General features: G+C 40.3%; 1 protein-coding gene across 2 annotated transcripts; it reads left to right on the top strand.

Moving 5' to 3' along the window:
• Positions 1-14,204: 14,204 nt before the first annotated feature.
• Positions 14,205-43,667, top strand: SLC16A1 (solute carrier family 16 member 1). Of its 2 annotated transcripts, none has more exons than XM_039349198.1 (5): positions 14,205-14,688; positions 35,778-36,027; positions 39,465-39,608; positions 40,899-41,759; positions 42,654-43,667. In XM_039349198.1, exons 2-5 carry the CDS (start codon positions 35,811-35,813, stop codon positions 42,908-42,910), a joined length of 1,479 nt encoding a protein of 492 aa, XP_039205132.1. In that variant the 5' UTR covers positions 14,205-14,688; positions 35,778-35,810; the 3' UTR covers positions 42,911-43,667. The 2 variants fall into 2 exon arrangements, with proteins under 2 accessions (XP_039205132.1, XP_039205133.1); XM_039349199.1 differs by lacking the exon at positions 14,205-14,688 and adding an exon at positions 14,768-14,865.
• The last annotated feature ends 28,422 nt before the right edge of the window (positions 43,668-72,089 follow it).

The following is a 72,089-nucleotide window of genomic DNA, read 5'->3' as shown; positions in this document are numbered from 1 at the left end:
GGAATACTGCATCCAGTTTTGGTCACCACGATGTAAAAAAGATGTTAAGACTCTAGAAAGTACAGAGAAGAGCAACAAAGATGATTAGGGGACTGGAGGCTAAAACATATAAGGAACGGTTGCTAGAATTGGGTATGTCTAGTTTAATGAAGAGAAGGACAAGGGGGGACATGATAGCAGTATTCCAATATCTCAGGGGCTGCCATAAAGAAGAGGGAATTAAGCTATTTTCCAAAGCACCTGAAGGCAGGACAAGAAGCAACGGGTGGAAACTCATCAAGGAGAGAAGCAAACTAGAACTAAGGAGAAACTTCCTGACAGTGAGAACAATTAATCAGTGGAACAGCCTGCCTCCAGAAGCAGTAAATGCTCCAACACTGGAAGTTTTTAAGAAGGGACTGGACAGCCATTTGTCCGAAATGGTGTAGGGTTTCCTGCCTGAGCAGGGGGTTGGACTAGATGACCTCCAAGGTCCCTTCCAACTTATTATTATTATTATTGATCATCGCACAGTCAGCCAGATGTTCAGACTGGATTTGGAATTTTGTCTACCTATCGAGTCCTTACCCAGGACCTGGGATAGGCAGATGTGGATGTTTGATGGTATTACACATATCATCGCAGGATGGAAGCAGTTCCTAGTAAGGCCGCCTTTTGCAATTGACTAATAGCGAATTTGTCAATTCCAATGGTGTTCAAGTGGTGCTCCAGTTGTTTTGGAATTGCACCCAAAGCGCCTATGACTATTGGTACTACCCTTGCTTGCTTTGCCACAGTCTTTCTATTTCTATTTGTAGGTCTTTGTATTTTGTTATCTTCTCCAGTTCTTTCTCTTCTATTCTGCTATCTCCAGGCACTGCCACATCCACTATCCAGACTTTTTTGTCTTTATTATTATTATTATTATTATTATTATATACAGTATTATGATAACTAAGGAAACAAGCAACATGTTTTATATTGAGATATAATTCATGAAATGCAAGCAACAATAAATATTTCAATTGCCACAAGAACTTCTAGAGACATTGTAGGAGGAGACAAGTCTGGCTGCACATTTTTATACTAACAATATTTATGATAAAGGACAAGCTTTCATGAACTACTTCTTCTGGTGCAATGAATTGGCTACAGTAATGTAGGAAGAATTCTGTAGCTAGATATCAAAAGAACAGATTACGCTTCTTTGGGATAATTGGCATTGGTTGCATTTTTGGATGATGTCTGGCATGGGTGAGATTGGGGTTGTGCATCCATCCTTGTCTTACTTGACCTCTTAGTGGCTTTTGATATCATTAACCATGGAATCCTTTTGGATCAACTCAGAGGATGGGGCTGTGAGACTGTGCTGCGCTGGTTCACCTCCTTTCTCCAGAATCCATTCTCACCAATTCCAGTTGGTGGTGATTGGGGGAGATTGTGCCCTTGACCCCTACTGTATGGGGTGCCATAAAGATCAGTGCTCTCTCTGCTCCTATTCAACAAATGAGTATGTTCCTATTCAACCAGGAAGGCCACTGGGTGAGGTTATCCATTGCCAAGGGCTGAAGTAGAATGGAATGGAATGGAATATGGGAATGAGAACAGGAATAGGAATAGAATTCTTTATTGGCCAAGTGTGATTGGACACAAAAGGAATTTGTCTCCAGTGCATAAGCTCATAGTGTACATATAAACAGCAAGTCATAGATGGTCATAAATCATAGTTATAATCATTAATCATAAGTTACAAACAACAATTGATAAATCATAATAAACTAATAGGAGAAGATAGTGGGAAAGATGAAAAGAAGATAAAATATGAGAAATGAGAGTGCTGTGGGAATTGAATGTTCAGCAGAGTGATGGCACGAGGGCAAAAGCTATCTTTATGTCTAGTTATTTTGGCATGCAATGCTCTATAACGGCATCTTGAGGGGGAAAGTTGAAATAGATTAGGTCCAGGATCTGAGGGGGGTCTGTAGATATTTTCTCAGCCCTCTTTCTTGTTCACAAAGGCAAGCTGGTTGCAATGGTTTTTTTCTGCAGCCCTAACAATCCGTTGAATTGTTCTGTTTGGTTGCTGTGCCAAACCAGATAGTTATTGAGGTACAAATGACAGATTCAATAATTCCTCTGTAGATCTATATCAGCAGATCCTTAGGGAATCTGAACTTTCTGAGTTGATGCAGGAAGAACATTCTTTGTTCTTTTTAGTGATGGTAATGATAGGTGTCCATTTCAAGTTGTTGGAGATAATAGAACCTAGAAACTTGAAGGTCTCTACCGATGATATTGTGTTGCCTAATATTATAAGAGGTGGTAGAATAGGAGAGCTTCTTCTAAAATCCACTATAATCTCTACAGTTTTAATAGTGTTCACTTCCAGATTATTCTGGCTGTACCACAAGGCCAATTGGGCTATATCTCATCTATATGCAGACTCATCGTCTCAAATGACTCCAATGACTGTTGTATCATCTGCAAACTTCACTTTAAGAGGGATTTCTTCTGGTTTTTCTTTTGTGCGCTTTTTAATTTTATTAGAATGTTTAATAAAATTACTATTAAAAAGATAATTTCAGGATTCACTGTAGATTTGCTGAGCAGTTGTAGAGTTGCTTTGATGTTTGGCATCTGTTGCAAAAATAAGGATTCCTTTTGTCATATACTGGTCTCAATCAGTTAATCCTCCTGAGCTGGATCAGATCTGCCAGAAGCAGCAGGGCTTGAGAAAATGTGTAGCTGCATGCAACATCCTATTCACATCATTAGATTCAAGCTGAAACTGATCTTACTAAAGTGGACCAAATAGGCTTTTTTAATGTATTCATCAATATAGGCATCTAGCTCTGCATGGAGGCATACCATTTTATCACTGCAAGTATTTTACAGATATGTCATAGCATCTGTAAGGCTTCATCATCTCATTTATTGCAGAAGCTATTGAAGTCCTGAACTACATAAGCTCTGCTGAGTGAATTTTCAATAATGCAAGTAGCAGAAAAGAAATACCTTTATTACCACTGATAAGCACAACAATACATTCTAAGCTGTGTTCAATCTTCTTCATAATGAGATTTAAATATTTTTTTTCCAATCTTATTTTAAAAATGAAGAAAATACAGTATCTATTTGTAATGGTTAATCTGTAATACTATCATCAAAATACAAATGAAAAAACATAGAAGCTTTACTAAACAATTAACCATTGTTTCCAATCCCAGATTTAGTTTAACATAAAGTGATGACTCTGCTAGATTAAGATAAAATATTTAACCATAGGAAAACCAACCAACCAACCAACCTACCAACAGCAATTAAGGACCAATAAGGCAGGGGTAAAGGGAAGAGCATCAGTTAATGTTAAATGTAGCACAGTGATTTCATGTTACAGTGTTAGCATGACGAATTACTCCTCTAAGATTAAGTTAACATTTTTTACAAATAAAAGATGTGGATACGATGTTGTCTTATGACTGAACTTCCAAAATCTTTAGCATTAATTGATCACAACTACACTAGACTTAAATCCAGAAAATTGAGGAATATTACAGACTAATTTTTATTTTACAGTGTACCCTATCAACAACTTCCAGTTATATATTCCTTTGCTCTGAAATGAATAATTTACTCTTAGAATAATTTAAAATATGCTGCATTCAAAACAGTGAATACTAGCCTGTGGAATTCTCTTTCTCTCGTATATCATCTGCTTATTTTCTTGGTTATTACCAGGCTAACAGAATCTATTAAGTCCACCATAATTATTTGTGTTTGAAATACTTCATTACTTTATTAGTTGAATAGTCTGGAATGTATATCATCAATTTCCTGCTTGTCTACATGATTCTGCACTACTTTTGTTTTTGCAGCAACTTGTTTGTTGCTGACTTTAAGTACTTAATTACCTCCTGCCTAGTGAAGCTGCTTCAATTCTTCTCAGTGTTTATCAGTGATAGTAAAGAAAACACATTCTGCTGCACATAACAAAACAATAGGTGAGGTTTGTATGGATCCTAAGGAAAATCAATGGCTAGTTAAAAGTATATCTTTAACTTCTGTTTATAAAGGGTTATTTTAAGGTATGTCTACTTAAAACAATAAGGAGAAATGTCCCAGAAGTTTTGTATATAAACAGGAAGATTGAATTTAAAAGTCTGTGCGCTACTGAATCAGGAAGAAGTTACTGAATTTTAGAAAAAGTTCTGCCTCCTACAGAATTTTTCCAACAGATGGAGATTGTGATGTTTGAATACATTATGAAACAAAAATATAACGGTGAAATGATGAGTAAAGACAATCCTATGGAAAGGGTTTGCTTTGCCCCCTTTCCCCCCAACTTCCTAATCTAAACTACAAACCTAATATTTCTAGTTGTCTCTCATTCAACTGATATTGCTTGTGTCTGTTCTCAGTTTCCGTGCACAGACAAGGATGGCCACATCTGTTTCAATCCTGTGACCTGCCCAGGGTGGCATGCAAGTTTGATAAATAAACTATTTATTAAAGTTTAATAAAATATTATCAGCTGAAACAGTGAAGAAAGAATTAAATAAAAAGAGTAATAAAACACTACATGCAACAAAGCTGTTGGAAGGCACAATACATAGAAAATACAATCTAGAAAAATCAAAATTAAACTAACAAAGCTTGAGTGAAGAATCAAGCACAGAATTTGTATGTTTTATTTAAGATTTAAAAAAAAAACTATTACAAGTTTGGTTATTTGACACAAATAGATAGATAATAATGAAGCTGGGAATCATGAGAGTTACAGTCCATTTCAATTTACAGAAAAATGAAATTTAAATGTAAAAAAATTGTATTTCTTAGTGTTGTAGGGTCCATTTGTCTTTGCATTGCAGTCACCTACCTCTTATAGTGAAGCTGTCAAAACATGATGGGAGAGGTGTTATCGGCCAATTTGTTGCAGGGTCTTGTGACTGCCCAAGGTTTCCATGATAAAGGGAGCACTAGAATCTGGATCTTTTTGTTCCTAGTCTAGGAGTCACCTCCTCTCTCCAAACAGTAGAATTTTTTTTTTAGTTATTATGGCATATAGAAATGGCCTTCCAGATATCTGTGTCTCACCAAAGGGATGGAAACATAATAAACAGATTATATTAACAAAAACAATTCACATATTCATATATTAGTAGTAAAGATGTGAAAGTACTCTCTCTGGTTACCACTGAAATCAAGATTTGCGGTTCTGTGGAAACAAAATGCAAAATGGAGACAAAATGTGCTAAGCCATGGTTTGTTGTATAAACTCTAGTTGCTAGGCTCACATATCAGAAACCTGAAATCAATTGCATTATAACACTTAGTCCAATATATAATCCAACAAAAATCCAACAAAAAAGTGAAGAGTCCATTAATCTCAACAATGTTCTGAATTATAACAATATGGAGTTCTACACATATGTGAAGTTTGACATTGTTGATCAGATTCCACATTTTTATTTTAACTTCCTTTCTAAAAATAGAGGCAACTTATTTCAATTGTATTTCATCTTTGCAATAATTCACTGAATAGGTTAGAGTGAGAAACCAAGCCTCCTCAGTCCAAATATTCAGCTCTGCATTTGTGATAATGCATTAGCAGTTTCCAACAACTACATTTTTTTGTTTTTATCTTCTACGGTTTTGTCTATTAGAGCTTATAGTCATTTCCAATTGGATGAATATACAAATCTATAAAATAAAATGAATCCTAATCTTTCACATTATGATAAAAAATTTTCCTCCCTTCAGCTTGAAATGAGAATAAAGTATTTATATACAAAAATCTGGAAATAAAAAGGAATGCATTAATTTTGATATTTATATTTTCATGTTTAATACATAAGAATTACTGTAGTGGTGCAGCCTAAATCTGAAGCAATTCAAGGACAAACAATTCAGGAAATAACAGATATAAAATATAACTGCATATTTTTATAATTGGCTTATAGTTTATAAAAGGAATATTATGCCATTTGTAGACATATTATAAATTAACTTATTCCACATTGAAGAACCATTCATATGCCTGCTAAAGTAATTTTTACAACAGAATCAGAAAAAGATTACCTGTATAATAGTTGATTGTATCATACTTACATACTTTTACAGCTAACATTTGGTTTCCCTTCTTTGAAAATATTACCTTAGGAGAGTTGAGGCTCTATGCTTTAATCCAGGGATAAGAAAGGAAGCATCTAACTTTTTGAGATCTGGTTGATGTTTTTTGTTTTCAGACTAAAAGAGTAGGTAAATTATTCTGAATCTTTCTATCACTTTTGAGCAGACTTTCCAAAGTACTTACAATAATTTTGAAATACATAGAAGGTGCAAAATCTATTTCTACATGATTGTTTCAATACTAAGATTAGCTTCTTTAGTGATTTCTACTAGGAAAATCAAGGGTGCATCTTAGAACTCAAAAACCATTTTTAAGTACCATAATTGGTTATTTGCTCAGCCAGTTACTATTCATTATTCATACCTCCAGCTGTATCTCTAATTTTCCCAGCTCTGTTACTACTCATGTAAAAAAAATGAATGTTGACTAAATTCTCTATGTTTGGGCCAGAGCTCAAACTAATCACAAAACACTAATCCCACTGTAATGTTTCATGTCTTTGGGACTCTGGGAAGAAATCTTGTTGAAACATCCTTGACTTATAATCACAGCAGGGGATTTCTTTCCATGGATTCATAACATCCATAGGAATTTTCCTTGTTACCCTAGAAACAATGTCAATGAAAGCCCCATATCACATTCTTGCGATTGTGTATTATCCATATCCCCTCTGCCAGCCTTAATGCTGCCTGCCCTCTGAATAAGGCAGAAGAAGCAAACAAAATACACTTTTGTGGAGAAAGATAAAATTAGCAAAATCACAGTCTTACTCAAGTGGCCATTTCCTTTGTAAACATAAGTAAAGGAAGAAGGCAAAGTACCAATTATTGAACTGTTGGAACATGTGGGGTAAACTATCATTTACAAATCAGGATTTTTAATAACAAAACAACTTGAAAAGCTACTCATCAAGGTCAATGTTTTAATATAACATAGGACCCATTATCTTTGAAATAATATAGCTCTTCTAAATTGAGCAAAAACAAATCTGCAGATATTTTATGTAATCTGAAGTTATGTAATCTGAATATTTTATTGCAATCTGAAGTTTCAATGAGGATAAATTCATAGATAATTACTGAATGATAAAACCTGATGGTACAAACTTATAGTATGATAAAAAGGTTATCTTTGGAATAGCTAATTTATCTATTAAACACTTACATTTTCTCAAAACGCAAGACTATAACAAAAGTAGATGAATTCCTGTCATAAATTATAGCATGATATATAAGGTGACCAACTTTTTTACAATGAAAAGGAGGACACAAATAATTTGAAGAAAAAAATATCGTAAATAAAAGAAACATTTTATTCATTGCAACAATAATACAGACAACTTTCATGTGCAAAGTTTACCAGCTGGGAGTTTTGGCGCGCTCGGCAGCAATTCCTATTGGCTTTCGAAAGCCAATAGCGGGAGTAGCACAGCTCATGCAAAAGTTGAAAAAAAAACCATCAAAAAAAGGTGCTGGAACGCCTGAGCGTTCTATGAGGGGAAAAAAAGCCCTGCAGTCTACAAATATCGAAAAGGAGGACATGTAGGAGGACACTTTTTGAGGGAGGACAGAACTTACAAAAGGAGGACTGTCCTCCCTAAAGAGGATGGTTGGTTACCTTATGATATATTCCCCAATGAAATCTTTGTACCTGCTGTACATAGCTAATGCAGAGGGATCAAACATCAACTACAAAAGCACTGGAACCTTATACATTTATAAATAATGAAGTCTCCCAAGTCACGATACAATAAATTACAAAAAATGCTTATACAGTAAAGCCAAAGATCAGTGGTTCTCAACCTGTGGGTCGAGACCCCATTTGGGGTCGAACGACCATTTCACTGGGGTCGCCAAACAACGCAGTCCGCCATTTTTCCCCCTTTTCCTTAGCTGTGCTACTCCCTTTTATTCTATTGGCTTTTGAAAGCCAATAGAATAGACTCTCTTGAACAGAGTCTAATTCTATTGGTTTCAAAAGCCAATAGGAATTGTCCAGGCTGTCTTTGCCCTGCTGAGCCCGCCAAAAGTCCCATTCTGCAAACGATGCTGCACCAGTTGAGTAGTCCTCGACTTATGACCGGTTGAGTAGTCCTCAACTTACGACTGGTTGGAGGTCGCGGCATTAAAAAGGTTGAGAACCACTGCCATAGATGGAATAATTTAGAAGAAACTCCTAGGACATGTGATGTCGCGCAACTTATCAGAGCTTTTTTGCCATTGCCAGCAATGGGGTGGGCGCGGCTCCGGTATGATGAAACCGGCCCATGGGCCAGCAGTTTGACACCCCTGAATTAGAGGTTTTCCTTATTAATAAAAATGCTTAAAGGTAAACATTCCTTTTTTACAGTCATACTCAGTTCTTAATAATTTAGTAATAATCCATATATCTTTTCAAAATTAGATTTCTTATTTAATGAGTGCTATTGCCCCAGTTTTTCAGTTTTATTGATGCATAATTAATAGAATACATTGTTTTGAGAGCAATATACTTCTTTGCCCACTTGCATGGTGAGAGAAAATTTTTCACTCCCATTTAGTTGTAGCTGCATAAAGGCATTTCACATCTTAATTCATATTCCAATCCTCTGGTATTTTCTGCAAAAGCATGCAAACAAAAAAGAAAATGAAAAAATTGAAATGAAGTATGCTTATTTCAGTTGGACATTTCAGAAGAATTCCTTTGAAGCTGGATGAACTTCCTGTTTCTCACATACACCTTTTTCTTTTAACCTGCATTTTACCTGTCAAATTACAGTATATATAAAAATCCAATGATTAATTAACTGTTCTATGGATATTAAGCCTTATCAGCATGATGGCAGTAAAAAACCCTTGTTTGTGTCTAACTAACAAGCAATGATATAAAGGTAGCTGATGAAAAAAATAAATAAACCTGGAGACAGAAGTATGTTGATATTTTAAGTTAAGAGCCATTTGTGATAAGATCTTAGTAATGATTGGCTTCCTCTTAAACAAACAAATGTTTTTGAAACTGATAGAATGAAGAAAACACAATATAAAAAGCCTCTGGCTCTTGGATATAACTTGACTAATTCAAATTGCAGTTGTGCAGGATGTGATGAGCATTAACTGCAAATAAAAACTCGGTGCTTTAAAGGAGTAATTTTCCCCCTAATTTTGGATTTCTGAACAAATAAAAATTCTTATTAACGTAAAATGAACGCATTTAATAACCGTTACATTCAGTTAAATAAATGCAATTGGGTTTAGAACCACTGAGATGGCAGCCAAACTAGATTATTTAATTTTAAGATGGTTAATTTTTTATGTGTGGGATATTCTGATCATTTTTACCTGCTTTTAATCGATAACTGCTCAAATTTATTACTTGGGGTCATTAAAAAAAATCCACTTTCCCTATATAGCAGTTCCAGAGTTTCAAATGGCATGAACATTGATTGGTTTCAAATTTTTTTGCTTGAATAAAGCCATCTTGTCCAAATTACTATTTTGCAGAGAGGTCTACTGGTGAGAAAATCCTGCTGACAAATGACAGGAACAAAAAAAGTCCTGGTTTTCTTCTCCACCTCATTCCTTCTAATGACAAGTTCAATCTTATCTTGATTTCTACTGCACTGAGATAATGAATTTACTAATCTAATGAGAATGAGAATATTGAAAGATTATGCTAATGAAGAAACAAATATTAACTTCAAATCCAAGTTAAATTGCATGAGTGTTAGTAGGTAAATCACAGGCAACATACACTATCACACTTGTATGAAGAACAGATCACATATGCCATGTTTATGCACAAATATTGAGAATTCAAAGAATTCACAAACTTTTAAGCACTACTCTGTGTTTAATCAATCATTTTAAAAAGTAAATGCCCACTTTTCTAATCTTATGAACACTAAAATCCAGAATTTTTAACCCTTGAACACAGAAGTAGACACAGTCTCTTTTTAAAAAAACTATCAATCATCTAGACCAGGAGTGTCAAATTGCTGGCCCGTGGGCTTGATGCATCATAGCGAAATTGCGCCCACCTCCTTGCTGCCAATGGCAAAAAAGTAGCGATACATCACGACACATCACATGACGTTGCGAGTTTGATACCCCTGATCTAGACTTATCTTGTTGGAAGCTAAAATGATAGAGTAGAACTAACTAATCTTTGATGGATGAATGAATTTATTTTTGTTTTCCATTCTGAACTGGAGGAATATGCCTTTTTGAATGATATGTAACTTGCATTAGCAAAAACAATCCAAATGCAGGTGATTGTTAATTGAAGTAATTAAAAACATTCTTAAAAAGAAAACCGTCCCAAAAGTATTGACATTAAATCTACAAAGTTCCTGAACATTTATGCTGATAAAGTAATACTTTTCCAAAAGGAAACTTCTTTAGAGTTAAATGTCAATTTATGAAAGTATATATTCTGGATGAATTATTTATAGTTTTCAGCTCAAATATTGGCTACACACTATTGCTGAAGATTTTATGGGACTTTTAAATAATTCTTTATGTCATCTTTATTTGAATAATGGTGTTTTGGATTTATGTTCCATTATTTTCTAAATATACAAGTGATCTTTGTTTAATGAATCTAATTGGGACTGAAAACTTCATCAAGTGATGTGTATGTTAACTTGAAAAACCATGTGACTATGCCACTTAGCAATCGCAATGCTAGTAGTCTCAGTTGCTAACATTAAACAAGGACCACATGGGTTGCTAAGCGAAGACTTCATAATGACCACAGCTTGACTTCCTGTCAGCTTCCCCACTGGCATTGTAGAAAGTTGCACATTGCGATGATGTGACTGCAGGAAGCTGCGATATTCTAAGTATGAAGTTTGGTCATAACTACTTGTTCAGTGCTGTGGTAAATTTGCATGATCACTGAGCAAATGGTTGTTAACAAAGACCATCTGTATTTTTGCTATTTAGGTTTGCTTTTTTCTGAGGTACAGACAACAATATCACATGTGAAGTGGGGAGAAAGCTCCAAAAAAGATTTACTTTCAGACATACTGGTTGTAGCACTATCACATTCAAAGTCTACATTTACTGTTATTTTAAGAATAAAATAGCTCTAATCCATGGATTGAGAGCCAGTTTGGTATAGTAGTAAGTGTAGTAGTAGTAGTAAAGCACAAGGCTAGAAAGCAGGAGAGTGTTAGTCCTCATCCTGCCTTAGGCATGAAGCAAGCTGGATAACTTTGGGCCAGTACCTCTCTTTCAGCCCTAGGAAGGAAGCACTTCCAAAAATCTTATCAAAAAAGATGCTGAGTCTCCAAAAGACAATATTGGCGGAAAGGCGCAATAAACCCATGGATTCGAATTTTGATATTGTACAATGCATAAGCTTTAGGGTTTGTTCTCAGCATCATTAAGTGCCTTAACATTTATCAAGCGTACTTGGAGTGCTCAGTCCTACTGCAGAAATGATTTTTCCCTTTGATCTGACAGGAGATCTGTTTCCTATCACAACAGCTTTGTTCCATCTTTCTTTCTACCTAGAGAAAATCACTAGATAGTAAAGATTTGTCCTTGGAAAAAGGAAACTGGATCTGTCTTAACTAATTTCAGGTTACAATGACAGGTGAACTAAGAAAAAAACATTATTTTAATCATTAATTTAGAGAAAAGCATATGGCAACAATCCTTTGACAATCTTTTAATGCATCTCAAAAATACATTTGGATTCTTATTTACTGTCAAGTCATGGCTAACTATAATTTCCAATATTTGTGTTTATTCTTTGGAGAAATATTGTAAGAAAGTAGCCAGTTATAGTTATTCAATAGATCATAGATAGGCAGATAATGGCTTAGTGTTACTTTGCTACTCTAATATATCTCAGGTTTTGATAAGGGATGTTGGTCTGGAACATATCCAGGCTTTTGTGTATGCAGTAGGAGGTAGGTTATATTGGAAACTTTGATGTTTTTTCTTTTAAGTAATATACCTAAGAATACCCACACTTTGCACTGTTCCTGAGCTTGAAAATGGATTATTTCAATGCAAATGCTTAGCATTTTGAGGATGCAAATACTCACTGCATAGTAACTTTATAAATGACTATGAGAGTTGTGAGACTTTCTTCCAAGTGTGCAAAGTCTGAAGTGTAAAAATAGCTGCATGCTTAGCACCTTTTCCACTATGTTTTTAAGTTCAATAAAATCTAAACTTTATAATAATATTTATTGGAATATATCCAGTAGTGCAATTATGCACATGATATGAATATCATAAACTGAATTATCAGTAGCAGCCTATCAATCCATGGGAACCTTTATCAAGTTTTTCTGTCTGCCAATGTATATCTATCTATCTATAGATATATAGAGAATATACACTATATATAATTAGCTGGTTAAAAGATTTGATAAAATGAAAATAAAACAGTGTGATAGCATGGGCATTTCCAAATCAATTTATTGTTTTGGAGTAATTTAATTTAACATGCATAATGTCTATTTCACATGCAGATTTATAAATGTATTCTCCATAATCTGCACTGTTAGTAAAATTCATTAACTGGTATACAGTATAGACACAGGAACAGTTGTATAAATTTCTGCTTTATCATATTCACAAGGAATATTCTTGAATACTATTGTAGAATGTTACTCTACAATAAAATCATACAAACATCAACTATTTCATCTCAATGTATGAATCTGGCATTCTGGAGTTTATTACAGGCATTTTTTTTCTATTAGTAAGGCCTATTGAACACAATATTGTTGGGTCCCCAATCTTGTGGCCTTTTGAAAGTGTTTTACGATTTGATTCTGCTGTAAGCTTCCCTAATCCAGATGCTAAAAACTTGCAGATGGCAATCATATTCCATAGACCTCCAGAGAAATGAGACAACTGTGGTACTAACAGTCATAGAATATTAAGGAATTTCATCTATCTGTCTGTCTGTCTATCAGCAACTGTAGGCAGTGTGCTTCCAGGTCCAATTTATAGGTTTTAGTCATCATTAAAGTCCTACATGGCATATGGCTAGGCTACCTATAGAACTGGCTATGCCCTGTCACAGCCACCAATTCCAGCAGGAGAGGTATGCTGCAGACTTCGTCAAGAATTTCACCTGGTGGGGGTTAGGAAGAGAATCTTTTCTCCACTGCCTGTTCTTTGTGGAACATCCTGGCCCCAGAGGTGAGGAAACCCCCAATCTCTTGGCCTTCCGCAAAGGGGTCAAAACTTGCCTGCGTGGCCTTGTGTCACACACAACTGTGCAGTTAGCTGGCTTGACGAGATCCCCCAACACCACCTGTATTAACTGTTAATCTCCCATCAGGAATTTTTTCACCATTTGACATTTTGTTATTTTTATAATTTTAAAACTTTTTAATCTTAATTCTGATTTTAATGTTAATTTTATTGATTATATTATACACAGCCCAGAGCCTTTCTCTGAGGGAGATGGGTAGTTAAAAAATATAAAACTGTAAACAACATATTTGTATGAGAATACAATGCAAATGAACATGTTATAAGGTAGAGGACCATCCATCACATGACTGGAAAGAGATCAGAACAGCATATAGATTGTCCATTTGATTTCTGTTTTCCTGAGACTGAAGAAAGTACAGTAAGGGCAACTCCTTCCTGTTACTAAAAATGCATGGATTGTTGCTGAAATCACCAGGCATTCAACACAACTTTACCTACAGAGATGTAGGTCTCTGTCTTTGTTTTGAGGTAAGAAGAGTCTGAATGCACAACTAAAAATCGAATCTAGCACCAATATGGTTAATATCCTCATTGCTAATAGATCAGCCATAAGCATGCTTACTACAGAGACAAAGACTACTCTGCTCATAAGCTTTATTCCACAGAAATAAAATTTGGGATTGTTCCTGGGTTTTTTTTAAAGAAGAACGTGGATTTTGTATGCAAGTAGGCCACAACGTTTGCAAATTAGACTAAAGAGTTTTTTTTTCTCAGGGCTTTATCTTTTTGCAGCAGCAAAGAGTAATGCATCTTAATTTGAAGAAAACTCTTTGCCAAGTTGTAAAGGTCAAGGAGTGGCAGTTTATTCTGAGTCAAGATATTCCCCACGACCTGTTTTTGAGTGCTAAAGGTGATTCTGAGAAAACCATAAAACGCTGTGTAAGCGTCGAGTCGGAGGTCGGAATTTAATGAAGCACGGGTCTTGTGCAAAGTAACTTGGAAGGATATTTGTCCTTGGGCAGCTGAGAATGACGCGGGAAGGGAAAGTAGGGATGCCCCCCTCTTCTTAGGCAGCTGGCTTTCCGCTTCTAACCAAAGGATCACCAACTCCTCTCCTCTCATAGCTACGTGCGGAAAGCGTCGTCCTCCCTGGCCTGTTGAAAAGCTTGCTTCCCGCGTCTCCTCCAAGGTGCCTCTCTCCAATGGGAGCCGAACCCACTGCGGAAAAGGCGGTGGGGTGGAAAAAGGGATTACTCCGTCAGTCTCCGGGCCTAAAGAAGCCCGCCCTTTCATAGCTTAGCTCCGCCCTCTTCTGCCCGTTATAGTGCGTGAGGGGGCGGGAGCGCCTGCGAATCAAGGGCTGGAGAGCGACTGGGGGGGAGAGGCGCCGCGTGTCTGGCTCGCTGCTTGCAACAGGTATGATTTGGTTTGGCTTGGCTTAGCTTGGCTTGGCCCGGCCGGCATAGCCGGCCAAGCGGGGGGGGGGGGGGAGGTTGGCCGGTTTGCATGGAGAGTCCCAGATTCTCCTGGAGGAGCCTATTCAGCTCCACGTGGCGGCAGAGGACCAGAAGCAACGGGAAGGAAGACCCAAAGGTGGTGGGGATTTCTCCCATGAGGGACTTGGGAACCCCTCTTTGGCTCTTCGGAGGGTAGATCAAGGAAGGGAGATGGAGGAGGATGGAGAAATAAAATTGGGGAGGGCGGAGAGGGCCGAAAGGGGAGGGGATGCCGGTAAGGGCTATGGGAGGCGGGTTTTGGCCCCTTCGCCACCGTTTAAATAAATAAATAAATAAATCGCCGTTTTCCCGGCGATTTACTAATAAGGTCAGCAAACGCCGAGCCCCGGGATGGGCGGCCATCGTGCCTCGAGGGCCGTTGGGATCATTCCTTTAATGATGTTCGTGAGATGCTTTTTCATGGCTGGGATGAACCCATATTTGGGATTGGACCACTTCATCCCTGATTACTTCTTTATGTAACTAATAATGACCCTAATCATGATAATGGTGGGCCTGGGGAAGATCGGGTCCCTCTTCTGCTTTTAAATCCAGTTAAATAGGTTTTGGATTTATGGGGTGAACGAATACTCATTTCAAAAAGCTTCGGTTGTGTAGGGTTCGTCCGTGAACGAATCTTGTGGGTTTGCAAGCCTTTTTAAGTTATAGGCTCAGCGCTTTCCTTGCTGCACGTGGCCTCTTATTACGTAAATAATTCATTTCCCATATAAAGGTGCCAGATGATTTCTCAGCTTTTCTTTATACTGGAATTGTTTTGTGTTAGTATATTGTTCTGAAGTATTCTAGGGTCCCATTCTTCCAATTCATCCCTTAGAGGTTTTATGGGTAATTCAGACATCCATACTTAAAGTGCTTGATGTCTCATAACTTAGAAATTTGCTAAATGAGCTGCTTTCATCTTACAAGCATTAAGGTAATATGAGACAATAAATGGAAGTAATGTATCCATCAGGTTGATGTGCAGTGTGTGTGAAGCAGCACTAAAGTCTAGCCGGTGTTTACATAGTGTGGAATGTAGAGGTATAATGGTACTTGCGATAAAGGGTGAATGAAATTCTTACCAGTACTAGGTATTAGCACAATTCACAAAATTTGGTTCAAACAAACATTGCTTTTTGAATTCATTGTGTCTAATTTTGGAAAAAACAAAATTTATGGGAGTAAATCTGTGTCTTTCTCTTGGGGAAAAAGGACATGAAATGGATAGGGGAAAAGAACTCTTACTGTTTACTTTGTCTTTTTTTAACAATGAGCTTTAAAGAGTGCTAATATGCAAGATGCTGAAACAAACTTCAGTATAGAAACAATTATACTCTTATATATTCTTTAATCCCAAGTATGGTCTTTAGTTAAAACTCTGAATAAATAACGTTTCATTCTAAGCTTCCTGCTTTTTTTTTTAAATCAAGATTTTCAGTTACAGTCCTAAGTATATTGCAACAATCTAATATTTGAATTTTAAGTATTGAAATAGATTTCCAAAATAGATATGTAGGTAATTTTCCTAATCTGGAGTCTATGTAAACCTCAGTTCTATATAATGGAACAACTATGTCTTTCTGGGATTTCCATGTCATTTTCTGAAATGTTTTAAGTAAAGTATTAAGGGATAATACATTTGCAAAAGTATAGGAATTTTCATTTTAGGTATTAGATTAGTTTTCCAATTCTATCATTCTTCCTTATCCAACTCAGAAAAGGAAATTGTTTTTGTGAATAGTCTGTGTGTTGTTAATGCAGGTGTGCACTTTTGTGTTATGATTAACGACTTTGTGTATTTTTAGAACCATCACTTGTTATGTATGACTATGTTGTAGCTATAGTTGAGTTGAAGCTCTTCTATAAAAAAATAACTGATCAGTTATAAATAGAAGTACTTATGAAGTGTCACTGGAAAAAAGTTGCCGGGATTACAGTGAATAAAATTGCTTTTTGTCAATGTTAAATTTTGATACTCTTTAGAGTAATATTTAGCCATTATAGATTATAATTATTCTAGGGCAAAAGGTCTTGTATCAGGCATGTCAAACTTGGGACGTCACATCGTGACTTTTTCCCCATTGCCAGCAACGGGGTAGGTGCGGTTTCGGTGTGACGCATCCGGCCCATGGGCTTGCAGTTTGACATGCCTGATTTAGATCTTTAGTACTTATTTTAAAAATTATACAAATGTGATAGTGTATGTTGCATACACACAATATGTTTACTTATAAGTTTTTTTCTTTCAGCAGATCTTGACTAGATTTTTCTTCTATAGTGGCTGAGGATTTAATTGGAGGAAAACTATATCTACAGTAGCATGACAAAATGGAATTCTGTAAAATAAATATCCTTATGTAGAATTTGGAAATTTGCTGGTACAACAAAATAACTGCATATTGCAAATCATCATTGATTTTACCACTTAAGAAATATCATATATTCTTCTTTCTCCACATGTATTAGTGAATGCTTGCTGTGCATTTTCTATGATCAAGAACAGTTAGAAAATATGAGGCGTAGCAATGCCATTTCTAGTTGATCAGGAAGGAAAGAAAGTTTTCAAATATAAAAATCTCAAGTATTAAAATTGCATAATACTTGAATTTGTCAATTTTTACAAATTTCAGGTATCTATACTATTAGGTTACACTATTTAGTATCATTTATCTAATATGGACAATATTTTGGGGAGAAACAACGAAACTGGTAAAGAAAAAAGCAGATTTACTTTACTCAGCTTTTATAAGCTTTCATCTACATTCCTAGTACTGTTTATAACTTTGTGGCTATAAATGTGCTTCTGCAAAAAAATGTTTCGGTTTTCATTGTAAGTCACAATATTACTTCAGTTCAAGTCCAGTAATTTTTCGCCTGTTTTACTTAGAAGACTTACATTTTAAAAACTTGTTTACATATAAAGGCACAGTTGCATAACAATTTGTAGCCAGTTTTGATTAATATTAGAAAGCTAAGTAGTCTTCTGGCCCACTATGCCTCTGCTTGGCTAGGAGACCACCAGAGGCTGTAGTACTTAAACACATTGAATTTTGTCTTCATAAATTCAAATCTGCACAGTTCTCAGGATGGGACCTGATAATTAGGCCCTGCATTCTAAAATTTCTTTATAATCCTGCTCAGGATTTCTGTGCTGTATGCCTCTGTTCTATTTGCTTCCTGTTCCTCAATCTCATGTTTCATAGCTAATTTGTTTGAGGGTTGTTAGGAATGTTTGTGAATAAGTAATAGCACAAGACTAGATCACAGAATCATATTAAGTGAGCAAGTTGCTGTTTCGTGAGTTATTTTGCAGTGTAGACTTGACAAATCATTGTTTCAGTAATCAATATTGAATACTGCTATTAAAAATATTTTTTTATATATTTGCCTGTTTTTCATTTCCATCCATATTTTATTTAAGTATACTCAAGTTGTATATTGCTGACAATATTTAGGTTATACTCTGCAATGTAGTACAGGTACTCCTCGACTTACAACAGTTCATTTAATGACCATTTGAAGTTACAAAAAGTGTAACTTATGACTCTTTTTTACACTTACAACCATTGCAGCATCCCTATAGTCACATGATCAAAATTCAGCTGCTTGGAAACGGATTCATATTTATGACAGTTGCAGTGCTCTGGGGTCATGGTGATCACCTTTTGTGACCTCCTGACAAGCAATGGGGAAGTGAGATTCATTTAACAACCATGTCAATAACTTAACAACTGCAGTGATTCATTTAACAGCTGGGGCAAGAAAGGCTGTAAAATGGGGCAAAATTCACTTAACAAATGTCTCATTTAGGAACAAATTATAGGCGTAAGTTGAGGACTACCTGTAACTATTGTATTTAGATGATGTCTACTAATTTGCTGATGTTCTGAATTTGAGACTGTCATTTTGTGCATTTTATTTCTACAAAGAAGACTAAATTTCCTGATTGGAAAGTCTAATTTCAAAGTTTCTTAAAATAAAAATGAGTGACCAATTAAATGAGTGATTTGGTATCCAAGAATAAATAATCCCAGAATTGGCAACCTATACCAGTATTTAGTTTGAACTATTAGAATTCAGACCTTATTGGATAGAGAAATCTCTTGATTAAACATATGTTGATAGTCTACTACAGTGGTTCTCAACCTCTGGGTCGGGACCCCATTTGGGGTCGAATGACCATTTCACGGGGGTCACCAAACCATGCTGTCCACCATTTTTTCCCTTTTCCCTAGCTGTCCTCCCTCTTATTGGTGGCCACACCCACTTGGGGGTCACCACAACATGGGGAACTGTATTATGGGGTCACGGCATTAGAAAGGTTGAGAATCACTGCTCTACTGTCTTATCTGTAAACGACAGGACATTTGTGTGGAATAATGTGAATGCTGTATGCTGATTCTGCTACTTGAGAGATAAATTCTGTCAGTTCTAATTAAAACCAAGCTATACAATCATTATAGCAGATAAGCAGAATCAGTTTACAAGATAGCGCTGGATGATTCTACATTATTTTTACCATTACACAACTAAATAAATAATGAGTTTTGAGATTTATTACCATGTATTTTTCATACAAATATATAAGCTTAAATAGACAAGCTTTAAAATAATTTTGTTTTTAAAATAAAGCTAAATTCACACAGAATTTTCTCCCATGGAAGTATGCGCAGCTCCCATCCTGTCATTTTATAAGGTCAAAACAATCTTACTCTGAGATGTTTGTCTGAAATTATTAGTGCTTTTATTCTTGTTGTCTTAACCATTTTATTTGAAATTCTGTTACAATACCTTAAAAGGATTTTTTTTTAGATATAATCTCTATTACTGTTGTTATATGCTGTTATTATTTAAACCAGTATTTGATTTGGAATTTATCCAAATCAGAAATGCACACTATCAGTTGCTGTATTGATTCATTTAATATGTATCTTACCTTTATTATTTTTACAATAAATCAAGGCAGCGAACTTCCTTCTCCTATTTTCCCCACAACTCTGTGAGGTGAGTTAGTCTGAGAGAGAATGAGAGAGATTGGCCTTAGTCACTCAGCTAGCTTTCATGGCTACGTGGGAACCAGACCAGACTGGCTTTATTTATCCTATTTCAGTTAACTTGCTTTTGATATAACTTTGAATATTAATTTTGGTAGTGTGAGAGAATTGATTTATGTGACTTCTTTATAATGTGGCCCAAATTAGTTTGTTTGCTGCTCTAAACATACTTCATGTTTACTGAGCAGCTTTCCCCAAACTAGATGGCCTTCAGATGAATGGACTTGGACTCAGAATTTTCAGAAAGTGCATGACTTATTTGATATTGAAAATTCTGAGAGTTGGCCATAGCTATGTAACTCCCGCCTATATGCATCTTTGCTCAAATCATGGATTCTCAATTGCCAGTCCCAACATCTGTGCTGTTTAGCATTTTTGGCAGTAATTTGGATGAAGTTGTTGATGGTATGTTTACACATTTGTTGGTGACACTAAACTGGAAGAGATGGCTACCTAGAGAGGAGATTTAAAACTTTTGAGGGAAACTTGAATAGTGTGTGCAGAAATGAATAAAATATAATTTAATGTAAATGTAAAGATCTATATTTACAGTATATCTGGGTGGGGAAAAATGTAAGATGGAAATATATAGGATTAGAGAGAAAATTGTGGTAGTGATAAGCCATTTCATTTTTTAGAAAAGCGTGTTGGCATTTATTCTTATGAAGAATTTTCTTCTGTTATTTACCTTTCAGGGTTTTTTTTTAATTGATCCAATGATCTGAAGTCTTGATGCTTGTTTTTTTAATATTTAGTAGAAAGCATGGTGACACAGTTCCATAAAATGCACATGGACTGATAAAAGACATTTAAACACATTCTAATTTTCATTGTAAATTAATTTTGGGTAGTAGAAGTTGGTAATTATTTTAATAGAAAAATACCTGTTTTACAGTAGGAAGGTAAATTTGTTACTGAAAAATGTGTAATTATAGTTACTTTTAGGTCTGATACTGCTAAGTTGATATATTGTAAACATTTAGTGTAATGTCATAGTGCAGTTCCTACCATTATGCTGTCTACCCAATTTGGACATTAAACTGACTCCACTGGATTTTATAGCTTGAGATAAAACAAAATGGGTCTATTTATATTCTTAAATCCTTCCTAAGAAAAAAAAATAGATCTATTCTAACATCATTTTTTTGCTGAAATGCAATAAGGATGAAGGATTTAAGCTTACTGATATACTCTATTATCACTCATTTATGCAATACTCTTCTCAGAGCATCTAGTAACAATGCATGACACAATAGAAATATATTTGTATTGCATAGGAAATACCCAATCACTTAATTAAAAAGAACACACTGCTCACAAAACATAACTCTTTCCCCCTTGTAGTATGACAACATATAATAATAAATGAGTAAATTGATTAGTAATTTGTCATTTCCTGATAAGAAATATGAAATGTAAAGAGGCCCTGACTTTGCAATAAAACTTGGGGAGGGGTGTAGGACACTAAATTATTGATTTTTTTTCCTTTTTATTTAGTTTAGTTGTAACCTGGCTTTAAACAAGATCGATGTTCCAGCTACAATGTGTTCCCTCATTTTATCCAGAAATGAGAAATTACACACATCAATTTGTAACATTCTGGGATTTTTCCTGATCACTAGATATCCACCAATAAAAAAATAGAAAAAGGGTTAAGATTTCTCCCGTCTCTTCTCTTCATTCAGTCTTTTGCTCTGCCTTCTAGAAAAGAAAACAGTCTCAACTTAATGAGTCAGTGTCCTCAAGGATGCTTTTTTTGTATGAACCTAACTAGGAATGGGCAGGTTACATCAAAGCAAGTTTACATGAAAAATCACCATTAACAGAAAGATGTGAGAGATTGTGAGGAGGCCAAGAAGAAATGCAAGGAGCTGTTAGACATAAACAGTCAACCAGTGGCAAAGCTTGCTAGTGGCTTATATAATAAAAAGCAGTCTGAGTTTCAGAAATCCTGGAAGGAAAGATTTACAATTTTCAAAGGGACTCCACCTTGAAGAGCTCATAATAAAATAGATCTGGATATTCCTATTGAAATCTATATGATTCATGGAATCATAGGAGTATAAGGGAGCTTGAAGAATTTTTAGTCCAACCATATTTGCCCAAGGCAGAAGTCATCATATCTTGGGACAAATGGTTATCCAATCTTTTTTTGAAAACCTCTAGTGATGGAGCACCTACAATTCTGGGAGGCAAAAACTATTCCACTATTTAGTAGTTCTTACTGTAAGGAAATTCCTCATTTCCAGGTTGGATTTCCCTCTGATGAGCTTCCAACCATTGCTTCTTGTCCTACCCTCAGGTACTATGGAGAATAAATCCATGCCCTCTTCCAGTCCTTTAGGTATTGGAAGAATGCTCTCATATCTCCCTTCAGCCTTCTCTTTGTTAAGCTAAACATACTTAAGTTTCTTTAGCCGTTCTGCATAGGATTTAGCTTCCAAGCCCTTTATCATTGCTTTTACGCTCTAAGGTTTTCAGCATCACTTTTGTATTGTAGGGAGCAGAACTGGATATAGAATTCCAAATGCAGCCTTTCCGGTATGGTATAGAGTGGCATTATCACTTCTGTGAACTTGGTGTGTCCCTCTCTTGGTACAGTGTAGGACTCTATTGGCTTTTGTTTGGTAGCTGTATCATATTGCTGACTCACAATTAAACAATTTTAAAACAATTTTCCATCAGGACACTAGATCCATTTCATAGGCACTGCTGTTGATCCTGGTGTGCCTATCCTATACTTGTGAATCTGTTTTTCCTGCCTAAGTGGAGAACCTTACATTTCTGGCTACTGAACTGCATCTTGCTTGCTTTGTTCCCCATACTTTAGCATTTAGTGTACAGGCATCTGAGCTCTTAATGTCTGATCTTATTTGTTACATTTCCTGTTTGGTATCTGAATGCCATTTCCTTTTTACCACTTTCTTATCTGATTTGCTTTTTTGAGGATTATGCTTTTGGTTGGTTTTAGACATTCTTACAGGATATGATGATCATAGCATTGAGCATTTAGTACTACTTCCATCACAGAATGCTATAACGGTCCCTTCAATAACAGACAATTCTAACAAGGTCATCCAATACCAGCATAGACAGTTTGGAAGGCACAGTGCTACTCAGGGATCATATGATCACAGAATCTAGTCTAATGGGGTAGGGAGATTATTTCCAAATCATGGTCCTGTTCCAAGTCAACTCTGCCTAACAGCCATCTGGAAATTATGACAGTGTGACTGGCCTGGAAAACACTGTCAAGTGTAGACTTGCAGGGCAGATGGTGTTGTAACAAATTCTTGTATAAATCATTAGGGCAGTTCAAAGTGCTTTCAGAGGAAGACCAAACACAGGAGGGAAACAGCTATCCATATTGGTAAAATGTGTATAGGAAGTTCCTGGCCACAACAGCAAATTGCTCCAGTTACAGGCTTCATACATTCAGTGATTTTCTTAAGAGTTTTAACAATAGGCAAGTTAAGTCCTTTTTCTAATTTCAAGGCAGCTATAGCTATGAGGAGTGACCACATTTTCCAACACTATCCAAAGTGATAAGCAAGATAAGCTTCTCAACACACAGGTAATTCAGATTGTGCATTCTGTGAAGTTGAGAGACACCCATGGCATTTTTCAAGACATCCTGTCTCAGAATATCATGCTATATTCATAGTTATTATAGCTATTTGACTGGCAACGTAATAGAGGTAATCCTCGACGACTTACGATCACAATTGAGCCCAGAGTTTCTATTGTTAAGTGAAATAGTTGTTAAGTGAGTTTTGCTCTATTTTACAACCTTTCTTGGCACAATTGTTAAGTGAATCACCGCTGCAATGGTCATGAGTGTGAAAAATGGTCAGTAGTCATACTTTTTTCAGTGGTACTGTAACTTTGAACAGTCACTAAATGAACTTGAGGACTATCTCTAGCAATTCCTGTGCATGGATCTTCCAGGTTCAATGTTAGAGACTATCTAACCCAGTGATTCTCAACTTTTCTAATGCCGTGACCCCATAATACAGTTCCCCATGTTGTGGTGACCCCCAAGTGGGTGTGGCCACCAATAAGAGGGAGTAGGACAGCTAGGGAAAAGGGAAAAAAATGGCGGACAGCATGGTTTGGTGACCCCCATGAAATGGTCATTCGACCCCAAATGGGGTCCCGACCCCACAGGTTGAGAACCACTGATCTAACCGATATGCCTTTGAATAGTATAAAAGCAGAAATGTGGCACTGACAGCAGGTAGTCTACCCTATGCAGGTAGTCCTCGGGTTACAATAGGAATTGGGACCAGAATTTCCATCACCAAGCAGTCCATTTATGAAGCACAATATCACATGACTGCATTGCTTAGCAACAGAAATTGCAGCAGTCCTAACTAATTAAGGTAGCATCCCATGTGGCTGCTGCTATGTGGAAAGAGTTGGGAGTCACAAGCATACAGTGAGAGCTACTAGAGGACAGGTACCGTGGACACTAGGTATTGGGCAGGCAGACAGAAAAGCAGTGGGGATGACATGTAACCCTCTGCTGGCTTCCCCTTGGCCTGTGGAAAACCAGCAGAGGTCACAAACAGCAAGCCCATGACTGGAACGCTGCAACTGTTGTAATTACAAACTGATTTCCAAGCCCCTGAACTGCAATCATATGACAACAGGGATGCTACAGTAACCATAGCTTCTCAAGCCAATTGTGAGTCTCACTTATTCAACATTATTGTAACTTTGAATGGTCCCTGAACGAATGATCCAATGTACAACCTGTATAATTGAGGCTGCGTTAGACAGGCAGATTAGAAAAAAATTCGGACCTGCTACAGGAGTATTGAGTTGTTAGTATCACACTTATTGTCAGTTATCACAGTTTTCTTGCATGGGATTTCATTGGCATAGGGCCCAAATAATTGCCTTCTTCAAATCCATTAAATAAATCCCCATTAGCAATTTTATCTAGAGGGCAATCTTTTGCCTACCTTATTCTCCAGTACCAGAGATGGAGAATCCACCAATGGGTTAGATCTGTCTTCCTGCCCATTAGACCAAGTAAGCCAAACTTGTCATGCCTGTCCTGGGCTAAGCCACACCCAGTCTTGACTTGGTCTTCAGCCCAAATAGACGTGACAAGTTTGGCTCCCAGTCAAAGGCAGGTAGTAGAGCTAAATTACATTGGTGGATTCTGCTTTCTTTGACATCCACAGCTATTTCAGCAGCGCTGGGATCAGCGCTGTGTGAAATAATCTGTTGGAGGCTCAGGGGGTGGTTTTTCCTTTTCCCAGATCTCTGGGGCTATTGCTGAGGCTTCAGCTCCCTCCAAAGGGAAAGCCCTCTTCAGCTGTTCAGTGCTGGAATCAGCGCTGCAGCCAGAGTCTATCCAGATCTCCCGGGGGGGTGGGGATTCCTCCCCTGTTACTTCATTGAATTGAGGAACCGGCTGGGCTCCCTGTCCCGTTGGATTGGCGGCCACTGTTCTTTCGGGTTTTTTCTTGCCGGCTTTCCTTTGTTCTTCCGAACAGCCGCTGTGCTACTTGTTGATTCGGGCGGTGGACTCAAATTTGCTGCACCACCGAACCTTTGCCGGTCTTCTCCTTTGTCCTTCGAGCTGCCGCTGCACTCCTTGCTGAGCCGAGTGGTCGCCTCGTTGCCGCACCAGTTCGCTCCGGTCGCCATTTTGGATGCTGGGGCACTCTGCGGCAGCAGAAAGCACTTCCGTTGGGTTCTTTTTTCCCGCTGTTAGAGCGGAAGACTTCCTTGCGTGCCAATCGCGAGCGATCATCTTTCATGCCAAATTGTTCCGGTCATTATTTCAGCCGCCGGGACAAAAGCCGAGCAATTCCTGGTGGAGGTTTGAGCCTCCCCAGGAACGAAGATCCCAGGATTGGTCTCTTTTTCCTCATAAGGGAAGGGAGGCTGTGCGGCTGTGTGGGTAATTGCCAGCGGTTCCAACCTTGGACAGCCCCCCCTCCCCCTTCCTATTCAAAACCAATCGCCCTGGCCTGCTAACATTTGGGCCCACGCTGTCAGGCCCGGCCCATTGGGACCATAATTCACAAAATTATAATTTACACAATTCATAATAAAATTATAATCCCTAAATTTATAATTCATAAAATTATATTTCTTAAAATTCATAATTCTCAAAACATAATTCATTGCTCAATTCTTCAGAAACTTCTGCTCAACACTCTCTGGTGCAACTAATTCTCCTGGCCATGGAGGGCTATTCAACCGTTCCTCTTCCTGCCACTGCTCCGCAGAGCCAGTTCCATGGCCAACATAGACCCTGATCAGATCCCGCAGCTAGAACTACCGCCCAGCTCAGATCCGAACCCGGTGTTCTTTGAGCCCGTCATGACTCAGCACCATGTCCCTTACCCGGCATGCGATCCGGAAGCAATGGGTATCACCTGGCACCTTTCCCCCTCTGGGGGAAACGGGAAGGAAACTGTTCAGCGCAGCGCCAGACCTGGCAGAGCACCTCGAGGTGCCAATGGTGGATGAACCCTTTAGTCCCCTCTTGTCCTTGTCTACAGTGTCGGGATATGGGAGAGGTACTAAAAGCCGAAGACAGGAGATGGGAATTGGCATTCTGCAGGACTCACCAGGCGGCAGTGTGGGCGGTAAGAGCTGCCACTTGTGCTTCCTTCTTTGCCAGGACCTCCCGACTCTGGCTTGGCCAACTACAAGCCAGGCTTCCCCCGGAGGAGATATGTATCCAGCAAGACCTGAGCAAGCTCATTGCAGCATCAGAATACGTCTCAGATGCCACGCTATATGCAGCCAGGTTCTTGTCTAGGAGCATAGCATCCAACGTCTCAGCACGTAGGATGCTATAACTCAGTCATTGGCAAGCTGACCCAAAGTCCAAGTGGCGCCTAGCTATGGCCCCTTATCAGGGCGGTCAGCTGTTTGGGGAGGCCATGGTTCCTTATTTGAGCGAAAATAAGAACAAGCGGAAGGTGTTGGCCGACCTCAGCAGATGGGCCGAGAGACGTGCTAACCCGTACGCCTGCAGGCAGTCCTTTCGGCCAGGAACGGGCGTGGGCTCTTCCCAGCCCCCTGCCCCTTCACGTGCAGACAGGATCGTCCATCAGGCAGGACCGGCCCCAGACCCAGACAACAATTCCAGAGCAAGCGGCCCTTTCGAGGAGGGGTCGCCCCTATAGAAGATCCAAGTGACTCCTGAGCCGCTGCCCCCATAGATGGCAGTCTGGCACTCTTCGCCCACCAGTGGGAAGCCACCACCACAGACTCCTGGTTACATCAGACCATTCGATTCGGTCTGACCCTGGAATTTGTGTCCAGTCCCCCAGGACGCTTCATTCCTTGCCCCCAATCAAAGAACCCTGCTAAAAGCGGCCTCATGCAAGAGGCCATTTGTCATCTCTTAGAGATAAAAGCCATAGAACTGATGCTGGCCAATCAAAAGGGGCGGGGATTTTACTCCATCCTCTTCGTGGTTCCCAAAGCCTCGGGAGGATGGAGGGAAATTCTAGACCTCAAAGGTCTAAATTACCATATCGCATATCGAAAATTCAAGATGCAATCCCTTCAGTCCATCTTGGTCAGTGTAAGGAACAGAGAATTCCTGACATCCATAGACCTCACGGAAGCGTATCTCCACATCCCCATCCTCCCTGACCACCGGCAGTTCCTCAGGTTCTGCTATGCTATTGCTATCACTACCAATACAGGGCTCTTCCGTTCGGCCTCTCATCAGCCCCAAGGGTGTTCACCAAGGTCCTGGCGGTGTTGGCAGCACATCTCCGAATGGTACCGGTGTGCGTTCAGTGCTATCTGGAAGACATTCTCATTCAATCATCCTCCCTTCAAGCCGCCTGATCGGACCTAACGTTGTCGATCAAGGTCCTTCAAGAGCACAGATTCTCGGTGAACTTCCAGAAAAGTCAGACTGTTTCTTCTACCTGACTCTTACACCTGGGTGCTGTCATAGACACACTCCGCTGCCAGGTATACCTGTCACAGGAACGTCAGGACAGCATCCGGTCTCTGGTCCTCAGGGTATGCAGGGAATGCGTAGTACCACTGGTCCTGCTTTCCCAGCTTCTACTATATCAAGCGAACGGCACCCTTCCGCAAGTCTGAAGCCCTCTTCGTTTCCTTTCACCAAGCCTCTAGCGGACAGAGGGTGTCCGCCTCAACCATAGGCAGTTGGATCAAGGCTTGCATTGCGGAGGCATAACGGTCACTTTCCCTGCCAGTGCCACGTCATGTCATGGCACATTCTACTCGCAGTGCTGCGAGCTCCGCGGCATGAGCCACACAGGCCTCTATTGAGGTTTGCAGGGTAGCGACATGGTCTTTGCCTTCCCCATTTATACGGCATTATAAGATAGACCAATTTGCATCTGCGGACACTTCCTTTGGAAGGAGGGTCCTTCAGCAGGTGGCTACTGGGGACGTGGCTCCGACCTCCTCTGTTTCTCCCCCATTGGGACAGTGAGGCTTTAGTATGTATGTCCCATTGGTGGATTCTCCATCTCCGGTGCTGGAGAAGGGGCATTGTCTTACCTGAATGCCTTTTCTCAGCACGGAGATGGAGAATCCACCCCCACTCTTTAAGGCCAGTTAAGCCTTATTAGAGGTCTGGGAGCCAACACGTTGGACTGTCGTCAGCTGCTTTCGCCCTTGTCAAGACTGGGTGTGGCTTAGCCCAGAACAGGCGTGGCAAGTTTAGCTGACTTGGTCTAATGGGCAGGAAGACAGAGCTAACCCTTTGGTGGATTCTCCATCTGTGTGCTGAGAAAAGGCGTTAAGGTAAGACAATGCCCCATTTCATCTTGAAGGATTGGGGATTTTGTCAAACACACGAGCTTGCACTCCCCAGTTTCTACAAGGCTCAACCTGTCCCAGAGAATATATCTGGTTTAAGCTAAATGTGTATTGGTATATTAGAGGCAAAAGGAGATGAAAGTTCAGAAAAGATGGCGTTATGTAGCCTAAAAATGAGGTCAGTAAAGTATTGTTACAGGATGTTAAGATGTAGGAAGAAATGAAGAAATTAAGCATCTGCTATGTTGAATTATTTGTCTTTCAGAAAGAATGTCCTCCAAATTTATTGAACGTTGGGTCCTAGGTGTTCTTTCTTTGGTTGTTTTTCTTGCAGACATTTCATTACTAATTTATAGAACAGTCTTGCAAAGAAAAAGCTAACATTACCACTCAATTTGGGCAGCATAATTGTTTTTTTTATAATTTCCATATCAGCAGGCTAAAGCATATGCTATAAATACACAACCAATAGTAATATTGACTTGATAATATTGAAGAGCAAAATATGGAAACAGCAGAGAACACAAATTGCCTCCAAATATAGGACAACAGATAACATGCAGATTGATATAGCTTAGAGCCCAGTATGACTGTTTATTTTGGAATTTATTTTATTTGTGCTAATTGTTAATATTTTAATTCAACTTTCCTCAGCTGAGGTTGTATGACAGGTTACTACAGCAGTTCTGTAGTAGTTGCTGTCATTAGGTGAATTCCATGTGATTACAGTTACAACATTGACTTTGCTTATTGGAAGCCAGCAGTGAAGGTTGTAAATGGCGTTCAAGTGACTGTGGAAGACTATGTATTGTAATTGCAAGTTGGTCATCAAGTGCCTGAATTGCAATCGCATAACATTTCAGTCACTTGTCTGAAATGGTATAGGGCACAGATGTTAAACTCGATCAGGTCACATGAGGAGCTGAGGTGGCGCAGCAGTTAGAGTGCAGTACTGCAGGCCACTTTAGCTGACTGTGTCCAGCAGGTCAGCAGTTCAAATCTCACCGGCTCAAGGTTGACTCAACCTTCCATCCTTCCGGGGTAGGTAAAATGAGGACCTAGATTGTTGGGGGCAATGTGTGTGTATATATATATATATATATATATATATATATATATATATATATACACACACACACACACACACACACACACATACATACACACACACACACACACACACACACACATACATACATACACACACACACACATACATACATACATACATACATACATTGCTTACTGGTGTACACCGCTTAGAGAGTGCTTGCACTTAAAGCGGTATATAAGTCTCATAAATAAATAAATGATGTATCATGACATTTTTTACCTTTGCAGAGCCGGGGTGGGCATGGCCATGTGATGCATCTGGCCCTGGGCCACTGTCAAAGTCCCTGCAGGCCTTGAACATGTTTTGCACTTCACTTGGCCCCACACCTTCTCCTCACCCCATTATTTTTCTAAATGCTCTGGAACTCAGGTTAGGGAAGCTTTGTTGCTGGGCCACATGTGTAATTCTGCAAATAGCCGCCATTTTCCAAGTAGTTACAATTCAGTGACTTGGACAGTGACAGCCAATTCTGGGATTGTGCTACCTGGCACAACAATGGCATGGCTCACTTTGCTTTCTTAACATGAGCACCACAGCATTCCACAGCCCCATGGAATGAATATTGAGTGTACAATGGGTGATGCACGATGAGGAGCAGGTTATGAGGCCCAGTAGAGTGAATGGGAAGATAGGTAGGGAGGTTCCTGTGGTTGCTCATAAGAACAAGTGACTACAGAGGTACTGCACTAGTTGTAACTTCAGGACTGAGTCTTAAGAAATGTTGGGAGAGTCTGCCATAACTTCAAATGGTCACTAAATGACAAGCTGTATTGTTGAGGATTGGCTGTACTAAAAAACTTGAAAAGGAAACTAGAGAATTTACTGATGATACAAATTTATTATACTGCCTTTTGATTTACACTTACATTCTGGGAAAAAGTTCACTTAATTGTGCTTCTCCAAGTTGAAGTGAAGCATTAACTTTGCATTTCCTATTGCTACCTTTTATCGTAATGTCTCTTTCAAACACTTGGCTTTAGTTAGTTTGCTCCTGGCACATCTGGAATCAGATTTTAAAACTCTAAAACGCTGAGGGAAGTATGGCTAAACCTTCAAGTGCAACATTCCAAGGTTTTGTTTAGCTTTTATCTTTTTGATTGGGAAAAGCTGAGGGAAGAACAGAGCTGGGACTCAAGTAAATTCTTGGCATTACTGGTGAAGAGTCATGGCATCAGTAGGAGAGATTTTGTGGAATTATGCACTCGATATATTCCAGTGCAGGAAAGAAGTACTGGGGAGTGAACTTTTCCCTGATTCTGTTTTGTCCCTAAGTGTTAAACATATAGCCACAAAAAGTGGACAATTAAATTTGCTGCACAATTATTTTTGTTTAAACTTCTAAGATTTGAAAGAAGTTAGAGAAAAATTACATCAAATTGTTGGTGCAGAGTTGCTAGGAATAACTGTTCATAGTCACTGAGAGTCAGACAGCATGCATTGTTTTTCTTATGGTTTGTTATATTGTCAGCCAAATTTTTTTAGACTGGATTTGGCATTTTTATCCATCTATCGGTTATTATTAACATATGTTCTTGTGATGCTGCAAGTTTTGTATCTATCTTGAGGAACTTTAATAATTGCTAGATTAATCCATTGTTTAAAATAAGCCATAGTTTAATGCAATCCAAACATGCTAGACTATTTCACATTGTGCAAAACCAAAATCAAAGAAACCACATGCTTGTTTAGCATGCAAGTTACATTTATCCACTCAGACTTTAAAGCTTCTTTATTTGAAAGTAATCATTGTAATATTAATGACAATTTATTCAGACTACAAAGTGAAAAATCATGCTTAAACAGAAAGAAAATTATTCTAACTCTTCTTAGCCAAGATGAGAAAGGATAAAATATGTAAGTGCCAAAATTTGCTATAGTTCCTTCACATTGATTTAAACTATGGTTTAACATGAGGAACAAATGTAATCATGCTTTTTCTCAACACTTCGATTAAGAGCTATGTCTGTGTTCAGTGTGCCACAAGGCTACATACAGTATTTCTCGTTACCTGAATAGAATTCATTCAGCCGCCTTCTTTTTCTGCTGATATCTTGTCTCTGGCAACTAATTTTCAGTCTAGTAAGGACTAGGATTTTTGCTGCATCATTTTGATTAGTCATTGATAATTACTATAAATATATATGTATAATATGTTTAATTCCTATACAGAGCTGACAGTTGTAAATTCAGCTGCCAAGCACGTCTGACACGTAGCAGCAGTATTTTCCAGTCAGTTGGAAATTGCACAATTGACTTTGAAATAACTTGGTCTGTGTATCAGGCTGATTAAGTGAGTTTTTTCCTTTTATATTAGAAAAGAATAGGAAATATTTCAAAATTAAGATATAAGATAGTAACTAACACACACACACACACACACACACACACATATATGAGTGATATAAAATATGTGCAGTATCATCTGAGTTAAATTTCAGTTAATTAGTTCAGGAACTAATCTTGATTATAGCTGTTTGCATAGAACACAATTTCTTATATTCTAATTTATCTAGTGCTTAGAGACAGAGTGCTGTATTGCTGTTAATTCCAGGATCCAAAAGTCAAAATACAGTTTTGGATACACATAACATCAGTGTACTGTCTCTGGAAATGTTTTCTTTTGCTGAATTAGCAGAATTTGGTTATGGCTTTCTTGTTGCTGTCATTCATTTTATTATAGCAATAGCTGCAGAGTTTAGATAATGTATTGATACTAAATACTTCTTAAAAGGCATATCTATATGTACATACACACACATACATACATGTATGTATGTATGTATGTTACATTGCTTTGCAGGTTACTTTGTGTCTATGGAATTTGAATATGATTTTAGAGTGGATATGCTGCATTTTATAAGTACCCGAAAATAGGACCTAGCCCCAAAATAAGCCCTAGCCCGATTTTCATGCCTGCGCCAAATATAAGCCCTAACCCTAAAGTAAGCCCTACTTAAGAGCTTATGCACCCGCCCACTCACCCGTTCTGTTTGCTTGCTGCCGACATGAGGTGGGTGCCACGGCCACGAAGCAAAGTGGAGGGGTGGAGGATGAAGCTTCTTCTTACTTGCTATCGCAATGAAACAGGAGGCTGAGCGATGCACCGGTGCCATGGCCACTAAGTGAGGTGGTAGGTCTGTGTGGAGGACAAAGCCCCAACAGTATTCTTGGCTGCCCAGCCTGCAGAGCCCTGATCTTAGTGGAGTGAGATGGTAGTGGCCGGAGCAGCCCCTTCGCTGTCACCCCTTGCTTCCTTTGTTTCCCAAAGCATCCCTTCACTAATCTGCTTTCCAGCTCGTTCTCTGCCGCTGCAACAAAAGAAGCCAGTAGGACTACCAATAAATAAAAGGTTCAATCAGACCTTCCAACTTTGCGAGATCTTTTTTTTTTTCCACGAGAAGTTGGAAGGTTGGATTGATCTTTTTTTTTTTTTTAGTCCCACAAACTTCTTTTGTTGCTCTGCATACAGAGAACAGAGCTGGAAAGGAAGTTACTGAAGGAATGTGGTTGCCCTGGAATCGAGGTTAGGATTAAGGTTTGTCCTCCACCCCACCCCCACTGCCTCACTTAGTGGCTGTGGCACCAGTGCATCGCTCAGCCTCCTGCTTCGTTGTGGCGGCGAGTAAGGAGAAGAAACTGGCCGGCAATCCTGCATGGGACTGCTGGAGCCTCCACCACAAGTCCAGGTAGTTGTCAGCACTTTGATGGCCTGGCTGCAGGGTCCTCTGTCAGCCTGTGCGGGGCGTGTGGGGCAGCTCCACCCCCGCCTTGTTTCGTCCTCGGCCTCCCCACTGCCTTGCTTAGTAGCCACGGCACCGATGCATTGCTTCATCCTCCACCCCACCCACCTACCCCCGCCTCACCTCCTGCTCTGTTGCGATAGCAAAAAATAAGACCTACCCTGAAAATAAGCCCTAGTGCTTATTTTGGTGACCAAAAATATATAAGACAAGGTCTTATTTTGGGGAAAACAGAGTAATTGAATCTGTATTATATCTGTTTCTTTTGAAATCTGAAATAATCAAAGTGTTCCAGTTAATCTGTGTTTGACTTAGCAGAGGTTCCGAGATCCAGTGGTTTTGTTACAGATCCAAAACAAAACAGTTTCCTCAATTTGTGTCTACCCATATTTGTCAATATTAGTGTGATTTGGTCTGTGTACGACAGCTATGTGTTAAGTGATGGTTTTAAGCAGGAAAAATAAAATCAAATAGGATATTACTTAGCAGGAACTAAGTTCTGAGAAAATATAATATTTATATATGGTAGCCTTCTGATGAGCCACAAACTTTTGGGTAGCGATTCAGTATTATCATTTCATCCTAAGCAAAATTGTGCATATCCTTTTTGTGGTAATTTGTGAATTTGTTACTCCATTTCTCCCTGACAGATTTTGTGCATAAATCCATTTTTTAAATTAAATTTTGGGACAAATATTTTCCTCTGCAAGATTGTTTGGTGACATAACATAAATATCTCTCTAGTTGTCAGCTGATTTTGTGACATGAAATTATAATTTTTTGTTTTTAATAACTACCTAGAAGAAAAAATGTGGTTATTATTTTTATTTCATTTTCAAGATTTTTGCACTATGGTATTTATGTCTTTTCAGGACTTTTAGCTTTTTGTTTTTTTTACATGTCCAGCACATATGATAGAATGTTTGTTCTGTTTCATGACACTTGCAGAGTTGTTGCTGTATGTTTTGCCTATCTTACCATTTTGTACCAACTTTCCTTTAATTTATAACTTGGTATAAATTTTATAGATTTAATCCATACTTATTTCCATTATTGTATTGTAATTGTTTCTTTGACATTTTGTATCCAGTTTATTATACAAATTTGTTTGTTTTGTGTCTGTATCATAGCTAAGTAAAAGTTTATATATACACCAGAAACTCTAATTGGCTGTTGTTGTTTTTAAAAAAAACATGCTTTGACTGAAAAGTAAATCAATATGTGAAACACAAAGGCCTGCAAAGTTTGCCAGTTTTCCTTTGATGGACTTTAATAAGGGAACTCGATTCAAGCTTTCCTTAAAGGCTTCTGATTGTTTTATTAATAGCCTCAGAAGTTAATCAATCAGATGGCAAAGTTGTGGTCAGATAGATAGGAAACTGCACATATTGGTCACTCCTAAGAACTGCCTTTAAAATTCAGTCTCTGAATAAAGCACTTTGCCAGTTGAAAAATGCATGAATAATGAGAGTATGGGACGCTTCTCTGCAGCCTTTGCCCAAGCAGAGTGAAATAGTGAGGCAATACAGCAGCCAGAGACATGTGTTCTCCTTTGGGCTCTTCATTCTCTTTAAAAATATTTTATATATAACAAAGTAGTTGGGAATCATTATTTTAAATTGATTCATCCTTCAAGCTATGAGTACTTATTACTATATTGACGTTTGAATTGTACAGCAGTGCTAGTAGGGAGAAATCAATTAATCCTTTCAGTGCATGTCCAAATTGCCAGTTTTCCTGGAGGAGCATCTATTTTGTGAATGCATTCCAAGCTTCTTATGGAAAGGATGATCTGATGTGCATTCCAGAGATAGTTGAAGAGATAGGGATGATTGAATTTGACATGTAGCTTTGGTTCATGGATGCTTGAAAAAGAAACAAAAAAAATTAAGGTTATAATATAAGCTAATCTTATATTACTTTAAAAAAAGTTTGGCATTGAGACAGATATGTTCAACTATCCTTGGCGTTTTAAAGATACACCGTATTTCAACTTATTTTCTGAACTTTGACTATGCTGCTGATGGAAACAGATCAAGTTCAAACTAAAATAATTTTTTTCACAAACTAGTTGAGATTAACTAGTCTTGTGACAACACTAAATATTCTTAACTGCTTAAACAGAGAGAAATGAAATTTATAAGCTCAGGAAGAGTTAGTCTTACTCACTCTTATAATAACTTTATATCCCAATCTTGTCTATAACTTGGTGAGTCATTATGTGTCTTAACAGTATTAGAAGCAAAATTCAGCAATGTTCCCCTAAGTGCTTATTGACATATTTTCTGAAAGAAATACTGTCATGTTTTCTTTATAGATTTTAAATACCTGTTGAATTACTTCAGTCAAGATGCCGCCAGCAATTGGAGGTCCAGTAGGATACACGCCACCTGAAGGAGGATGGGGTTGGGCTGTGGTTGTTGGTGCCTTTATTTCTATTGGGTTTTCGTATGCATTCCCCAAATCCATTACAGTATTCTTTAAGGAGATCGAAATCATCTTTGAAGCATCAAGCAGCAAAGTTTCTTGGATCTCTTCTATTATGTTGGCAGTTATGTATGCAGGGGGTAAGTGTGCAAACCAAATGAATAGCATTTTTACTGTGCAATTTCAATAATAATGTCATGCTTTAATTGGAGAAAAAAGTTATTAATAGATGTGTAGGTAAATTTAAATATTCCTGTAGTACCCAAAGTTGGAAATCTATTTAGTTTGCAAAATATAAATACTACCTTTCCAAGGAATTATTATTTGAGTGGTTCTTAAATCTCTACTGCAGGCCTGTACAATTTGTTGAAGGGAAAGGGCCACATTAATAAATTATAAATCCTTGTGGGCCTCAAAAACTGTACATCAATCAGCTGTTCCTTGGCTAATGGAGTAAAAATGCTAAAACTAGGGATTGTAACTCTAAATTTGCTACTTTTTATAAAAAAAATCAGTGGACTCATACTACTGCTTAATGGGTTGCATGGTAGACAAGCCTCTAAGGTGCCCTTTTTGACATTCTAGATATGCCAAAGTACTTAAGTACTTAAAGTTAAGTGCATGACTTGCTTCATTAATGAAGGAAAATAAATGCTCTGCTTTCCTTATTTCAGGCAAACACATAGTAAATAAATAAGCAAGATTAAATAACAGCTGAAAAAGAATTTGAGTACTAGGAAATATGATTTGTATTATCACGTTATGTGCTTATTTATACACTGTTTTTTTGTAACTAGAGTGGAAGTATATGTTATCAACATATTTGCTATCATTTTTGCTAATAGTGTGTTCTATAACTACTTAAGGTAATATATACTCTAAAATGTTTTCCTTATATTTTAATGAAGAATCCATTAAAGTTATCTAAAATTAAATCTGTGTTTTTGGTAATGTTCAAGGTATGTTGAACTCAGGGCTAATGTTTTATTATTTTTTAGTGATTTAAATTGAATCAATAATAAATTAATAAAATTTTGTTCAGGAGCTAAAGGAAATTAAGGATGTATAAAACCTGTACAATGATGCTGTGTATTTGGAAATGGACTGTTAAAACCCACATTTATATATCTATTTTTATAAATTTTTATCCTATTTATTTACAGGACCCAAGGCATTTTTAACCCCCCCCCCCCAAATAGACATAACTTTTCATGCTTTCAAAATAGGCCTGAATACTTTTGGTTTCATTGCTGCTGAAATATGATGAACAGCCAGCTTTTACTTTGCATGTACACCTCAAAAATAAGTAACTGTGCTGCATTGCATATGCAATTTTTCTTTGGAAGAGAACAGTCTTTGTCCTTATTCAACTATTGAAGCAATCAGCACATTTTCCTGCTTCATGGTGGCAATGAGCATGTGAACTCTAACAGTCTTGTCATTGTTTGATTTTAATAGTTTAGAAAATTCATTTCATAAATAATCAGTTGCACAACACAGATAGTCAGTAATGTAAAAAATAAAGACCAATAATGTTCATTTTATCTTAGACTGAAAATCTGTTCAACTTTATTAATAAACTGTTTTTTTATAGAAAATATCTATAAAAGTATGTCTTGATTATTGATTCAGTACTGATTTATTATTGGCAGTGCCCGTCAAAATAATAAGGATTTCTAATTTTTGAGCAGTTCTTGGGTACTTTTGATTGCCATTGATGGAGCTGCCCTGGTCAAATGTCATGCACACAAAAATAAAGTGGCCAAAATGCATAATTATCCAGGTTAAAAGGACATAAGTCAGTATTCAAGACATGTGTTTCTAGTTGCATTTAAACAAGCTCTACAATTTGTAAAATGTTTTTTTCAGTTGGCCTTTAATCGCTTTATTTTAGATTTAAACTCTTTAATGAAATATTTTAAATATTGAATATAAATTAATCAGCCCCAATCAGGACTATACACTTTGTACACAAAAGAGTTAAGGTAAGAATTCATTTAAGCTTCAGTAGCTTTTATCTATCTTTGAACTGAATAATAAGTAATACTAAAACAATGCTGGCTACAACCTATTAAGCCCATCATGGCACAGGGTTAGATTATTTGTGCGAACACCTGTCTGATTATTTGTGCTTGTCTCAGAATATTCAGCATGCTCCCTCTATTAATAGTGTCATTTTATGGAAGCCAGGAGCTGGGCCTTTGTTGCAATGCCTTCTCCACAGAACACCACCGTCTCTGAGATTTATATGGCCCTAGTCCTGTGGCCTTTTGCAATATCTTGGAAATTTGGCTGAAGGATTGAGCCAGGAGTTTGGCCATTTTGTAATAGTCTAGAAAATGATTATGGTCTCATGTATTATTTTTATTTTTGTGTTTTAAGTCAATGTTGGCAGTCCAGTGTTATACTTTTTGAGTTAGGTGGCTATATATATTAATAAATAAATACTGTCATTATTAAACACTTGAGAAACCATATCTGATCATAGCTATATACTAAAACAATCTAGTTGTTAAACAGCCAGCAATTACCCATTATTGTTGGTGATACAAATTAAATATAACATCTGTTCAGTTGGAGGTTTTATCTGTGTCTTGCTCCAAATTACAAACATCTGCCTTCTATATGCAATGTCCTAGTAAACAAATACGATATAGCTCTTGAAGCTAAATTGTGTTCTGTTACTCATGTATTGGTCAATCATTTCAAAAACTAGTAGCAACAAAGCAAATAAGATAAATATGCATTATACTGCAAATGAGGCAGCCCCCTTCCAGTTGTGCTGCACTCCTGTGACTATTGGTTTTCCATGCTGGACTACAGAGTCCAGCTAACCAGGCCTACCAAGGCTTCTCAGTGCTAATAAGATATGTGTGCTAAACTTACTTACACAAATTATGCCAAAGCAAAAACAAAATTTGTAAACAGAAACAATCATATACTTTTATAGGTAGATTTGCAAAATTTAATTTTAACTGTTAACATACCAGGAGGAATTTAGAAGTTAAAAATGATCAAAATTTTTGAGTGTATTTTTGTCTTGCACATCCATATTTTTCCCCCTGGCCTTTTGGAATTGTTATATTAGCACAGTACTGCATACTCATTGTACAATTGATAAAACATACTTTAGGCTAAATTAAAATAGTTTGGAATGTTCTTTTTTATTTTCTTCATCTCTCAGTTGTAATTACTTCTTCTAGGAGAGTTAACAAAGATACAGATATTTTATCAAAATGTAAAGAAAAATAAAACAAAATATTCAAGGAAATCACAATCATTTGCAACCCGTTCACCACACCACACCCACACCCAAGCCTATTCAAATGCGTTATTATTTTCTCTTTAGGTCAAATCATCCACTTTTCAATTCAGATTAACCAGAAGACAAGCTGTGATATAATCTTTGGAGCAACTTTTAGGGACTTGAAATAGAAATACCTAGTTTTGCAAAGTTTCTTTCTATTTTTTATATAGTGTTCGTAATCTCCAGAACTCTCTGCTTTGCTTTGCATGTATTGGGAAGATTGGGAAATACAATGATGTAATCTAATGCTTGAATAATGATTTCTTCTAGGCCCAATCAGCAGCGTCCTGGTGAACAAATATGGCAGCCGTCCAGTCATGATTGCCGGGGGCTGCCTGTCAGGCTGTGGTCTGATTGGTGCCTCTTTCTGTAATACTGTGGAAGAGTTGTACTTCTGTGTTGGTGTTGTGGGTGGTAAGTGACATATCTACACAAATGTAAATACATGTAATTGTATAACTTTTAGAGAGAAGTTATAAATGTAGATAAGTTTTTTAGGGACCAGGAATGCAATTCTCTATTGGAAAATACTAATCTATAAAGTTGTTGAATAGAGGCCCATAGTTCATTTCCAGGATGATTAATCTCATGAGCTGGTGAGTTAGAATTTCCATGGCTACTTTTTTTTTCAGAGAAGGATATTAATCATTATTCATCATTTGAATGTTAGTCAAAAGCAAATTCACAATCTCTCCCATCCCATTCAGCCAAGTAGCTTGAGAAGCAATCAAATATAGGGATATTTCAGGGTTTTTTTTTTTTATTTGCCTATGCAGTTTCTGAATACAGGCAGGTGATGGCATTTCTCTGTGATGTCTTCTCCATCTTTGGCAGCTTTCTCAAAACAACCTGCCTGGAGGAATTTGTTATTTCTCTGGTATCTTATTTGCCCAAACTTGTTTGGTTGCTTATTTGTGTACAAGTAGTCCTTGATTTAGCAACCCAGTGGGCCCCAGAATTTCACTGATAAATTGAAGCACCTGGTGACTGAACTCAATTTTATGATAGTTTTTATGATGGTTATAAAGTGAAGCACTGCAATCATTAAGCAGATGACATCATTAAACCAATCCATTCTCCTGAGTCTATCATAATGACCTGTTGTAAGTCAAGGACTACCTGTATTGATTTATTTACTGTTGTTCAAAATTTTGTGGCTTTGAATTGGTTTTCATTAAGTGCTTTTTCAAAAAAGATTTGCATACTTTATATATTTAATGTTGCTCATTTTTAAAACATGAAATATATCTGCAGAATTCAGTAAGTAGGCAATAAAATATTACCATTCTGTAGGGAAGGGGTTCAGTGTTTCTAGAAGTAAAGTCCCCAGCTGGGAAAAGTTTGAAGTGTTCCAGAGCCAGTATTCCACTCTGTGTTGTTCTCCTGCCAAGGACATTTATATGCAGAAACCACCAAACCACCCTGGAAACAGCATAGTCCAGTAGAAGTTCAACACAGTTGAGTGTAGGAACATTTCATTCCAGTTTTGGTATAAAAATGTGTGTTTTGCATTCTATATCTCAAAGTCTTTTGAATGTATTATGGGAGTTAAATTACTTTCTATCACTTAATAGCTTAATACAATGGATATAGTGTGCATGCCATAGTATCAATAAGAACATAAGCTGATTCTAGAACATCGGAATTGTAAGAGCTGCATTTGTATGTGTTAATAATTTAATATAATTGTTTTTGTATCCCCAGGTCTGGGCCTTGCATTTAATTTAAACCCAGCTTTGACTATGATTGGCAAGTATTTCTTTAAGAAGCGTCCTTTGGCTAATGGATTAGCCATGGCTGGTAGCCCTGTATTCCTGTGTACACTGGCTCCTCTGAACCAATATTTTTACAGTGTTTTTGGATGGAGAGGGAGCTTTTTAATTCTTGGAGGCCTTTTGTTCAACTGCTGTGTGGCTGGGTCATTGATGAGACCAATAGGACCTAAGCCTGACCAACTGAAAAAAGAAATTAATAAGGAAGCATTGCAGGAAGTTGGCAAAGTGACAAAAGAAGCAGCAGATGTTAATACAGATCTAATTGCTGGCAAAAATAAAAAGCAAAAGAGTACAGCCTTCCAAACAATTAACAAGTTTTTGGATTTTTCACTCTTCGCACATCGTGGCTTCTTGATTTACCTGTTCGGCAATGTGTTTATGTTTTTTGGACTATTTACACCATTAGTGTTTCTCAGCAACTATGGAAAGAGCAAGAATTTCTCTAACGAAGCTTCAGCTTTCCTATTATCTATTCTGGCTTTTGTAGACATGTTTGCCAGACCATCCATGGGTTTGTTAGCAAACACTAAGTGGATTAGACCTAGAATCCAATATTTTTTTGCTGTGGCTATTGTCTACAATGGAGTATGCCATCTTTTGGCTCCTTTATCTACTACTTATGTTGGCTTTTGTATCTATACTGGATTTTTTGGATTTGCTTTTGGCTGGCTGAGCTCTGTCTTGTTTGAAACACTGATGGACTTAGTTGGGGCTCAGCGATTCTCCAGTGCTGTTGGCTTGGTGACTATCGTGGAATGTGGCCCAGTCCTTTTGGGACCACCTGTTTTAGGTAAAATATGTATTTCATCTTTGGGATGGGGAGAAAAGAGACTGTATTGGCATTTTGTATTGGCACCTGTGAATCTGATCTGAGATAGGTAGGAGAAAAATAATTTATGCTGCTGTAGACAGAATTATTAGGATTTAGCTTATAATCATGCCTTATACTAGGATTTTTTAAGCTGCGGGTCATGAGCCTCTGGATGTGATCATAGCTGCAGCCAGCTAATATATACTGCTCAAAAAAATAAAGGGAACACAAACGTATAGGATCCTATACGTTTGTGTTCCCTTTATTTTTTTGAGCAGTATATTTTATCCTTTTCCAGCTCTTGTCCAGGGATTGCCCCTTTTATCTGCATAGATGATACTGAGTTATAGCAGTAGCTGCTGCTGTGTCACCTTTTCTCTTCAACTGAACTGGGCTAAAAATAACTTTGCCAAAATTGCCCTTTAAGTATATAATATAGGCAAGGAGACTGAGCTTGTCTTGGCCCTATGTACACATTTGCCCACCTACAGAAACACAAAAAAACATTGCCAGGGACTGGTTGCAGTTGAACGTGGTACTATAGATTGACATAGCGTGAAAGGGGGACATAGAATTTCCTGGCAATTTGAGAAGGACCATTCTTAAATTTACTAAAATGATGCTAGGTGGCAATTTCCAGTAGCATCTAGTATATTGGTAAGTTTTCTTCATGAGGATAGGGTGAATACTGTGAATTCAGCACAGTTTTTGAGAATGTTATATGGATATCTAGAAACAGTTTGGTAATGAGGGAAAACTCTTTAGCACTCAAGTTAATACTTGCATTGGTGACCATTAGTTATTCATCACTATTACAAAATAGCCTTATAACATTTCCCCTCCACCCCCCCCACCCCAACTTTTGCCTTCTAGGTAAACTCAATGATGTATATGGTGACTACAAATACACTTACTGGGCATGTGGCCTCATCCTTATTTTCTCTGGGATCTTCCTATTTATTGGGATGGGCATCAATTATCGGCTAGTGGCAAAAGAGCAGGAGGCAATGGATAAGCAGACTGCTGAAGGAAAAGAAGAAGAAACCAATATTGATGAAGCTGAAAAACAAAAGGAGTCCAACAAAGCGGTTAAACTACCTCCAAAAACCACAGAAGACAGTCGAGTGTGAGAGACTCATAAATCCAGAAGGTTTTGTAATAATTAAAAATACTGACATGTTTGAAGGAACTGCTGGTCTTAATGAACAGTGGTGAAAATCAGGCTTTTTTTAAAATACAAAACCTGATACTGCAGATAGTATTTTTTATCAACACCTAATGAGTAACAGGTCAGTGGGCAGTGCTAGCATTTTAGGAGGGTTTTTGTGGGGGTGGAGTGGGAATGTGTACTTTGCTTCTTTCTTTTATCAGCAATGTGAATGTACTAATATGTGCCTTAGAGCTTCCATGTCTAAGCTAATTTAGCAAAGCCTTAACACTGTTCTATAAATTGTTCTTTCTTTCTTTCTTTCTTTCTTTCTTTCTTTCTTTCTTTCTTTCTTTCTTTCTTTCTTTCTTTCTTTCTTTCTTTCTTTCTTTCTTCCTTCCTTCCTTCCTTCCTTCCTTCCTTCCTTCCTTCCTTCCTTCCTTCCTTGGCAATATTCATAAAAGATATCTGACTTGCTTTATTAGTAGGGATCAAAGTTGGGTATTAAACAAAAAACATTTCCTATGGTCCTTACTGCCAGCGTCATGGTAGGTGTACAAATATCCTGGTACAAACAAACAACAAAAAGGCTAGTGGGTTCTTTTTTAAAAAAATAGTATGATAGACCTAATGTTTCTGGATACCAGATTCAAGCTAACTTGATTGTGTTTCTGATAACTTCTAAAAACTTACCCAACTTCTTGTTGGGCTTCTTCGAATAAAATATGTGAACATTTTCATACCGTCTTCATTTGACTTTCTCTGGAGAGGATATTGCTTTTTAATTATCATTACTTTTTGGTTTGTTACATGCTTTGAAAAAGTACCATTATCCTGAATTGAAACTGAGATCGGTGTAAGAGGATATTGCATGCAATTATTGAACAAAGCTAAAGATACAGTATTTTCATTAACAGTTTAAGCTTTGAAGTAAGACATTCTAAGGATATTGCCAAATATGCTTACTTAGAAGTAAGCCTCATTGAAATCAATATTGCTTACATTTACGTAATGATGAATTTGCACTATTATCAAGGATATCGATACTGATATCTTTCACTTCTCAATTATGCTACTTCCAAAGGAATATATTTTTGTTTTCTGTTATGATTTTTTTTAAAAAAATACTTCTTGTTTGGGGTGGAGCATATTTCTCCTTATTTTGTATAGTGTAAGTACCCAGAGAATATTGTCTTATACACAGGTTTAGTGCCAGAACAGACAACATTTTATTAATCTGTGATCAGGGTAGATACAATAATTCAGTTTTTCATGCTTTTCATGTTGACTTATTCTGAGTGGATTACATTTTAATATGATAAATATAGCTGCTCAACTGTGGGGTTTTTTTTAAAAAAAAACTGTACAAAGTAGAAACCTGTGTGTTCTGTGTATTTAAAAATATCACACTTCAAGGACAGGTGGAAAATAGTTTTCTCCAGTACAGGAGATGGAGACTCCACCAATGGGTTTTCTCTGTCTGCCTGCTCTTGAGACCAAGTAGCCAAACTTGACACGCCCCCTCTTGCTAGGAGATCCAGTCTTGACTTGGTCTCAAGTTCTTGAAGACGTATCAAGGTTGGCTCTCAGATTTAGAGATCTTCAATTCATTTAGCAGGTCAGATACCCATTGTTGGATTCTCCTTGTTTTAAATTTGATATTTGTATGTTCCCTAATTAGTGATTCTCTTTCAAAAAAAGTTAATTTCCCCCCCAAGAAGCTGGAATCAGCGCAGCCTCTAATTGGCTGATTTGAGGCTTCTGGGTGTGTGTGTGGGGGGGGAGTACTTTTCCATTCATTTCCCCAGGACTCGGGGGGGGGGAAATCATTTACCAATTCCTCCGTTGGCCTTTCTGCGCAGCGCTCAGTGCTTGCAGCCGCAATCAGCCCCAGAGTTTCTCCAGCACTGGAGATGGAGAATCCACCAATGGGTTTAGACTGTATTCCTGCCCAATCAGATCAATTCAGCCAAAGTTGCCACGCCCATCCTGGACCATAGAGATCCCAGTCTTGACTTGATCTTGCCCATGGACAGACATGCAAGTTTGGCTCTTAGGCAGGTATAATCCATTGGTGGATTTTCTTTCCCCAGTAGCTTTGCTGTGCTGTAGTTAACACAAATTTGGCCTACAGTACCAAAATTTCTATTCCTCTCCCATTCAGGAACTTGGAAATTGGCTTCCAATCTCCTACCTTGGGAGGGAGAATATAACTAGCTCAATTGGGGAAGGGACTCCTTCCTCCTATTCCTCCCTTCTTAATTTTCCCCTTTACCTCAACACCTGACAGGCAGGTTTAACTGCTGTTAGACCTCATCCACACGTGAGGGGGGAACTTTGAATTTCTATCGGAGCTTGCTTGTGGCTGCAGCTCCGGTGAGACTTGAAGATCCACAGGTTTCCAGATCGCCCTCAGGATTGTGTGGTGCTCTTTTGAAGCTGTTACAGCAATTTCAAGCCCCGCGTTTTTCACTTAGCTCTCCCGGTCGGCTTTCACCGGAGGAGGTGCGCGCGTGCACGAGGGCAGCACCAATCAGCTGGCAGGTGGCTGCTCAGAGAAGTAAAAGGGGCTATTTTTTCTCTTGCACTCCAAGCGCGTTCCTCGCTTTAAAATTAAGCTCTTTGGGTCGGGCTTGCTCCTCTTGAATTTGGGGGATCTAGGGAAAGGGGACCCTTTCTTCTCAACATCAAGGTTCGCACTGAAAGCGGGGGCACACGATGTGGGAAGGTATTCTAAGTGGGCACAGGCAGAGCAGATCCGATCCACTTAGCAAGGCCGTGCTCCTGTAGACAGCCGCCATTTTGTGACACGCTCAGTCGGGCTGCCATCTTGTAGATGGCCGCCATTTTGTAGCCAGAACCAGCCCTGTTTCAAACTGAGGCTTACTGTCAGGAGAATATAGAGCCTGCAGACATCTCTCAAATTCATCTCACACTCCTGTCTGAGCCCTGACTGAAGGTTTTAAGCATCCGGGCTCTCACTTTCAGGATTTGATGTCTCCTGGTCCCTGCTTGTCATTATCTATACAATTCGGCTCCACTCGGATTCCAGGCACCCCCAGTAGTGTGGCTGTCCTTATCCGGGTAACAACTATACGTGGATTCCAGGCACTTCCAGTAGTGTGCCTGTCCTTATCCACAGTACTTCAAGCCGGATTCCAGGCACCCCCAGTAGTGTATCTGTCCTTATCCATGCACACCCATAGTTGGATTCCAGGCGTCCCCAATCGTATACCTGTCCTTATCCACGCAAAGACTGAACCTGGTTTCCAGGCATCCCCTGTAGTACGTCTGTCCTTACCCAGCGTGTAATACTCTCCAGATACCAGGAGCCCACTATCATGTTCCTGTGCTATCGGAGAATGGAGGATTCTACTCTTGCCTCAAAGGGAGACTTGCCATCCTCGTTGGGTCCACCTGGTCTGGAAGGCATTGATCAGATGGCGGCCAAAACTAAGGTCAGAGCTACCATCAAAATTTCCAAAAGGACAGACAAGCAGGCAAAAAGGAGACATCAGGCCTTAGAAAAGGAGTTCTCCAAGGCGCAGAAAAAAGCCAGGTTGGAGAAACCTCAAAACGAAGGGTTAGCCTTGGACTTAGCCTTGAGAGCTCCAGCCTCCTCTCTTGGGATCTGGTCAACGGGGGAATCCATACATTCCTCTGCACATTACGGGACAGGCGAGTTTCCTTCCGCTTCCCAATCTTCTGCTACAAATGCTCCACTTATTATCCACGAAGACAGTCCTTTCGTGCAGGAGCTAGATATAATTACAGCCAGCCCTTCCACCCCTTTCTGTCCAGACAAGATAGGAGAGACAAACTGATAGGCAAACTCCCAGACCCAGACAACAATCTCAGGGTAAGCAGTCCTTTCGAGGAAACAACAGGCCATTCCGCTGCTCCAGGTGACTCTCCATCAGTACCTCCCATAGGGGACAGACTCTCCCAATGGGAGGCCACCACCACGGATGCATGAGTAATCGACATCGTTCATCACAGTCTTTCCCTAGAGTTTATTTCCAACCCCCCAAATCGGTTCCTTTCTTGTCCATATCCCCGGAACCGAACAAAGAAAATGTTGATGAACGAGGCCGTTCAACATTTATTACACATACGGGCCATAGAACTGGTGCCACTGGGCCAGAGAGGTCAGGGATTTTACTCCATCCTCTTTGTTGTTCCCAAGGCATCGGGGATGGAGAGCCATTTTAGATCTCAAGGGCTTGAATTTTCATTTTGCATACCGCAAATTCAAGATGCAAACGCTCCGCTCCATCTTGGGAAGTGTAAGAAAGGGGGACCTCCTGATGTCCATTGATCTCACGGAGGCGTACCTCCATATTCCTATCTCTCTGGCCCACCGACGGTTCCTACGGTTCGTGTACAAGGGACACCACTTTCAGTACAGGGTGCTCTCATTTGGCCTCTCATCGGCTCCCAGGATGTTCACCAAGATCCTGGCGGTTCTGGCAGCTCACTTAAAGATGGTACCATTCAAGAGTCCAATGCTATTTGGACAACATATTAATCCAGTCATCGGCCACCCAGTCCGCCATGTCGGACTTCGAACTGGTGGTAAATCTGCTTCAGAAACTTTCTGAAAAGCCATTTGGTCCCCACAGCAAGGCTGCTACACTTCGGTGCTATCATAGATACGGTGGAGTGCCGGGTGTACCTGTCTCAAGAACGCCGGGACAGTATAAGGGAGTCAGTCCTCCAGATACGCAGGAGTCGATCAGTAACGTTGGCCAGTCTCTCCCAGTTGTTAGGGAAGATGATCTCGGCCATAGCAATCGTCCCGTGGTCCAGGCTCCACTCCAGGAAACTACAATGGTTCATGCTCCCCTTCCAGAGACAGAACCTCAGTGCTTCCCAACAAAGAGTAAGACTCCCACAACATGTATTACGCTCCCTCATGTGGTGGCTATCACCAGCCATACTTAGAGGGTCATGTTTCAAGGAGCCAGACAGGATAGTGCTCACAACAGACGCCAGCCTCTTCAGCTGGGGAGCACAACTTCGGTTGCAGTGGGCACAGGGCCATTGGTCCAACTCAGACCTCCGGCACAACATAAATTGGCTTGAGCTACGAGCCATTCACCTAGCCCTTCAACACTTTCACAACCGGGTGATACGCCGCCACGTACTGGTCCTCACGGACAATGTGGCAGCCAAGGCTCACATAAATCGTCAAGGGGGTACCCGCTCTCGGAATCTTTTGACCGAGTCTCTTCTGGGATCCTGGGCAGAACACAATCTGGCCTCCATCAAGGCCGATCATATTTCGGGGAAAGTGAACACCCAGGCCGACCTTCTGAGCAGAACAACGGTAGATCACTCAGAATGGCGCCTTCACCCGAGGGTTTTCAGAGAAATTTGTCACCGTTTCGGCCTCCCACTTGTGGACCTCTTCGCGTCCTCGTCCAACGCCCAGCTGACTCGCTTCTTTTCCAAGTACTCATCTGCAGGGGCAGAACAGACAGATGCTCTTCGGAGTGCATGGCCGCAGGGTCTGCTTTATGATTTTCCCCCTCTACCTCTTCTCCTGGCAGTAATATGCAAGCTCCTTCGGGAGCGAGCGGAGATACTCCTGGTGGCTCCTTATTGGCCAAGGAGACCTTGTTTTGCCGATCTGATGAGCCTTTCCCTCGCAGACCCTTGGTGGATCCCTCCGGAACGGGTCTCTCTCAGCCAAGGAGTTATTCTTCATCCGGACCCCCAATGTCTCCAGTTACCCGTCTGGCACTTGAGCACTCAATCTTAACAAGGGAGCTTTGCTCGCCAAGGGTCATCACAGTAATCCAGGCCTCCCACCGCCCTTCCACAAACCGCATTTACGAGGCCACATGGAAAAACTTCCAATTATGGTGTTCCAGCTGACAGTTGTCGCTCGTGGAACTCACAATTCCGCATATCTTGGACTATTTGCTAGATGGTCTGGAGAGGGGCTTGGCGCCAAACACATTGCACAGACAGATTGCAGCGCTTTCCATGGTTCTCACATGCGACTCAAAGGGGACATTGGGTCATCACCCCGTAATCCGCTCATTCCTTAAAGGGGCCGCTAACACCAGATCCCCTACCATGCACAGGTACCCTTCGTGGGAGTTACCATGGGTCCTTCGGGCTCTTACTAAGTCACCTTTTGAGCCCCTAAGGACGTGCGACGTTTGCTACCTGTCCCACAAGGTGGCATTCCTGGTGGCACGACGCATCTCTGAATTGGCAGTGCTCTCTATCTGGGATGACTTGTGCGTCTTCCAACAGGATAGAGTGATCCTTCACCTTGACCCTACCTTCGTCCCGAAGGTCAATTCTCTGTTCCATAGATCACAGGAGATAGTGCTGCCAGATTTTTGCCCTAAACCATTGCACGCTCTGGAACAACAGTGGCATAGTTTGAATGTCCGTAGAGCACTCCGGTACTACATCTCGCGGACATTGGAATTCCGCAGATCTGAAGCCCTCTTTATATCTTTCCACTCTCCCTCCAAAGGTCGGAAGGTTTCCTCTTCCACAATTGGCAGTGGATTAGGGTGTGCATTGCCGGGGCGTATCAAGCTGAGGCATAGCCGGTTCCACGACGAGTTACTGCCCATTCCACATGGAGTGCAGCTACTTACGTGGCCTGGGCTACCCAGCCATCCGTTGAGGAAGTCTGCAGGGCGGCCACCATTTCCTTTCATTCAGCACTACAAAATTGATAAGTTCGCCTCCGCTGAGGCTTCCTTCAGTAGGAGGGTTCTCCAACAGGTTATGCATCAAAGTGCCACACCGGACCAGTCTGCTTCCCACCCTCAGGGACAGTAAGCTTTGGTATGTCCCATTGGTGGATTATCCATCTCCAGTGCTGGAGAAGGGACGTCTTACCTGAACGCCTTTTCTCAGCACGGAGATGGAGAATCCACTCCCACCCTTGTAGGTCATCTAGGCCTAGGGTTAGCTTTTAGTTTTGAGAGCCACAACGTCTTGCTGTCAGTCAATGGCTACGCTTTTGTCAAGACTGGGATCTCTATGGTCCAGGACGGGCGTGGCAACTTTGGCTGACTTGATCTGATTGGGCAGGATTACAGTCTAAACCCATTGGTGGATTCCCCATCTCCGTGCTGAGAAAAGGCGTTCAGGTAAGACAACACCCCTTCCCCTTCATTCTCCACATCTCCAGAGAGCGGCCACCATTTTGGATGGCTGCCGAGTTCTCAGATTCAACGGAGGTTCCCTTGGCCGTCAGAAACAGATCCGGCTGGCAATTAATTTGGTTTGGTTGCATTTTAAGGGAAAGGGCCTCAGGAATGCTAGCAGATCCTTGTTGGCCCTAGGTAACTGCAGCCAAGTGCTCCGCGGCCGCCATTTTGGGCACGCCACGCGGCTGGCCCTGTAAAGTTCATCAGCTGGATAGAGTGCTGTGGGCCTCTGTGTGCCACAGGGTCTTTCCCTGGGACTTCAGGCCACTCACACTACCTTGGCCACCCCAGGGATTTTAGTGGAGTTGGCTGCGGCCGCCATCTTGGGAACGTGAGGCCTTCCCTCAGACCTATTAATCAGACCTCCTGCACTGATTGCAAGCCCTAAGATTTTCTACAAGGCTTCCCTATATCTCAGTTCATCTGAGGAATTATTTTAGCCCTGTCCAGCCACTGCTATTGGGCCTCATCTGTACCAAGAATTTACTGACTAGGCCCAAATTCTCAGGCCACTATCTTGTTTTGGAACTGCCATTTTGAATTCACATTGCCTCTGCTAGGCCTCATCTCAGGCCCTCTGCGCTCTTCATTGGGGCTTTTTTCTGGTGCACCTTGACTGGCCACCTAAGGCCTCCGGGTGGAACCCAGAGCGGGTCTCCAACCATGCTTTCGGCATTTGACTCAATTGCCATGACCAAAGCCCAGAGAGAATTTTTAGGTGATCAGGGGAGCAGTCTTGTTACTTGTTCCAATCTCGCTTTCACCAACAGCTTACCTGCCAGAGCTTTGTCTCAGTTTCCCTGAGACTGCTCAACCAGGATGGAGGACTCCATGATGCCCTACCCCATGGATACTGTCTCTCCATCCAGTTACGGCTGCCACAAATCCTCTGAACAGGAGGCGGCAGGAAGTCCAAATCTAAGGCCAAGACCACTCTCAAGAAGCCTTCCAAGTTGGTGGAAAAGCAAGCCAGCCGTAAGCACCAGGCTCTGGAGAAGGAGTTCTCTAGAGCGCAGAGAGAGGCCGGATTGGAAATGGATCAAATGGTGGCCCCGGAATTTGACTTTCCTTTAGGTCCTTCAACCTTGGCCCAGGGCGTGTGGTCTCATAGGGACACCCACCACACAGTTCTCTGTCTGAAATGACAACACACAGCAACCATCTCGGGTTCAGCTCCAGAGGCCACCTTCACATCAATGGCTGCAGGGCTTGGGAGACATTTTCTCTAACGGCCACCTTGAGGACTCGCTATCTAGGATTATGGGCCATGCTCTAGCAGAACGGTCCTCCCATCCTTCCGGGCAGGGGGCTTCTACGTCCAGCATGCCAATTTATATCCCTCATACAGGGTTTCCTATACTTTAGGAACCCACATCTCCTGTACACTCCTCCATGAGCAGATACTCATCCCTGCAGGGTGAGGAGCAGCCGGAATTTAATCTGTCAGAGGAGGAGGAACTTCCCCCTGAACTCTCCCTATTGGGAGGCTTGTTCAATCCAACTCTGTTTCTTCCCCTGCTTCGCAAGGCCACATCAATGGCAAACATAGGGTCCGATCAGTTCCCTCTGCCGCAGGCAACACTGGATTCCAGTCCAAATCTGATAATTGTTGAAACAATGGCAGCACAACATGTTCCATGTCCCTCTATTTTTCTTAAAGGGATCAAAAAACAGTGGGCCTCCCCTGCCTCCTTTCCTTCTGTAAGCGGGATTGATAAAAAGATTTTTAGCACTTCCGCAGATCTCACTGAGGCCTTGGAAATCGCCAAGGTAGATGAAGCCTGGACCCCTCTGGTAGCCCAGACTGCGGTCACTGGGGACATGTCGGAGGCGCTTAAAGCGGATGACAGAAAATGGCACCACACTTTTTGGAACACCCATCAATTAGCAGCATAGGCAATTAAAACTGTCACTTGTGCTTCCTTTTTTGTGTAGACCACCCTATTATGGCTTCGTCAGCTTCAGGCCAGAATCCTTGCTGAGGACATCTGGACTCACCAGGACCTAAGTAAAATGGTGGCAGCCACTGAGTGTGCTGCGGACGCAACGCTTCAGTCGGCCACCTTTGCATCTAGGTCCCTTGCAGCCAACATTACAGCCAGAAGGATGCTGTGGCTGAAACACTGGCAGGCTGACGGCAAAACAAAATGGCGTCTGGCAACTGCTCCATATCTGGGCTATAATCTTTTTGAGGAGGCCCTGGCCCCGTACCTTGTGGAAAACAAGGACAAGCGGAAGGTCATGGTTCACTTGACACAGTCCGACCAATGTCCCACTCCATATGTCCACAGGCAGTCCTTTCGGCCGGCAGTAAGTTCAACTGCCACTCGGCTCTCCCGCTCATACACACCCAGGCAGGGCAGGCCATATAACCGTCCGTATTACAGGCCGGTCTTTTGGCCTCGGCAACAACCAATCTAAGGGGCCATTTCGAGGGGCAGGTCATCCCATAGGAGGTCCACGCGACTCTTACACCGCACTTCCCATCGGGGGAAGGCAGGCCCACTTCTTTCATCAGTGGTAACTCACATCCACGGACGCCTGGGTCCTACAAACCATCCAGTCTGTCCCTGGAGTTCTTAGCCAGTCCCTCTGACCGCTTCATCTCTTGTCCCATTTCCCGGAATCTACTCAAACAGAGACTCACACAGGAGGCCATTCAACATCTTCTAGAGATTCAGGCCATAGAACCGATACCGCCGGATCACATGGGAAGGGGATTCTACTCCATCCTTTTTGTGATTCCCCAATCCTCAGGAGGATGGAGAACAATTCTGGACCTCAAGGGTCTGAATTATTACATCACATACAAGAAGTTCATGATGCAATTACTCCAGTCCATCCTGGGAAGCATCAGACAAGGAGACTTCCTGGAGTCAATAGAACTCACGGAAGCGTATCTCCACATCCCCATCCATCCAGGTCACCGGCAGTTCCTCAGGTTCTCTTGCAAGGGCAGTCATTTCTAGTACAAGGCCCTTCCTTTTGGCCTCTCCTCAGGTCCCAGGGTGTTCATCAAGATTCCAGCTGTACTGGCCACCCACTTACGGAAGGTACCGGTACTCGTCCAGTGTTGTCTGGACGACATCTTGATACAAGTGTTCTGCTTCCAGGCAGCTCAGTCGAACCTGCAACTAACTATTCAGGTCCTCCAACGGCACGGGTTCTTGGTCAACTTTCAAAAAAGGCAACCGTTCCCTCATTCAGGCTTCTGCACCTGGGAGCCATCATAGACACCACAAACTGCATGGTCTATCTCGCCCAGGTGCGGTTGGTCAGCATTAGGGATCTGGCTTGTTGGGTGTACAAGGACCGCACCATTCCACCGGTCTTGCTCTCCCAGCTTCTGGGAAAGATGGTCTCCTGAATAGCCATAGTTCCCTGGGCCAGACTCCACTTGCGGGAGCTTCAATGGTTCCTCCTGCCATTCCAACGGGCGAATGCCAGCGCATCCAACCGCCAGGTCAGGCTCCGATCCACACCCTCAGATCTCTATGACAGTGGTTCTCACAAACGGTGTCCAAGGGGTCACCTTTCAAGGAGCTGGACTGCGCCACCATTACGACGGACGCCAGTCTATTCGGTTGGGGTGCCCATCTACAGTCCCGGTTTGCGCAGGGCCATTGGTCCCGCACAGACTTGAGACAGAACAGCAATTAGCTGGAGCTCAGGGCCATCCATTTAGCTCTTGCCAATTCCAACTCTGGGTCAGGGGCTGTCACGTATGGATCCTCACGGACAAAGTGGCGTCCAAGGCCCACGTGAACTGGAAGGGGGGCACCAGGTCCAAGTCCCTTATGTCTGAGGCATGGCCTATTGGGCTTCTGGGCAGAGTCCAACCTGGCTCCTCTCAGGGCCGAACACATCTCGGGGGTCAAGTACTAGTAGGCAGACTTTATTAGTTGCTCTACGGTAGACCCCTCGGAAGGGGGATTGCATCTGGATCTCTTTTCTGAGATCTCTTGCAGGTTCGGCCATCCTCGACCTGTTTGCGTCGTCAAACAATGCCCAACTCCCCATGTACTTCTCCTGTTATTATCTTCCAGGGGCAGAGGGGACAGATGCCCTGCAGACTCCGGGGCCGCAGGGTCTCCTTTATACCTTCCCTCCCCTCCCGCTCATTCCAGCAACCATCTGCACATTGCTCCAGGAGCAGGCGGAAGTGATACTCATGGCCCCATATTGGCCACAGAGGCCCTGGTTTGCTGATCTGATGAATCTCTCCTGGTCTCTCTCGAGGAAGATCCCTCCACATCAGGTGTCCTTGCACTAAGGGGTCCTCCAACACCCGGACCTCAGTGGTTGCAATTTACCGTTTGGCGTTTGAGCGCAGCATCATGACACAGGAGTTATTCTCATTACGGGCAATCACTATGATTCAGGCCTCTCGTCGCCATAAATCGCATTTATGATTCTACTTGGAAGAATTTTTGTCATTGGTGCAGAAAGCGACAACTGGATGTCTACAAATTAACTATCCCCCAGGTTGTAGATTATCTTTTGGATGGTCTGGACAGAGGCCTGGCTCCTGCGACCATTCGTAGGCAGGTGGCAGCCCTATCCACGTTACTCGCTTGTAAAGATTCAGTTCCTTTAGCTCACCATCCTAAAATACGAGCCTTCATCAAGGGTGCATGCAACACCAGGCCTCCCGTGGTGCATAGATACCCTTCTTGGGAGCTGCCTCGTGTGCTTCGCGCTTTAACAAAGCCACCCTTCGAGCCCATTGCTAATATACCATTGTGGGCCTTGTCCCTTAAGGTCGCATTCTTAGTCGCCATCACGTCAGCCAGGCATATCTCCGAACTGGCTGCTCTCTCGGTCAAGAATGACCTTTGCATCTTCCACAGAGACCGGGTGGTCCTTCGGTTGGATCCGTTTTCGTGCCCAAGGTCAACTCACTTTTCCATAGGGCACAGGAAATCCTTTTACCAAATTTTTGTCCCAATCCTACCCATGACTTGGAGCGACAGTGGCACACTCTGGACATCGCAGGGCCCTGCGGCGTTACATCAAACGTACGGTGCCTCTTCGCAGATCTGAGGCCCTCTTTATTTCCTTCCATCCGGCTTCTCTGGGACAGAAGGTGTCCGCTGGCACTATAGGCAGGTGGATCAGGACCTGTATCGCGGAGGCAGACCAGTCTTCTTCCCTGCTGACTCCAAGTCATATCACAGCCCATTCCACTTGCAGCGCTGCGACATCTGCGGCATGGGCCACTCAGGCGTCCATTGAGGAGATTTGCAGGGCTGCGACATGGTCCTCGCCCTACCCATTCATACGCCATTATAGGATTGACCGCTTTGCTTCCGCGGATGCCTCCTTTGGTCAGAGGGTCCTTCAGCAGGTGGTCTCCGGGGACATAGATCCGGCCTTATTTGTTTCCCACCCTTAGGGACAGTGAGGCTTTGGTATGTCCCATTGGTGGATTCTCCATCTCCTGTACTGGAGAAGGGGCGTTGTCTTACCTGAATGCCTTTTCTCAGTACGGAGATGGAGAATCCACACCCGCCCTTTAGGTCAGTTAGGCCAGTATTAAGGGATTGAGAGCCAACACCTCGTCCACCTTCAGCCACTTTCGCCCTCGTCAAGACTGGATCTCCTAGAAAGAAGGTAGAGAAGGAGTGTGGATACAGTGAAAGGGGAAATGGGCGAGCAACACCAAAAGTCATGTGTATGTATTTATTTCATTTTATCAAAAGTATCTTATATGAATGTAAAAAGAATGTATGTTAACATCTGATAAATATCACGGTATATGTATGGGGAGAGTTCGAAAAAATAAAAAAATATTAAAAAAAAAAGACTGGATCTCCAGCAAGAGGGGGCATGTCAAGTTTGGCTACTTGGTCAAGAGCAGGCAGGCAAAGAAAACCCATTGGTGGATTCTCCATCTCCGTACTGAGAAAAGGCATTCAGGTAAGACAATACCCCTTCTGGTCATAAGCCAGGCCTACAGAAAATCAGTCAAAGTTTAGATTATGTTAACTATGTTTACTAGTCACATTTAATAGGTGGATTATGTAAATTATGTTTACACAATTCATTCATTAAATGTAAGTAATACTTTTCCTAGTTCAGTTATTCGTATAGTATTTCAAAATGTATGGAATAAATCTGTGGGACGCCTTGGGAGATGGTTTGTCATGTAAAATATTCTACAATGTCATAGATAATTTCTTGAAAGCTGGAAAAAAATATTGACAGAAGTATTCTTTTCTCTTACAAATTGATGTTTGTTCTGGTAAATGTGTTTGATGTCACTATTGAAGTGAAAAATAATACACAGCAGGAATCCTACTTTTAATAAGGCAAAATAATTAACATTTCAGTAGCCTAATGGGGAATATATGACAAAGTTTTCATTTCTGGGATATATATCATGGTATGATATGCTCTTGATTGTCCTACCGTACTGAGTGTCATTTGCTACTGCTTAGACCACGGGTCAGCAACCCGTGTCTCCGGGGCCGCATGTGGCTCTTTAAGCCTTCTGCAGCTCCCAGCCTCCTCTGCCATTTGCAGAGAGAGAGACAGACACAGGCACTTGTGCTTCCCTCCCCCCCCCCCCCCACACACACACTGAGTGGGGGAAGAAGACTGGCAGACCAAGGACAGGAGAGAGCCAGCTTGTACCTGAACAGCGTGAAGCCAGCTTACCAGGTGAGCAGAAGATTGGAGAGAGGGAGGGAGAGAAAACTCATGCACAGCAGCCTCTATTTCTTTTTAATTAAACTCTTCAATCAAGCTCCCCCCCACGTGTGCAGGTTTTGTGACTCCCAGTGTTTTTCTTTTCTCTGGGAAAGGGGGTCCAAGTGGCTCTTTGAGTGTTTAGCCTTGTCTAACCCCTGTTTAGACAGTGGATAAAAACTAGCAAAATCTGTGTTCCATAGTTCTAAACATGACAAGAAAAATAGATTTATTAGACTGCCAGGACAAGGCAATGCATAGAAATACTAGTAATGAATAATATCACTAACATGTTGTATGCTTATTCCATTTAAGATACAATCTGCATGATTTGTAGCATATTTTTTAAAATTTTTGAATATAGTCCGATATAAATCAAACTGCAATTAGTATAATTTTATTATTCCTTAAGATGTTTTAGTACAGAGAAACAAATAGGCTATTGTAAAATTGTGTCTGGCTTCTCAATTGGAGGTTATCCTTCAACAAAAGCTTTTAAAGTGAATGCAGGTTCTCTTCAATTTTTCAGGTATTGGCTTTGGATGACATTGGCACAAAAAATTCTTGTAAATGTGATTTAGCAATATTTCAAGAATGTAGAAATTCCAGGTTATGGACTATATCCGGTTAAATGTATATTCATGTTGATAAGGAAACTTTCACATTTCCAGTTCTCTTTGCAAAATATGTGGCCAGTGATGTTCCTTTAATTGTAGTACAAGCATTTTATCACATTCCCACATGTTCTTATAGTAGAACAAGAAAAACATTTGTATGATGTAAAGGTAGTACCTGTGAGATCTAGAAATATCCTAGCATGTAAGATGATAGGTGACTGAGTTGCTAAAGTCTATTGAAGCTAGTAGACTGTAAAAACAAAAACAAAAAAGCGCATAGGGCCTATGCAGGATAATTCTTGGTAGTTCTGGAAATAACGACTAATACGATCTTTCTACGAATTTCTCACTCCCCATTAAAAACACCATGTAGACCTACCTGTCTTTAAGTATTAATCATAATATGATACTCTATTCCCTCTCCACTAATTGAAATTAGTAGATTAAAATATTATTTAATAACTTTTATCCCTAATGTTTCTTAATGTGTGATGCACATTTATTTTGTATAAAGTGAATTAACTTTGTATAAACCATGAGAATTTGCTTTGTTAAGCCTCCAATTTGCTGAAATTCAAGTCTGTTCATGCAAGTCTGCATGTAATTAACTGGTAACTGGTCCAAACGTAAAAGTTTATGTAAATAAACTGCAACAAACTGAACTTCATGTTTTCTCTCTTCCTCTCCAAATATATAGAATCCGACAGGTGAAATTGCCTTTAATGAAAAGAGTTTGTGGAAGTTCCTTGATAGTATTAAAAAAATACACTGTGAAATAATTTGTTGTCTTGGCTGCTGAGTTCATTAAAGTTTTTTGTTTATCCAAAATGAAACAAAAAAGTCTATCAGGGTATTTTCATACTTTTAAATTTGTACATTCAGTAGACTGTTTTCATATATATGTTATTGTATTCTGTTACAATGTAACATTACAAAACCTTGTGTTTCATGTTCAACCTTGTGTCAAGAATGCATAGCTGGTTCAGTTTGCTATAAACTAACATTTAAAAGCTTCTAATTTGAGCCATATTCTCGTAAATATAAATAGCCATGATGATAACTAATACAGTATACAGTGAGGGGAAAAAATATTTGCTCCCCTGCTGATTTTGTATGTTTGCCCACTGACAAAGAAATGCTCAGTCTATAATTTTAATGGTAGGTTTATTTTAACAGTGAGAGACAGAATAACATCAAAAAATCCAGAAAAACGCATTTCAAAAAAGTTATAAATTGATTTGCATTTTAATGAGTGAAATAAGTATTTGACCCCTTCGCAAAACATGACTTAGTACTTGGTGGCAAAACTCTTGTTGGCAATCACAGAGGTCAGACGTTTCTTGTAGTTTGCACGTGTCAGGTTTGCACACGTCAGGAGGGATTTTATCCCACTCCTCTTTGCAGATCCCCTCCAGGATCTTAATGTCCTTCTTTCTGAGCCATTCCTTTGTTGCCTTGGCCGTGTGTTTTTGGGTCATTGCCATGCTGGAATACCCATCTATGACACATTTTTAATGGAATACCCATCTATGACGCCCTGGCTGAGGGAAGGAGGTTCTCACCCAAGATTTGATGGTACATGGCCCTGTCCATCATCCCTTGTCCTGTACCCTTAGCAGAACATCCCCCCCCCCAAACATGTTTCCACCTCCATGTTTGACTGTGGGAATGGTGTTCTTCGGGTCATAGGCAGCATTCCTCCTTCTCCAAACATGATAAGTTGAGTTGATGCCAAAGAGCTCAATTTTGGTCTCATCTGATCACAACACTTTCACCCACTTCTCCTCTGAATCATTCAGATGTTCATTGTTAAATATCAGATGGGCCTGTACATGGGCTTTTTTTTATTCAATCAAAATGTCTTAAGATGTCAGTTTCTCAGTTCATATTTTTAAAACTGTTTTCTATGTATTTATTACTTGTAAGCATCTAATGTTTTAAAATGTTGAGCATTCAGCATTTATGTTGAAAATGTTATAAACAAACTTGCATTGTGTTAAAAATATGCTTATACTAATAGTTCTATAGGATTTTCCCCATTTCTTTGTGCTGTAGTCTGTAGGCCCCATTGAAAGAGACCTGTGCAATTAAAACATTTGGCAACCCTTTCATGTTGTTACAAAATAGTGTAACCATATTTTTCCTTAGGCATCTATATACACTTTTATACACTTAGATTAATGGTGGGATTCAAATATGTGAACAATCGGTTCTCTGTGTGGAAGTCATTTCTGGAAGTCCATTCTGGGCCTTTGCAACAAAAAACTAGCTACTGGTTCTGCTGAACTGGTGCGAACCAAAGGTCAATAGTCAATAAAGTGTTTTCAAATTTTAGAGTCAACTTAATACATTATAATGATAAAATCTATTTTGGCTGCCAGTACAATGATCTTCATAATGGCTGCCAGTATAATGGTCTTCATGAATCAGCCTCTGCTTAAAGAGACTATGGGTGGATTATACCAACAGTTAATCAGATAAATCTCATTAGCAGATTCAACAGATAAATAGGAATATGAACATGTTTGTACTTCGTTAAGTCAGTACATACATAGTCCATCTGATTGGTTTAGTACAAGTAAGAATACTGTTCTTATTCACGCATACTGAGCATCTGGCATGTAAAATGAAACAAGGACAAAATGGAAAATATTAAGTCATAGGTTTACAGAGTTAAAGCTTGTATTTCTTTGGTGTTATCTAATGCCTCTTTGGTTTTTGCAGCATATGCAAAAGGTTAGGAAAATCTCTCCCCCTCCCCATTTACCCAGCATATAAATAATGTATACATTTCAATTTCTGTTTGGGGCTATTATATTTTGTTTAAAGGAGTACAGACAAATGGCAAGAAACAGAATTCTGTACTCAAAACATATTTACTAAAGGTTGCAGGAATGTAATCTAGTGAATGTACTCTATATTTGACCTAGATTGCTGTATAAGCCATAGATGAGTAATACTTTTTTTTTTTTTTCAAAGGAGCAGGCCTGGAGCAATGGCTTAAGTAAAATTGAATGGGAAGCTATACTCTTTTGTTGGGTATTTTGGATTTGTGGGGACCATTCAAACATTTTGACCCTGTTCCCACTTAACTAGGACAATGTGGGGAGATTAGAAAAGATTGATAGGAAGTCATTTGATCTAACCAATTAGAATAGAATAAGCCCACAGTAGAGCTCTTGCACAGAGTTAAAGTTAATCCACAAAATCAGAGATCGTGTAAGAACACCTAAACAAAATCAATTGTCCTATTTTGCCCTTTTAGTACGCCCAAGAAAAAGAATAGCTGAAACAAGTTGGTATTTTTTTATTATAGAATTCTATGAAAACCTGGCCTGCTAGCTTGGCCAGTTGAGAAGAGGTGAGTGATGTGATAAAACCTTTAAGCCCCTTTCCTGCTACAAGGGTTTCTGAGATAATAGCAAACTAACATCCTGGAAAATGTGATGGCCAATTGTTGATTCAGTTACATTATTGTGGCTTACTACTAGTTAGCTGGGACTAAATTAGTTGGAACAGTGTCTTACTTGCTTTCCTGTCCACACTAATAAACCCTTTCAGAATCTGTTTATTTGAATGAATGAACAAGGAAAATCCTACTCAGTAGTAAGCATGTGTATAATGGGTTTGCAAGAAAAATAATTGCTTTGGCTATGAAGTTTGGCTCTTGCAAAGATTTTATTAACAAAGTGAGAACAGGTGTAAGATGTGGCAGTAGCATACATTTCCCTTGCTTGTGCTCTGTGGTTACTAGAGTCTTTGAGACTCAGGAATAGCTTTTTTAGGCCTAGAAATTGAGGTCTACATCTGCAGACAAAAATGCAACATTCAAAAGCTAAAAATCTGTTTATTACCAAATATATATAAACACAAAATGGTTTCTGAACAGATTCTTGTAGCTAGATAAACAACCCTTTCAAGTGCTCTTTACATCTTAAAAAATAAATGTTGTCTTTGGAACAGTTTTTTTGGGGGGGGGGGTTGTTTATTTTTAATAATTTGCTTTTTAACTGTTCCATCTAAAGTAAATGGTTAACATAAATACAATTAAGCAGATCTTTGGAAATTTGTAATGGTTATATTTTCTTCTAGCTTATTTCATTTTATATTCTATGGTTAGCTATCAATGTCTCAAGTGATTTTTCAACTATATTAAACTAAGAAGTGCTGACTTGATGTTTGACAGAGTCCCTCAAAGAAGTGCCTCAGAATTGTCCAGATAATTCTAGTTATCTAGAGGAACCCAGAGTATACAAGATAACAGAAAGTCCACAGATCTTATTTACTGTTAGAAAAAACATAAGAGAGGCCTGGCCATCATTTGAATTCTAACTTAAAGCTTGCATTAAGAATCAAGGAATTTTTTTTTAACAATGGAAAGTAATTATTGGGTTTCAAAGCAGATTGGATACTAAGAAACTATCGTGCAAACATTTATTTTTGCTGGCTTGATTTTCATCTAAGGCTATTCTTGAAACTATAATTCCTGATCTATTCTTCCCTAAAATGTTAAAAACTGGGATTGATTTATTGGCTATTGATGGCATACATATGTTTGTATGCCACTTCATCCAAAGATTTTACTTGAATAATGCTGCTAAAATATTTTTGAATCCAACTAAGCAATTTCCTCCAGGAAAATAACATGGCAAAGGAAATTTGAAAAAAAACCAACCTCTTTCTCCAGCATGGAAAAGAATGGAGAATCCACAATTGGGTTAAAGAAGTCCTCTAGCCCAATTAGACCAAATCAGTCAAGTTGCCACACCCATGCTGGACTGGATCACGCCCCTGTTTCCATATGGTCTCAGCCCAGGACGGACATGGAAACTTGGCTCCCAAAGCAAAAATTTCAGGAAGACAGGTCGTATTTCTTTCTGCTTCCCATTCATTTTTTTCATTCTCTTGCTATCTTATCTGGTCAGTGCTGGGATCAGCACTTTCCCAGTTTGGCAAGAGCTTCCAAAGAGTTAGCTTTGCTGAGGCAGTTTTATCCCTGCATTAGCCAGCTGATCGTCGCGATTGCCGCTCTGAACACAGCGCAACGACGGGGCTTTTTTTCTTCGGATCCCTACTGCTTTGGCAAACTTTCAGTTCTTTCATTCATTTCGTACTTTTTATTGCTGATTGCCCGACAGGAGGTTGTCTCCCCTTGATCTCAGTTATTGCTTCAGTGTTCCTTCGTCGGCTGATGCGGTCGCCATTTTGCACCACCACGCAGTTGGTGGCCGCCTTAGTTTCGTTATTTCTACCTTCTCTCAGAGTTGATTTCTTCCTGCCTACTCTTTAATTTCTAATTCGGATTTCTTAGACTGCATTGTGGGGGTGCCTGGTTAGTTTTTTCTCAGCCCCTATAGTGTGATTTAGTTGCGGAGGCAAGCCTCCACAGGATGGTATTTTGGCGGGAACAAATAGATCGGCTGATCTTTCCAACAGTTGCAGGATCTTTTCCAACAATACTGTTACACCCTGCAATTCATAATAATCTGCAATTAAACAAACACTGCTTAAGGATCCAATTCTTTCAAGAAACTCCTCTGCTGATCTTACGTGTTATTGTCCACTAAGTGGCTGATCCGGCCACTTAGCCATTTAGCTAACTCTGAGGTTGGTGTACCTTTAAATGAGATGATGAGGTGGAGGGGACTCCTTTTTTGTGGACCTTTGGTAGGCCGTAAAACCTGGCCATGGCTGAGTCTCCTGGGTGTATCCGTGTCCATCTTCTTACCGCACTTAAAATTGTTGAGTTTATTGATACAATTCTTAAGTGTGGTCATGAGGTCTTTGTTGATGACTTTATATGCTGTCGTGTCATTAAGCAACATCAAGATTTTATCTGTATATTGTGCTCTATCCATAACTACCGTCGCTTTCTCCTTATCCGCTGGTAGGATAACGATAGTACTGTCCTTCCTCAGCAGTTCCAAAGCCTCCCTCTGCTCTCTGGACAGTATTTGACAGCACTTGTGGTTTATCAATAGCCCCGTGACTTGTTGTCTGATGGAATTTCTGACATCATCCCCCACCTCGATCCGTTGTATGGCAGATTCTAATGCCGCTACAAAATCCAAAGCCCACACATCAGCCAGGTTATGTCCCCTGTCCTGTTCGAGCAAGGTGATCTGTTGTCGGGTCAACGCTTTGGAAGATAGGTTGTAAATGAGTTTATTAGTATAGTTACAGCCATCCAGCATCCGTAAGATGTCTGTTTTTTTGTTGAAGTGTCATGGTTATCTGTCGGTTCACCCTCCTGGTGGCTTGATGGATGTGGCAGTCCAGCACCCAAAAATGTTGGTGTGTTAGCGTCATATTGCAACGCTCTCGATGTTCTCGGACCCATGTCTCCAGCGTGTCTATCCATCTATGTTGGTCACTAATCAAAGCACGCATGGTGTGATGTTGAAATTGACGGACAGCCAGCTGACATTCCTTGGAGTCGATCATGGGTCTCCTCCTAAGCAATTTGGGAGGGAAGTCCTCTCGAATGCAGCCATGCAGGAACTCTAACTTACAGTAGTTGATAGATATCTGTCGTGCCGATTTCTCCCATTTCCTCGCATGGAGCAATACTGCTCTATCATAACTGTCTCTAATTACATTAAAAATTTGAATCCTGGGTAATGCCATGTAGTAAAAACAAATATGAACACCAGGATAATATCAAACTAGGATTTGTTTAATAAAAATGCTGAGCTTTCATCGGCCAGCACTGCCAACTGACAGATCTGGAGCTAACGATCGAGATGCTTCAAAGCCATGGTTTCTTAATCAATTTTCAAAAGAGCCACTTGATTCCAGCCACCTGCCTATTGCACCTGGGCACGATAATAGACACAAACCTTTGTCAAGTGTTCTTATCCTAGGAGCGTCAGGTCAGCATTTGTACTCTGGTCCTCAGGATCCGCAGGGAGCAACAGGTGACCCTAGCCCTGCTCTCCCAACTGTTGGGAAAATTGATTTCCTGCATTGCCATAGTACCCTGGGCCAGGCTTCACACAAGGCAGCTCCAGTGATTCTTACTTCCCTACCAAAGGCGGGGCATAAGCTCTTTTCCACAGAGAGTACGAGTTCCAGCACAGACGCCCAGATCCCTTCTCTGGTGGCTCTCCCCGGCATTATCCAAGGGGTTCCTCTTCAGAGAGCCTGTTCATGTGACCTTGTCCACAGACGCCAGTCTATTTGGCTGGGGGGCACACCTCCAACTTCAGTTCGCCCAGGGCTGGTGGTCCCAGTGGGACCTCAAACAAAACATCAACTGGCTGGAACTCAGGGCTATACGACTGGCACTTTGCTACTTCTGCAAAACAATTGCGGGGTGCCACGTGTTGATCCTGACGGACAATGTGGCGGCAAAGGCCCATGTCAATCAACAGGGCGGCACTCGATCTCAGTCCCTGATGTCTGAGGCCCAGTTACTGGGGTCATGGGCGGAGTGGAATCTCCTTTCCCTGAAGGCGGAGCACATTTCAGGGGAGGCGAACCGGTAGGCAGATTACTTGAGTTGCTTTATGGTAGACCATTCAGAATGGCGTCTGCATCCACGTCTCTTCAGGGAAATCGCGCAGCGATTCAGTCACCCGGGTGTTGACCTATTTGCCTCCCCAATGAATGCTCAACTCCCACGTTTCTTCTCCCGTTTCCCCTCTCAGGTCGGAGGGAATAGATGCCCTCCGCAACCCTTGGCCTGCGGGACTACTGTATGCCTTCCCACCGTTTCCCCTGATTCCGGCAGTCATCAGGAAACTGTTACAGGAACAAGAGGAACTGATATTTGTGGTCCCACACTGGCCAAGGCGACCATGGTTTGCGGATCTCATGAGGCTTGCCGTAGCTCCTCCGTGGAGGATTCCTCCAAATCTGATAGTCCTGTTACAAGGGGTCATACAATACCCAGACCTGCAGTGGCTCCAGCTAGCCACCTGGCATCTGAACGCCAGTTCCTGACACAGGGTTCATATTCTTCAAGATTGATCTCAATGATTCAGGCCTCTCATCAGCCGGTGATAAATTGTATTTACGATGCCACTTGGAGAAACCTCTATTGCTGGTGTGACCAAAATAGTTTGGCCATCTCCTCTGTTACTATTCCATGGATACTCGAATATCTCTTGGAGGGCGTGGATAGGGGCCTAGCTCCCAACACTATCCGTAGGCAGGTGGCGGCACTCTCCATGGTTTTCACCTGCGCCGATTCTGCGTCGTCTCAGCACCCGAGGGTTCGATCCTTTATTAGGGGGGTTACAAACAGTAAGCCTCCTATAGTCCATCATTACCCCACTTGGGAGGTACTACAGGCCCTTACAGGATCCCTCTTTGAACCCATAAGATCTTGCAATTTGCGACACTTGTCCCTTAAGGTGGCCTTCTTAATTGCAGTTACATCAGCAAGGCGCGTTTCGGAATTAGCAGCTCTTTCACCAGGACAGAGTGGGTCCTACGGTTGGACCCCACGTTCATCCCCATGGTTAACACCTTATTTCACAGGGCACAAGAGATTGTGTTGCTGGACTTTTGTCCTAACCCATCACATAACTTGGAGCGGCAATGGCATTCTCTGGATGTCCGCAGAGCACTGCGATATTACATTAAGCGGGCAGCTACCTTTTGTAGATCAGAGGCACTTTTTGTTTCTTTCCACCTGGTTTCTAGGGGTCAGAAGGTCTCTTCTACCATTGCCAGGTGGATTATGGCTTGTATCACAGAGTTGTACCAGGCTTGCTCTCTGCCAGTTCCAAGCCATCTGACAGCACATTCCATATGCAATACTTCTACATCAGCTGTTTGGCATTCTCAAGCTTCTATTGTTGACATTTGTAAGGCGGCGACGTTGCCTTCCCCCTTTATACGACACTATGAGCTCGATAAATTTGCCTCTGCAGAGGCTTCCTTCAGCCTCTGAGTCTTGCAACAGGTGGTTCAGGCAGCGTCAACACTTGACCAGCCTGCTTCCCACCTGTAGGGTCACATGGGATTTGGTATGTCCCATTTGTGGATTTTCCATTCTTTTCCATGCTGGAGAAGGGTCGTTGTCTTACCTGAATGCCTTTTCTCAGCATGAAGAATGGAGAATCCACCCCTCCCCTTTGATATTCACAGTCAAGTCAGTGTCGGTACTCTGGGAGCCATCATGTTGTACAGTCATTAGCTTCGCCCTTTTTGAAACTGGGGCGTGATCCAGTCCAGCATGGGCATGGCAACTTGATTGATTTGGTCTAATTGGCTAGAGGACTTCTTTAACCCATTCGTGGATTCTCCATTCTTCATGCTGAGAAAAGGCGTTCAGATAAGACAACACCCCTTCTAGACTTTTATCAGGGATGGGAACATGTTAACCTTAGAAGATAGGAAGCTATTTTAGATCAAGGGGGCTATGACTGAGATTTGTTGGGGTTGTTCTTAACATCTTGGGTGGGGGACAATTTGCTGCATGTTCTTTTGGCTAATGCATAGTGGGTAGACAAATAAAACATTGGAAGAGGACAGTCCCAGTAGTAGCACAAACTCAAATCCTAAGAACTTATGGAGACAATTTAAGCTTGAAATGGACCCAGAAATCTACTATCAAGCACTGTGATTCATAACATAGCAGTGTTATTCTACCATTGATTCTGATTGGTCAGTATGCAGGCAGTTATTTTTAGGAACCAACTGTAGCTTCCTACCTCTCCAATCAATTTCTGTGGCTATTCATGTCAGAAATAGTGACTGAGTGTCTGACAAAACTAATCAGTACAAAAGAAAAGCTAGTCAGATAATATAGTGACAGCCAAGGACAGCCATCATAGCAGCCACCATAGGCCCCCTTAAATTGTCTTTAAAAGCAGCCCATATAGAGCAAATTGCAATAATCCATATGTGAGTTAATATGAATTATTGTTGCTAGAACCTCTTGATCTATCAAAACTGGAGCACTAGCTGAAGCTGACCAAGGGCTCCTGATCACAGCCTCCACCTAATAATCTAGCACAGATGCGTTGACCTGCTGGCCTGTGGACCGGTTTCATCATATCGAGGCTGCACCACCCCATTGCCAGCAATGCAAAAAGTTGCAACACGTCACATGACGTGGCAAGTTTGACACCCGGGATCTAGCAGAAACTAATTGCAGAGGGATCCTGTTGAGAACAACTTGGATATCAAAAACTTTTGAACAGTATCTTCCTCTTACTGTGAATCATCCTGTGATTTCTGACCTCTACTGTCACACAAATTCCAGACGCAGGGTCAAGGCTATTGCCATATCAACTGCCTGTAATGTGCAATTAGCTGTAATCAGCATTTTAAGGTTTATCCTACTTTTCAAAAGAATGTAGTAGAGGGCCTAAGGCCTTAAGGCATGCTACTTTAGACTTCCAAGAGCTTGATTTCTCCCATCAACAGGGACTGTCCACTCAGAAAAGACTGGAATCACTGTAATACAATGCTACAATCCTCAAAAGATACCATGAATAATAGTATTGAACCCCACTGAGATATGAACATGGGCAAAGAATGGCATATTCCATTATCTAAGTCCTGCTGCTGATCATCTACCAGAGTGGCTAAGGCAGTATCTCTGTCTACGCCAAGGCTCAATCCAGACTAGAAGGAATCTAGATAACCTCACTTCATGCAGAGCAAGGATAACTGGTAGATGGAAAGTTCTGTCTCAGCATTTTATTAAGAAAGAAAGCATTATTAGATTCCCAATTTTAAGATTTAACAGCATTAAACTAAACAAATGCTGATACTGACTTGTTTAAACAGTTCTGTACACTATGTTGAATAGAAATGTCAAGAAAGATTCTGCACCATTTTGGCAGTTGCTGATACTATCTATCTCTTTTTGGCTGGAGCTTAAAGAAAAGGCTGCCGGCTGTTAAGTAGATTTACAGCTTATTGTATGTAAATATATTCTGCTACCTCTTCCCTTCCCCCCTTTTCAAATTTGGTTGTTCTTAGGTTGTTTTGGAGACAGAGTCATCTATTGGAAGTAGAAAAAAAGTACTAGTCAATCTAACTCACTTCCTCTATAGTGGTTTTGCAGCATGGATGATTAAAATCATGGCTGCCAGAAAACTTCCATCATCATCACCACATAGCTACATGCCCACAAAATTCTAGAGAGGACGGCACCTGACTGATCTTGTCTAAGAAACCAAACAGCATTACATGTAACTAGTACTTGGAAAGAGACTACACTAAGGTGAACAACTTTTTTACAATGAAAAGGAAGACACAAATAAATTGAAGAAAAAAATATCGTAAATAAAAGAAACATTTTATTCATTGCAACAATAATACAGACAACTTGCATGTGCAAAGTTTGCCAGCCGGCTGTTTTGGCGCGCTCAGCAGCAATTCCTATTGGCTTTCGAAAGCCAATAGTGGGAGTAGCAGAGCTCATGCAAAAGTTGAAAAAAAAAAAACCCTCAAAAAAAGATGCCAGAACGCCGTTCTGAGCGTTCTATGAGGAAAAAAAAAAGCCCTGCAGATTAGTCTTCAAATATCGAAAAAGAGGACATGTCGGAGGACGCTTTTTGAGGGAGGACAGAACTCACAAAAGGAGGACTGTCCTCCCTAAAGGAGGACGGTTGGTCACCTTATCACTAAACTGGGAAATCAAAGCATTGGCAAACATTTTTTTATATATTTGTCAAAATAATTCTATGGATATATGCATACCAACACCAGGAAGAAAGTTTAGTTTGAAGCAGACTCATTTGGTGCTTCAAAATCCTTTCTAAACTGATTGTGCACTATCAAGTTGTCAACTCTTCATAATCACATAGACAAATTTTCTCTATCATGACCTGTCCTTAACCTGATCTTTTAGGTCTTACAGCTGTACATTCATTGCCACTAAAACTGAGTCCATTCACTTTCAGCTGGTCATTTTCTTCTTTTTCCCAGTATTATAGTCTTCTTCAGAAACTTTCTAAATACATGTTGTAATAAGTATATTCCTATTTTAAGCCTGATAGTTGTCCTCATCTGACACAAAGTCCCCTCTGCGGTTGACCAATCTTATCACATAGCCTTGTTCTTTATTTTGGTACATGTAAGTAATGGTATGCCCTTAAAATATCTTCCTCTCTAAAGCCAATTCTCTTGCAGAAGGTGATAGATAGCCAGGTCACATTGTTCTTTTACGGTTTAAGCTTTATACTTGGAGAGAAAAGCAGATGACTTTCAGTCATTCTGTTCTGTTGTGAGACTATAAAGAATCTTCTAGCATCATGTTGTTTTAGAGAATGTGTATTTTCCCTCATCAGATGCAACTAAAAAAAGATTTGCCTGTGTGGTTTAAGCAAACCCTCAAATGCAAACTTGTAGAAATGAAAGCCCCTTTCTACATTTTACTTGTTTGTAGTTGTATGTAGCATTGTTATGGTACAATACCTAAGCATATTTCAGCATCCAGTTTTCATGGACAATTTTCTATTTGAAGAATAATTTCTAGTGGTATTGCTTGTCGATTCAATATAAAGCAGAGTTGTTTTTTATAAGGAGATTCACCATATGGCTGGTGACATCTTATGTATGCAACCTATGTTTTCATTTCTTATGTTTTAATGAAAAGAGAACATTTCTTAAAGTTAATGAAAAGAGAAAAAGGTGTTAAACCAATAAATTAAAAATAAAAAATGATAAATGATAAATATGAGTTTGTTTTTAAAAATCTTTGCATTGCATAGCTGCAGAGAGAAATTTTTGCAAATATGAAGCATAATCCCATAGGCTTCTATGAAAATAAAATTAATGTGCTTTTCTCACAATGCTAGTTCTGAGGAGCTCACAAGATGATGTTAATTGTAACAGTAAGGTAGGCCTTTCCTCCCACTGTTTATCCTGCTGAAATGCTTGCATTTTTAAAATAAACAAAAATTGATTATGCTAAACTCGGACCAAGTAATGACTATTCATTAGATTTTTATTGATCTTGAAGGCTTCAGTTTATGTTGCCAGTGGAATTTCTCATCCATTTTAACTAAACATCAAAATTAGAATGAAACAAAAAGGTAGTTTGATCATAACTTCACAATTCTTGACTTTGACAATGCTTGGTGGGACTGACGAGTTGAAACAGGAGAGTACTAGTTGCCTATTTCAAATGTAGTGTCTTGCCCAGCATATAATTTGTATGTTTATGTATATGTATATGTATATATTGTTGTTGCTCTCTATCCCCATTTAGTGGCCAGGGGGGACAAATACAATCAGAATTGTTTGAAGCTGACCCAGCCCCATTTAAGAGTCATCTACCCATGAACCCTCACTCCCAGAACAAGTGCATCCTGGGAAACCAGACTCCATTTCCTTTAGCATTTGGAAGGAAGCAGAAGCATCAGGAATAATCCAGCCTAATCTGTGGCACATGGTCATCTGAGGACAAAACCCACATCCCATACACACAACATTGCTGGTGAGATTTAGATTCATCTTTATTTGTTAATTGTTATGTTCACCAGCAACTCAATACTGCTTATTTTGTATTTGGATTTTTATTATATGTATTTCTATTTTTCCCAGTTTCACTATCCTGTTCCTTTAATAAAGCATCCAGATCAACACACACGGTCTGTTTATTGGAGAATAGGTGGGTCTAGTTGCATGTCAAGCTGCACACAGTAACGTGTAGTGAAGACAGAACATGTAGATAGAGGCGCTTCATAGACCCCACTATAAATAAGATATAGTACATGGGGGGGGGCAGCTCATACATTTCTTGTTAAAAGACTTTAATTTTGTGTTAAAATTTAAACAGACCAAAAGTTAAATTAACATACAGAATTCAAGGAAATCTACTGATTGATCTCTATGTAATTTGCCTGGTTTGTTGGAAGCATGCATTTGGCCTGTTTATTTTAGTCATCCTGCCTAATATATATGGAGTGAGAGACAGTTTATTGACCAATGAATTTTTCTATGGCTAACCCTGCTCTGCTTTGAAATTATAGTCCTCTAATAGGCACCACAGCAACTTTCCATTTACCGAGTGTGTACTGTATGCAGGTTACTGAAGGTACTGTAGCTGGTTCTTGTTTACTGTTCCTTAACCATTCTTTTCCTGCAGCAGTTTGGATTGAAGATGACATTGCTTCTCCTTGTTCCACTTCCTGGCATAAAAAAGACCTGGCCTTATGTTCTTCCTCTTGACACACATACAGGCTGTTACTGAAGCAATGGCAAAGCAGCTTAATCATTACCATAATGCATTTCAATCTCATTCATGTGATGGCCATGAGGAAGAGATTGCATTCTTGCCTGTCTGTCTTTCCTCTCGAGCCAGGGGACTGTTTCATTCTTCCAGAAGATTTGAATTGTACTGAATTAGAAACCTTTTCCTTTATAGAAGAAGTTGATAGTCTTTAAACAAGATTTTACAACCAAACATGTTGGGGAAAATAGCCTCTTGAGGAACTTACATTAAATATGTAGGCTTCTGAGAAGGAATAGCTAAGGAGCTAGTTGAAATCACAAAAGTAGGAAGGTGGTTTTTTGTTCTGCGATTCTCCCTTGGCTTTCCAAACAACTACAAGGAGAAGCCAAGTTGGTGAGAAATCTTTTGATCCTAGTATAAAATTGTCCTTTGAACTGGAATATGCACAGAGTTGTGGGAAAGATGAACTAGATACACAAAGATAAATTTACATTGTTACCATCATGGGCACAGTCCTATCTAATAGAA

Source organism: Crotalus tigris, unplaced genomic scaffold (genome assembly GCF_016545835.1).
Source record: "Crotalus tigris isolate CLP2741 ecotype Arizona unplaced genomic scaffold, ASM1654583v1 scf7180000018235.799016, whole genome shotgun sequence".
NCBI lineage: Eukaryota > Metazoa > Chordata > Lepidosauria > Squamata > Viperidae > Crotalus > Crotalus tigris.
This window is presented reverse-complemented; position numbering and strand designations above follow the sequence as displayed.

Excerpts from the sequence above, each read along its gene's own strand:
- SLC16A1 (XM_039349198.1), top strand. The coding sequence starts at position 35,811 with ATGCCGCCAGCAATTGGAGGTCCAGTAGGATACACGCCACCTGAAGGA. Across the intron at positions 36,028-39,464 it reads GGCAGTTATGTATGCAGGGG|GCCCAATCAGCAGCGTCCTG; the intron begins GTAAGTGTGCAA and ends GATTTCTTCTAG. Across the intron at positions 41,760-42,653 it reads TTTGGGACCACCTGTTTTAG|GTAAACTCAATGATGTATAT; the intron begins GTAAAATATGTA and ends TTTGCCTTCTAG.